The sequence below is a fragment of the Ceratotherium simum genome, chromosome 5 (assembly GCF_057802395.1).
Source record: "Ceratotherium simum simum isolate JZ-2026a chromosome 5, ASM5780239v1, whole genome shotgun sequence".
Classification (NCBI taxonomy): domain Eukaryota; kingdom Metazoa; phylum Chordata; class Mammalia; order Perissodactyla; family Rhinocerotidae; genus Ceratotherium; species Ceratotherium simum.
This window is the reverse complement of record NC_141904.1, coordinates 512,623-584,711: the sequence shown is the minus strand read 5'-3', so window position 1 is coordinate 584,711 and position 72,089 is coordinate 512,623. Positions and strand designations below refer to the sequence as shown.

At 46.0% G+C, this 72,089-nt stretch overlaps 1 pseudogene; it reads right to left on the bottom strand.

Moving 5' to 3' along the window:
• Window positions 1-32,091: 32,091 nt before the first annotated feature.
• LOC147916944 (tRNA-uridine aminocarboxypropyltransferase 1-like) lies at window positions 32,092-68,904 on the bottom strand (annotated as a pseudogene).
• Window positions 68,905-72,089: the final 3,185 nt, after the last annotated feature.

Sequence of the window (72,089 nt, the reverse complement as noted above, 5' to 3'; positions counted from 1 at the left end):
TGTCTAAATGAGCCAACTGCATTTCACCAAAGATATTATATTCTAGTCAAGGCTCATGTGTGATCTTCTTGGTCCTTGTCTGTCTGAGATTAGTGACGGCAGGAATAGCCGTGATGAGAGCTTCTTTAATTTAGAAATTTAGGGAATTTCAATCAAAAGATGACATAAAAGAATTCACTGAACAAGAATTTGTGGTTAAACCAAATAACTGGACTGATCCTGATTGGCTATTGAACCACGTGGCAGCTCATGAAAATGGCATGTGAGATCCATGGAGATATTCTTCTACCTTGAGTCCCTTGCATGTAAGCTTATAACGTATCTTTCAACTTTGTATGGGCCCTGTGAAATCACAGTTCTACGGCTGTATCACGTATGTCTGTTTTGTTTCCAAATTAGACTGAAAACACACTGATATAAGGGATTGCACATTGAGGCAGCTCAGCTTTGCAGTCAGATGTCCTGGGTTTCAACAATGGCTCTGCCACGTATTAGCTGTGTGGCCTTGGACAAGTTACACAGCGATCCTGTGCCTCACCGTCCTGCTCTGTAAAAGGACGATAATAAAAATATCTATTTTTTGAGGATTAAATAAGTGTTTGCTCCTATTATTATTGTTCTCCTTCTGTATATTCTCATACACAGCATCCCGCAGAATAAAGGCACCACAGGAGGCACTCAGCAGCATACATTTATTGAATAAATTGGCCGTAGTGGATTCTGTATGGTTATGGAGGCAGGTAGTAGGGGCCTGGCGTGGGTGGGGAGTGAGAGTCAGAGAGAACTGAAAATCCAGTCTATTAGAAATACAACCTTTGCTGAGTAATTAAGTCTTGGTTTTCTCATCTGTAAGATGGTGCCAAGAATACTGTCCTAAAAGATCACTGGAATTAGAAACAATACATTGGCAAAACATCTGGCACTCAGTAAATGATGGCTATTGCTAACTAATCCTGTGATCTGCCTCTACACACAGAACGCCTTTGACACCAAATGTGGGGGCGGTTTTCCCACACCAACCAACTCACCAACTCTCTGTCCCACAATTCAACTCTGACACAAACCACCCAGAGTTAGCACAGACCCCATAAGTTAAGAGTTCACTTCCACAACACTGCCCCCTCCTCAGACACCAACGGCAAGTCCGGGCTTCCTGTGCTACTGATCCAAGGGTTCCCAAGACCCTCTCCTCAGGTTTGATAGTTTTCAAGAACGGCTCACAGAACTCAGGAAAACAGTTGACTTACTATTACTGATTTATTATAAAGCATATAATTCAGGAACAGCCAAATGGAAGAGATGAGTAGAACAAGGCATGTGGGCAGCACGGAGCTTCCATGCCCTCTCTGGGGGTGTCACCCTCTCAGTACACTTCTGTCCCAACCAGAAGCTCTCTGAACTCCATTGTTTAGGATTTTTATAGAGGCTTCATTACTTCCTTGCCTGGGCATGATTGATTAAAGCATTGGCCATTGGTGATGAACTCAATCTCCAGTCCCTCTCCCCTCCCAGGAGATCAGGGGGTGGGGTTCCAACTCTCTAATCACAGGATTGGTTCCTCTGGCCACCAGACCCGTCCTCCGATGGTCACCTCATTATCGTAAACTCAAGTCTGGCTGAAAGAAGCTTGTTATGACTTACAAAAGATTCTCCCCTCACCCCTATCACTCAGAAAACTCCAAGGGTTTTGGGAGCTCTGTGCCAGGAACCAGAGAAGAAGACCAAATGTGTTTGTTGTTATATCACAATACCACACTAACTTGTGCAGGGTGATGCTAAACAGTGACCTACAGACCCGATTTTGGCACGTTTTGTAAATGTCCACCTCGTGCTCTGTGTGGGTGACGTGAGATGGAGAGATAGAAAGACAGGACTTCTGTAGCTCATAGTCTGTTGAGAAGTAGGACTTTAAAAAGATAATGAAATAGACAATTTTATGCAAAAACGTTGTCAAATGACCAAACTAAAACAATTTAGCAACGAGTTGGATTCCTTCATTCAAGGGAAACGATGGATGGATCCGTGAGGTCAGGGCCTCGCAGCAGCCGAGCTCCTCGGGGGGTGTGGGGCAGGTGCGGGTTTCTTAACGAGTTCCTTAGAAGTGGCCACGCAACAGGACACGATTGGCCAGCGGTGCATGTCTGACCTTGCCGAGCCAGAGGGAGGAGCAAGGACAAGAGGGCAGAGCTCAGGGCTGGCTGGGCGTTTGGGGACCTGCTGACCGGACAGACCATTTCTGGTCAAGCAGAGCATTTACGGGGGACGAAAGCTCGCTCTGCCGCGTGGCACCCCGGGCAGGAGCCGCTCCATCTTGGGCCTAGATGTTTACATCAACAGCATAAATTTTCAAAAGCGACCCAAGAATAAGTAGAAAAGCATAAGTACGGATCAGTGGCCATGCTGTGGTAAAGCATGGCCAGGCCTGTCCATCAAATCCCCGAGCAGGTGCAGCAGCACAGGCTGTGAATAAGAGACTGTGAATGTTGTCAGGTTCCTCGTGGTGCAAAGTGGCACCCAAAATACCTGCATCTGGAACCCAGAAGATGGGTCTGAGTAACATGGTTTAAATAACATAGAAGTGCATTTTTTACTTCAGGCCCTGAGAACTGACATGCAGGCACCTGCCCTCCCCCAGCCCGGGAGCGAATGCCAGGCAGTCAGCTCCCAGGGGCGGCTTCTCAGACCTGACAGACCCCCGACCCCACGGGGACGGCTGAGGCCACCAGAGGTCAGCACGCCGCCACGAGAAAAGACGTACAACAAAGTCCACTCACTCACCCCATCATGAATCTTTGATCTCCTTGTGTCCTCTGAATTCTTGTTTGCTGGTTAGAAAGTCAAACACAGAAAAAGTTAAATTGCTTAAGAAAGTTGTATTAACATGGATGGACATTGAGGGCATTATGCTAAGTGAAATGAGTCAGACGGGAAGGCCAAATACCGTATGATCTCATTCATAAGTAGAAGATAAAAACAACAACAAATAAACACATAGAGACAGAGATTGGATTGGTGGTTACCAGAGGGGAAGGAGGGAGGGAGGAGGGCGAAAGGAATGACTAGACACATGTGTGTGGTGATGGATTGTAATTAGTCTTTGGGTGGTGAACATGAGAACATGACATAATCTATGCAGAAATAGAAGTATAATGATGTACACCTGAAATTTATACAATGTTATAAACCAATGTTACCGCAATAAAATAAAAAGAAAGTTGTGTTAAAAAAAAAAAAAGGAGAAAAAGTTGTGCTGCTCAATAAATAATTCTCACTGATCCTCAAATGTGGGTTGACTTCTGTTGTCCGGTCCATCTTACCAGAGAAGAAGTTGAAAGAGGTACAAATTATTTGCATTATTGTAGCAACTTTCAAAGCATTGGGGGAAAAAGTCTAAAGTTTCCAATTCATTTTACAAAGCTAGAAAAGCATTAAAAATATATTATAATGGAAAAAAACCTATAGGTCAGCATTTCCAAAACTGATCTACAAATCCCTCTTTCTGATACATATTAATGCACGGTGCACACGAAAACAGATTTTGTGGTCCAACAACTTAGATGAGCACTAAGTATGATAGCCTCTCTAGGAGACTCATACACATTTTCATATAAAAGTCTGTAAGAAGTTCTACAGTAGAGAAACCAGTTTCACCAGGAGTTTCCCAAATTTATTTGGCTGTGAGCCATCTCTCCCTTTTCTGTGACCCAAACTTTCTCTACAAACGTGACGCCGACTCAATGGAGAAACGTCAAATTTCACCAGGACAGGGCACAGATCGCGTCCCCGGCCCCAAATGTTAATGAGGGATTTGTAACACCTCATAAGTCTGACAAATACTTACATGCGTCTCCATTTATGCATTGATATACCAAATTATTATTTAGATCTTTCAAAGGGCATTTCATTTCTGTAAACATCAGCATTAATGTGATTCATTTTTATGTTTGGTTTTTCTTCATTGGCTTTGAGAGACACAGTGACATTTGGAAGAGCCGGAATTAGCCCCAGAGAAAAGGGGTGACCAATCCAGGCAGAGTCCCCCTTATCTCTGACCCCCGGGTGGAGGCACGGATGGAATAGAAGGGGCTTCCATGACAGGTGACGGAGCCCAGTGTAAGTCCTCCACAAGACGGCGCTCTGAGCTCTATAAAGAGCACACGTGTCTCCCACGCTGAGTGAACGACTGGCTCTTCTTCCCCACGTGCACAGCCACGACGCCTCTGCCAGCTCCGCGACGCAGCGTCAGGCTTCAACTGGAAACGCTCCACAAGGCTTCACTGTGGATGCTAAGGACACAGCATCTCCTTGCCCCAGATTGAACACACCACGACTCTCATAACATCAATCTGTATGTACAGCTGGTGCTCGATAAAGGAAAGCACCCATTTTGCAAACTGTACTGGGCTAAGCATGCCTGGGGCTTGGAATACACCAAATGAAAAAATGTCTAATATTGCATTCCATGCACAAAAATTTGGGGAGCTTCAGCCTAAAATAAATTTTTAAATTCATCTTGATTTCAGTACTGAAGGGCCATGGTTTTGCTTCATAAGAGCTATTACAAAGTTATGAATTCCTCTGTTTACTAGAGAAATAGAATTTCTGTATGTCATTTAAACACATATTTGTATATCAATTTATACATATATATGTATATCAATCAAAATTTCTAGGTGTTATTTTGATATAAATTCTGCTTTGTTTTGTTTGCTAATTCCTAAATCTAGCAAGAGGTCATAATACTAAAAACCCAACATCTTCTTTGAGAGGCAGATGCAACAATCCCAGCTGAATATCTCTTTTGGCTTGGTTAAAAGGTGGAATGAGGGGCTGGCCCTGTGGCACAGCAGCTAAGTGCACACACTCCGCTTCAGTGGCCCGGGGTTCACAGGTTAGGATCCCAGGCGCGCACCAATGCACCACTTGTCAAGCCATGCTGTGGCGTCATCCCATATAAAGTAGAGGAAGATGGGCACGGATGTTAGCCCGGGGCCAATCTTCCTCAGCAAAAAGAGGAGGATTGGCAATGGATGTTAGCTCAGGGCTAATCTTCCTCTAAAAAAAAAAAAAAGGTGGAACGAGCCAGCCCTGATAGCCTATCGGTTAAAGTTTGGCAGCCCAGGTTCATTTCCCGGCCACAGAACCACACCACCCGTCTGTCAGCAGCCATGCTGCAGTGGTGGCTTACACAGAAGAACTAGAAGGGCTTACAACTAGAATATACATCTATGTACTGGGGCTTTGGGGAGGGAAAAAAAAAAGAGAGAGGAAGATTGGCAACAGATGTCAGCTCAGAGCAGCTCTTTCCCAGCAAAATAAATAAATAAATAAAACGGTGAATTTAAAAAAAAAAAAAGTGGAGAAAAGTTACTAAGCTCAATTACGGCCGTAAAAATCCTAAATATGTAGAAAGGTGGACTTTTCACACAACATGCACTATGACATATGGACGGGTTCTAACTGGCACCAATTTAGGCTAACTCTTTGAAATTTGTGCCTTTTGTGGTTGTTATTTGAGTCACAGCAATGAAGAAATAAATAACCTGAGAAAAAAATCCCAGTTATATACGTGTTCAGCTGCACCGATTATTTCTTATGAAACCAACATCAAGCATTTTAATTTCTCATTCTAATCGAGATGAAAAGGGCTAGCAGATAAATCAGAGTGTGAGTGTGAGGAATGAGGTTTTAAAGATACTTGCAATAAGTAAAAGGAGTCATTTTTACTCCAGAATCATAAAATCACATCCATTTATGTAAAAAAAAAAAAAAGAAGAAGTTGAGCCAGCCCTGACGGCCTAGTGTTTCAAGTCCCGCCCTCACAGCTTCGGCGGCCCGGGTTCAGTTCCTGGTTTCGGAACCACACCACCCGTCTGTCAGCGGCCGTGCTGTGGTGGCAGCTCACATAGAAGAACTAGAAAGACTCACAGCTAGGTTATACAACTATGCACTGTGGCTTTGGGGAGGAAAAAAAAGAGGAAGATTGGCAACAGATCTTAGCTCTGGGTGAATCTTACCCAGCAAAAAAAAAAAAAGTTGCTAGGCACTAGAGTGAAAAATACAAACACTGAATTTAATGTGTAAAGATTCCAGCCGACGTCAACTTTTCCACAAGAGTTCATCTCACCAGGATTCAGTGTGGACACTGGGGACACTCACACCATAAACGGGAAAATGGCCAGGTCCAGGGAAACAGACTCCGGGGCTGAGATGAGCGTGCGGGAGCTCTGGGGACACCAGTGAGGGGAAGGGATGTGGGCCTGGGTGGAGGGAAAGGTGGAGCTGTGATGCGGCTGTGACCGAGGTCCCAGTCAGCGTCAGGGAATCCTACAGGAGGTGCAGAGCTGGGACGGCCCTCAGAGCTGTGCAACCGGAGGCACAGGGGCCGGGCCTTGGAACCCTCACACTGAAGGGTCCTGGATGTGGACCGCCCTAGACGGAGATGGATCCTGGGGCAAAATCACCCGCTTTGGCCAAGAGCGACGCCTGGAGAGGACTCAGCTGTGAACTGACAGCATGCAACACTCGGAGCAGCCGGGAAGGAAGGGGCCCTGGCTGTTGTCCAGCAGCCAGCATCAGTCCCTGGGGTGCGGACTGTCACTAAGGAGTGACACTGAGCTGCACGAGTTCCTGACATCGGTAACACGCAATGAGAAATTCATTTCATGCTTGTCTACTCAGGTAAAGTCCAAAGAAGAAAAACCACCAGGGAAAAAAAAGAAAAGGAAGAAACAAACTAGAGTGAGTTTGGAAAGAACAGAAGCAGCTGTCACGAAATTCTGAGATGAGGGACATCCGCGGAGCCTGACACTAAGTTCCTATTCAGATTCTCCCCCGACACATGCACAGACCATGTACACTGTGGTCCTTAAGTCGGGAAAACTCAGTCCAGCAACAGCTCCTGTTCAGAGGAGTGTGACCTCGCTCTGAAGGACAGACGTCAGATGAGGAACGCTGCATGCTGTTCCTCAGGCCGGAACTGAAAACGCACGTGCAGGCAGGTGGTCTGAACGCACGGGGACGCTGGCTCAGCAACAGCACTTTGCTTCCCCTATCCCAGTGTGTCAGCTGCTGAGAAAGTCCTGTTTCCAGACACCTAATCAGACAGAACGTAGACTGTCAACTCCGTTTCCTATTTCCCAGTCTTCCCTCAAACCTGAAACCGCTCACACCAGCCTCCCCATCAAATTCACTCAGAGGTTTTCTCAAATTAGCAAATATAAGACAGACAGGGTAGATGCATGGTGCTCTCAGTTGCGTTCACGAAACCAACCCGAAAAGCAGGAAATTAATTACTTTTAAGTCAAAGTTACAAAATATTAGAAATTTGATTGATTTTTAGTGGCACAATTTTTGAGCGGAAGACTAGATGAAATATATGTTGTGCATTCTTCCTCAACCAGAAACCCACCCTTTTGTCAAGGCTGATACACTCGAACAGTTTGAGAATCATTCCCACGCCTCAACTATGTTGAACAAGGTACCACGCGAGAAGCACACGGTTTCAGAGCAAGACAGGATTTTAGATCGTCTGGTTCAACCCACCACTTCACAGATAAGGAAAGTGAGGCCAGAAGTGGAGGGCGCTCGCCAAAGGGCACACGAGAAGCCAGCTCTGGGAGCAGGGTTCCTCCTGGGACGACAGCGCCGCTCCCGTCTGAGGAGGTTCCATGTGTTCTTGTTTTGTATCATCTCTGCAATTAACTAGCATTTAACCTACTCATGTCCTGATTTACACCAATGTTGACATGTTTAAGCTACTTCAGTGTTTTGTGCACAGTGCAGGAAACTGTAGCCAGATTTTGTATCTTGGATAAACCTGGTTATGAATTTTGTGTGGCCCTTAAAGCTGGGAAATGTGGTTACTGAGTCACAAATTTAAATGCCTCTGACATAAGTCCTTACTGGAGCCCCAGGCCCGTGCAAAAGAGCTGAGTCCACGAGACCCACATGCGACGGAACTGTTGGGTCTCCCTCCAGCAACTCTGCCTGGAAAGAGGTCCCCCATGTAAGGGGACGCTCCGCTGAAAGCCAGCACCGATCACATGGCATGAGAAAATTAGAACCAGGATATGGTTTCAAATCTGGGCAGCATTTTGGACGTCTGGCCGGCCGTGCTCTGTAATTTTCACTCTAGATTCCCCACTTTAGTCGCAACACGATTTTGTGTTAGGATTTTCAAAGAAAATACAAAGGGGAAGAAAATCAATCACGATCCATCTTCCTAACCCTAAACTTCTCTACTGCTTTTTGCTTTTATTCTGGATCTTACAAAAACAGAAAAGGAGAAAAATACAAATCTTCTCATATTTCACATAACTTCGTCCTCATTTCCAGACATGACACCTTTCGTCAGCGTATTTCGTGGATTATCTAGCGCAGATTAGCTCACTCTGTTCTTACGGAGCCAAGGAAGAAAGTTCAACTGCAATAAGAGTCACGGACCTTCACTTCGACCTGTGGCCTGGACACTGTTCCAGAACCCAACTACCCCTCTAATAAAAGACGGAGGAAACCCCCGTTCAAGAGCGAACGGCCCCCTCACACTCCTGGGAAATATCTTCAGTGACACGTCCTTTGTCCAGAGGCCAGTATCCTGGTCTCCACATACAAAGAGCAGAGGTGCTGACATTTTTAAAAAACTGACTACACTGCAGGCCTCACCCCAGACCGTGGGGACGCGGTGATGAGAAAGTCGGGCACAGTCCCTGCCTGCTCAGAAGCACGCTCTAAATTCTGCTTCTTCCAGGAAGACTGCTGGAAATCTCTCCTCCTCCTGCCTCGAATCTTCCCTGAGCTTCTGTAGCACCTAGAACCTGTCACTGGTGTCGGACCCCCGGCCCTGGTGCCCTGCTTGCCTTAGTTTCATTTCTGCAACACGATCCATCTCGTCTCCCCAACTAGATCACAAGCTCCGAGAAACCAAGAACATTGCTCTATGTTCTACCCCACACAGGGCCAGACACGAGAGCGGTCACTCCGCTGATGCCAACTGGCTGCTGCCTTTCTTATTGCTCTTAAGCAGCTAAAAAAAAATTACAGTTAAGGAGAGTGAGTGAGATAAAATTTTGACTGAGAATTCATTTCCTTGAAAATTATCTTTCAAAACTTTGACAATAAACTTGAATCCACACAATAGCAAAGCCTACACATAAACTAAGAAGAAATATATTCATACATGGGTGTTAATACACGTGTCTGAAATATCAAGTGAAAAAACAGGTTATCGCTAGCTATGCATAGCAAAAAGAAATAAAGATAGATACCAAAATATTAGATTAAACCCTATGAAATTGTGGTTTTTGTTGCTCAAGGATGTTTGACTCAAGCAAGTCCATACGGTTAAACCTGTTCTTAGTCGTGTTTGGTTCTGGATGTGGACATTATAGGTAAATTAAAATGTTCTTCATATTTTAGGGTATTTCCATTACTTTTCTATTTTCCTGCAGTGAACATTTGTGTTTAAATTAGAAAAACAATTTAAAAGTTATTCTAATTTATCGACTATACTAATAAAGAATTCTTTTTTGATCTCTGGAAAGATGGCTCTGCCACAGGGAATCTGACATCTGGTCCCCGCGGTCTTGGTCGGATTTGCTGCATTAGCTTCAGCTCAAGGCTCCTTGAGAAGTCGGCTCTTAGTGCCCAACGCCCTCTAGCGAGCAGACTGCAAACCCTCGGCGCGTTCTTGTAATTACACTGGAAAACAGAGGACCTACAGTTACTTGATGCCAGCATTGTTACCAACATTTTTCAGTTGCAGAAAATTGCAAGCATGACTTTCTAAATGAGCTCAGTTTTTATTTTTGGTGGGCTAAAGGAGTTCAACGTTTCTGTTATTAATGGGTCCAGCCCTCACCTTCAATTCCATCTGAATTGCGAAGACTCAGAGTGAAGAACGGTATCTCAAGGGTAAGGACCTCAGGGTTAGCTATACCATCACCCCCTTTCTAACCTCAGAGCCACCCATCTCTCTGACCTGGTGCACAGGCCTTGGGGAAAACGCCCCTGGGATCGACAGGAAGAACCAAATACGCAGCTACGGCAAGAGGGCTGGTCGGAATTATCAAATGCACACGATGTAGCAGGGGGCCTGAGCAAACACGGCTTTCAATGTTGGTATTCATTCAGTGAATGGTAAGTGTCAGCCATTCACAGAATTTCAATTTAGCCTCCTGTTGAACTTATACTTCGGGTTTAGGTTTATTGTGAAATTTTAATTTGATGCATCAAATAAATGAGCATCTAAATATATGTATTCATGTACACTCACTTCCTAAATCTATTATCGACTGCTCTTTGAGGCTGAACTTCTTCTAATGGGGCTGCTGGCGCATCTACAGGGCAAGCCCCCTCCTCCCCAGGAGGGTCCCAAGCAGCAAGTCCACACCGTCTCGTTTCCCTTCACAGTGGAGTGTCCGCCGTGAGATACAGGCCTCGGCTGAGAGCCGTGGCACGTTCCCCACTGGTGTTGGTTCAACAAGCCTTCACCAGCGTCCTGTTAGAAGTCCGTCACCGTGCTTTGTGCTGTGTGGGACACTAAGACAAATTCATTGGTTTTTGAAAACAGGAAATTCCCCCAGGACAGCTGATAATCTGGAAAAGGAACTCACATCCTTATGTAAGTGGCTATCGAGTACGTCAGAGGTGACGAGAGGACCCTGTGAAAGGTGCAGATGACAGGAGTCGTGAGGGGGGTGGTGCCAGCATCACGGGTGACTTTAGGGAGAAGGTGGATTGTAAACAACAACCAGCTCAGAACCTTTCCTCCGCCCGTTCCCTCCTCACCCGCCTCTGCACCAGCCTCTCCTCCAAGCCCTCCTCTTCTTCTTGCCCATCGCCCGTCAGAGCAGAGTCATAGCTGAGGACTGGGCGGATGCCGAGGGGGAGGAGGACCAGGAAGAGGAGAAAAGAACAACACGCTCAGGAGCCAGGAGAACTGAGAGAATGACAACACGTGTCCCCAAGAGACAGGCAAAGGGCTCACACGTCAGCACTCGGGCAACAAAGACCCGCCCCACCCGACCCCCTTTGGTGTGTGGCTTGGTGCAGGCCCAGAGACAGGGTGTCAGGCTCATAAATACACCCAGGCCAAGACATGTAAGCACCAGGGCCCAGGTGAGTATGGCCCTTCTCTCTGCCGAGCCACAGCCCCGGTGCGGGAAGGAAGCTTCTTCCACTCCCTGCGCAGCCCAGGATCTCCCCGCCAGGGAGGGGCATGCCTGGGTTATCCCAGCAAATTTGAGGCTTTGAGCTCAGGCCCGCCTCCCGCCCAGCTTCGCTCTCCCACCAGACAATGGAGAGAGGATCCTTCTCTCTGAGTTTAAGGATCAGAATCACTCACTGTGGAAGCTTCCACATTTTACACTCAGAAGTGAAGGCCAGGAAGGGACGCAGCTGAGCGTGATCACACAACTGGTGGGGGCAGACCCGGCTGGGACCCACGCCCACAATGCGGCCTGGCCATTAGTCTGGGGTCCATGTGAATTCCAGCTCCAGCGTCATCAATGAGGGGACGCCTCAGGAAACCAGGCCTGTGTGGACTTAGAGCAGTGCTGATGCCAGCAGGTGGCAACCAAGAACCTCTTCATCCGACACCTGGGGGAGGAACCCAGCTGATGCCCTTAAATAACTAAAACAGTTTTTGTTCTGATCTAACATAATTTTTTCAAGGTACCAATGTTTAGGTTCAAGAAGAAAATAAGGAAGGCCTGGGACTTCTCTTCTGAATGACATTTATTTTTCTTCCCCTCTTTGTCTGAAAACAAAAAATCTGAAATCGGAGTTTGTTAATTCATCTGACCCAAAATATCTTACACGGCGGGTCTGAACAGGGCCAGTGGAGGCTGCTGTGGGAGGACATCGAGATGAACAGGACTGATGCCCCATCAGACAAAAACCAACGGGTCTGGGCCATCTGTGCAGTAACGTTCACAAACAGCTCAACGGCCAGACGTTCAAGATAACGAGTTTCAAACAAGACCTGCTTACTTCTGAGTCTAAATATGTGGACTTAACGAAACCGTGAAGGTGGTTGGACCAGATCAGCGATTCCTAGATCTGGCTGACTTTTCTGAAGCCCTTCCTCCAGATATTCTGACTTACTAGGACCACAATAAAGTTGAGCCAGCCCTGGTGGTCTAGGCGTTAAGACCCGGCGCTCTCACTGCCGTGGCCCAGGGTCGTGTCCTGGTCAGAGAACCACACCACCATCTGTCGGTTGTCATCCTGTGGCAGCTGTGTGCTGCTGTGATGCTGAAAGCTCTGCCCCCGGGATTTCAAACCCCAGCAGGGTCCCCAGAGTGGGCAGCTTTCAGCGGAGCTTCCAGACTGAGACAGACTAGGAAGGAGGACCTGGCCACCCACTTCCAAAAAAATCAGCCATGAAAACTCTGAATAGCAGCAGAGCACTGTCTGACGCATCCCCAGAAGGGGAGAGCACAGAGCAGAAAGACCGGGCAGGGTTCTCTCTGCTGTATGTGGGGTTGCTGGGAGTCGGGGTCAACCCCACGGCACTGACAACAACATAGGACTGAGATGTGTGTTAAGAGCCAGGTGGATCTGAGAAACCTGGTCTCAGGTTTGGGATCTTCTCACCACTAGAGGACCTTCCGCACCCCTTCCAATACCAAGGGCCCCACGTCTGTCGAGGAGGACACAGCCAGCTCCTGCTGGGCCACACGGTGGCTCAGCTGAAGCCAGAGCTGAGGGTCCTGAGGGTTTTGAAAGCGGTCTATTTGGAAACAGAAGTGGGTCTTTTATTCTGCACCTTAAAACGTGCACTGTGTGCACACGTGTGTGCAAACACTGGTGAAGATCATCCACCAAAGGTGGTCATCAACACGCGAGTTAGAAAACGCTGTGAGGGCCGTTTCCAGGAGAGCCGCATTTCAGTCTTTCAGAAAGCGGCACGTGTGGTGAACGCTCTTCTGAAGAAGCACGTCAGCGTTTATAATCATTCAGCAGAAACCAACACGACGCACGGGATTGCTCACCCACTTCACTGGAAGCTCTCGGAACGCTGAGCGTTGGCATATATTCCCTCTTCAGAACCAATTTAACTAAGAGCCGATAGCCTCACAAAGCTCTGTAACGTGGACCTGTCAGGGGCGGCGCGCACCTGGGGCGGGAGCTCCTCCTTGCTGGCGCCACCTTCCCCGTATGCGCGCGTGTCGATTCAAGACGGTCAAGTTCCAATGAGTCACCCAGTTCATTTTGATGGAAAAATCTTAGATCCTTTTTGGGGGTAAAGATGTTTGTTTCTGAAATAAAAATAACAACATACTCCTACTAATTATTAGCAGATTTCTTCTTACATATAAATCGCAAAAGTATCCACTGCAGGAATAGGCTGTGTTTACAGAGATCTCGGGGTTCTCCTTCCAGCTCCTCAGCCATCACTGCCAGCACCGTTCTCGTGACATTTGCTGTATAGTCCCGATTTGTTACAACTTCTGTGTTTGTTTTGTTTTATTTTGTTTTGTGTGAAGCATCTCCCAGCAGACCACCGTTTGCAGGGGAGACGCAGGACGGAGCTGACATCCACGCCCAGCCCAGCCTTCTGCAGTGCTGCCCTGACCCTCCTCTTTGGGGAGGGGGATGGTGTGACAGACGGAGTCCACGGGGTCTGTGAATCCACCAGATGAGCGTTCACCTGGTTCCTGAATTTGTAGTCGGGATTGGCATGCTTAGTCCTCCCTTAGTCAGTGGGTGTAACGCCCACCTCGGGTCCTCAGCCTGGGACATAAGGGACTTCATGGCGGGGAAGGTCAAACTGAAGCCTCTAAAACTGCCCACACCCAAATTTAAACAAATATCACCTCCCAGGGGTGGGGGGTGTGGCAGGAACCAGTGCCCCCCTAAGGCTCTAAAGGATGCAGGGGTGGTGGTCCCTGTCGTATCTTCATCTCATTCTCCAGCCCGCCCACACAGAAACCAGGTGGGTTCCAGAGTAGACTACTGGAAACTCAGCCAGATAATGGCCCCAAGTGTGGCCCTTGATTTGACACATGTTCTTTTCTATTCTGATCAGAAATAGTTTGATTCCCATGGAACAGGCAGCACTGTACATGTACAGTTTGCCCCAGAGCTATGCCAATTTTCCTTTTGCTGGTCATGATACATTCCAGAGATGTCTGGACTTCTGGATATCCCACAGAGAATCCCTCTGACTCTCTCCATATATAACCTGTGCTAATGGGGCTGGATCAGAGAGAATCCAGCATGCTGGAGGCCTTGGTGAGACTCAGGCCCTCCAGAGGGGGGAAGAGAAGCCTTGCAGAGATGGAAGGGGCTACCTCAGTAAAAGCTTTGGAGCCCAGAGCTGAGAGGCACACCAGTAAGTCCTCTCCACAGTAAAGGACAAGTTGTTGCACCTTACACCTTCTGAAGGAGAAAGCTCGGTGCCTTCAGGTTCTGAGGATGGCATATTCCACACCTGGGAAGACTGCTCCAGCCTCTACCCCAGGTGACACAAAAGACTGCAGCCTTGAGTGGGACCCCGGGCAGAGCTGTGCAGCAGGTCCAGGCTGTGGTGCCCGAGCAGCCCTGCCTCCCGGGCCTTCTGAGCCGGCCAACCCCACGGTGGTAGAGATAACAGTGGTGGGAAAATGTGCTGTGTGCAGTGTGTGGTAAGCCCCAGTGGAGGATGACAACATGGGCCCTGGGGTCTGGAGCGAGACCATGCCATACGCAGAGAAGAGTTGACATCTTCCAAAAGACAACTCCTCATTTGCTCCTTAGCTCTGGAAGAGACGGAGCGCTTGGCCACAGGGCTCCGGCAGCCTCGCATCCAGGACTGCTCTGCATGAGCTTGGTCCATCAGACCCACCAAGCCAGAATGTCGAGTGGGCCCAGGAGCAACTCATCACAAGACGAAAAGGGTGTATCTGGGATCAACAACGAGCAAGATCAGAGGACATAGGCAAGCTGCATGAGCAGATAGCTCAGACCGCCTTGTCAACCACTCTGCCATTGCCTCAGCTCAAACCTACGGCCGCAGGGGGAATCACTTCCCAGCAGCTGACAACCATGGTGTAGGGATGGGTTGGCTCAGGAGTTGGTGAAGGTGAACATGGAGGCGGCTGTTTCAGCCTCACTCATATGTGGCCTTGAGAAACAGTCCCAAGTCCCCTGAGGCTTATATCAGGACCAGAAAACAGTCTGTCCTGGAAGTTAAACACCAGCAACATCTGACCCCCACTGAAATGATCTGTTTTTCAGTTGACGGGTACCCAGGATGCTGTCACTGTCACAGGTGTTGGTTATCCAGCAGATGCTGACTTTTCCATATTGACTGACAGCCTGAGAGCCAGGCCGCTGAGCTACCCTCGAGCTAGTTTCAAACGATGTTTTTCAGAGTCGCAGATCTCTTCAGGTTCTAATCTCATCATCTTTACCCGCTGAGAGTATGACGCTGTGACACTGGGTCACCTCACATCATGATACAAAACAGGCTTTGCCAGAAGCCCACGGCAGCCTAGGATGCACACACACACCCTCCCAGCCACAAATGCAAACCGCGGCCCGTGTTGATTACACCAAGACCAAGGAGACCTAACTGCCACTAAAAATGACAGGCAGGAGCCAGCCCTGATGGCCTAGGGGTTAAAGTTCGGCACTCTCACCACTTCGCCGGCCCAGGTTCGCTTCTTGGTCGTGGAACCACACCACCCGTCTGTCAGTAGCCATGCTGTGCTGGCAGCTCACATGGTAGAACTAGAAAGCCTTACAACTAGGATATACAACCATGCACTGGGGCTTTGGGGAGGAAAAAAAAAAAAAGAGGAAGATTGGCAACAGATGTTAGCTCAAGCTGAATTGTTCCCTGCAAAAAAAAAAAGAAAATCGTTAAAAAAAACTGAATTAAAGCAGGCTTGGGGCCGGCCCGTGGCTTAGCGGTTAAGTGCACGCGCTCTGCTGCCGGAGGCCCGCGTTCGGATCTCGGGCGCACACCCGACTCACTGCTTCTCCAGCCATGCTGAGGCCGTGTCCCACATACAGCAACTAGAAGCATGTGCAACTATGACATACAACTATCTACTGGGGCTTTGGGGGAAAAAAAGTAAATAAATAAAAATTAAAAAAAAAAAGAAAACTATACTTTAAAAAAAAAAAAAGAAGGCTTGGTCTTCGGACGGTGGTAAGCAAACAAACAGACTTGACTCCTTCCTGTAAACTCTGAGAAGAGGCATCACGCTGTATGTAAGGGAAGACTCAGGCACGGTCACTGTCACCACACCACGTTCAGGAGACCAACCCAGCGCCTGCTGCTACACCCTCCCCGCAACTTCACTAGCTTCCTGGTTACCACTTTGTTTGCTGCCACACTTGTGGAATGACCACTTCCAAACACGACTGTGACAATCACAGCATGCAGCACACTGCTCTGTGACGTGGTCATCGCTCTGTGGCAGCACTTCTTGCCAAGTCTGACCTGTGCTGCCTCCCCTGGCTGACTCGACTTATCTGAACCCGACAGGACTGTGCAAAACCTTTCTGTTACCTGTCCAGGAGGAAGTGCACGCCACGAGGCCAAATCATGCTGCTTTCTTAATCGCACCTTCAGTTAGCACCTGGAAAGGAAGATGACAGCTTTTCTGAACTGGCCCTGGGCAGAACTGTCAACCAGTTCAAGAGACACTTACAGCGGGAAGGAAGTGTGGATTCATCCAGGTAATCCTCACGTTCTGCAGACTGAAATCCGTGTCCTAGATATGGATGAGACTTCCACAAGGCCACTCAGCTGGAGAGCAGGAAATGCTCAGGACAGCCATGTGACAAGGCGCCCTGTGAAGAGAAGTCATCGGCTGAAGTAGTTGGGTTGCCCTGAAATCCGCCCCCTGTTTCTGCCTCCCACTCAGCCTCAGCTCTTTTCTCCAGTGACTGACCCTCTGCTCTGTCAGTGGCGTCTCTCTGGTTGGCTCTGGCTGTTTTGTCCTGGTGCATGGGATCAGCTGGGGTCCAGTCAAGAGGATCCACGAAGGAGCTGCCCCAGGTTGGTGCTGGTCACATCATCCCCGCAGGAGTTACACTGCTGCTGAGGAGCACAACCTGCCCATGAAAAGAAACCGTTTCACAGGAACTGAAAGCCTTGCTAGGCTAATGTGAGATCCTTTTATGTAATCATTAAGGAATATATACCAGGCAAAATCTTGTAGCCTGGTTCTAATTACTACATGTAGTTAAAAGTAATCAAAACCATTTCTTCAAAAATATTCTGTGCTTAAGACTGCTCGCTCAGTTAGACTTGACTTTTTCCCTGTCCCAACTTGTCTGAATTAGTAAAGTGCTCCCATAAGAGCAATAAATCAAAACCACTATAACTACACTGATTGTGTTCAGCATCATCCATCACAGGTCTGTATCCCCTGACCTGTAATTGCCTTTGTCATCACCTCAGATTTTATTAACAACAATAATTGTTACTATTTATTGAGTCAATTATGTACCAAGTAAGTTATAAAAATTCCATTTAATCGTTGCATCTTATCTGTGAGGTAAATATTATTATTCCCATTTTAGAGGAAGCAGTTCAGAAAATGTCCATGACTCACATTCACAGAGATCTTTCTTAGGGGTTACTTTAGGATTTACAATATTTGTCTCTGTCCTTTATGCTCTTACAGAGATTAAATAGAATTATACAAAAATAATTAATCCAAAAGAACGTATAACAATAAAACTACCCAAAATGGAGCATATGGAGCATTTTTTTTTTTAAAGATTTTATATATTTTTTATTTTTTCCCCCCAAAGCCCCAGTAGATAGTTGTGTGTCATAGCTGCACATCCTTCTAGTTGCTGTATGTGGGACTCGGCCTCAGGATGGACGGAGAAGTGGTGCCTCGATGCGCACCCGGGATCCAAACCCGGGCCACCAGCATTGCAGCGCGCGCACTTAACCACCAAGCCACAGGGCCGGCCCTGGAGCATTTTTATTATAGTTGTTGTAGCATCTGTGTCTGCTAATTCCATCATCTCAGTAGTTTCTACTGGTTGACTTTTTCCTGGTCTTATTTTCCTGCATCTCTGCATGCCTGGTGTTATGCATTGAATTTTGTCCCCCAAAAAGATATGTTGAAGTCTTAAACCCTGGTCGCTCAGAATGTTACCTTATTTAGAAATAGGTTGTTGCAGATATAATTGGTTAAGATGAGGTCACACTGGAGTAGGGCGGACCCTTAATCCAATAAGACTGGTGTCCTTATAGGAAGAGGAGGGGGCAGAGACACACAGGAGAGCACCACATCACGACAGAGGCAGAGACTGGGGTGATGCAGCTGCAAGCCAGGGAGCACCAAGGACTGATGGCCGCCATCAAACCTAGAAGAGTCAAGGAGGAATTCCACCCAGAGTCTCAGACGGATGCAGCCCTGCCAGCCCCTTGATTTCAGACTTGTGGCCTCCAGAACAGTGAGAATCCATTTCTGCTGTTTTAGGCCACCCAGTTTACATTCCTTTGTTACATAGCCCTGGGGAACTAATGGACCTGGTAGTTTGAAGTGAATGCTGGATGTTGTGGATTTTACAATGGAGTAACGTATTTACTAGGTTTTGTTGCATCACTATAAGGAGTATTGGACATGCATGTCCAATATGTCCATGCATGTCCAATATGTCCATGCATGTCCCAGCATTCAGTCAAGTTACTTAGGAACAGTATATCCTTTTGAAATGTGCTTTTAAAGTTCATCAGGAGAGACTATCAGTCTCGTGCTGACACCCTTCCTGGAATTCCACTCAATGCCCAGGTCTTACAAGGCCCCCACTCTGCCGAGGGAGTGTGAGCTCTTTCCAGCCCCGAGTGTGCTCCGGGAAACGTCTGACCTGTCGCATCTGAGAGTCTTTCCCTGGCCTCAGGGGGTTTCTTCTCCCACATGTGCAGATCAGGACTCAGCCAATGACTAGAGAGGACCTATCTGTGCATCTCAGGGACTCCCCATGTAGCCCTCTCTTCTCTGGTACTCTGTCCCTCAAACTCTGGTCCCCTATGCTCCCAGAATTCCAGTTTCTATCTTTTCACCTCAGCCAGACTTCTGGGCTCTGCAACCTGGAGATGGCCTTTGGCGGTAAGCTGGGTCCCTTGCAGAGCTCATCCAATCGATTCCATGGTCCTTTTCTCAGGGATCACAGTCTTGTGCTGCCTCTTAGTCAATGCTTGGAAAACTTTGTTTCCTATATTTTGACTGATTTTCCTTTTTTTATGTTGGAAATTGAATCCAGTCCCTGTTATATCATCAAGGCTGGAAGGAAAGTATGTTATTTGTTTTTTAAGCAAGCAAGAATATGGTGTTTTGAAGAGTTTATTTTTTTCCCTTCTTAGTAGCCAGAAGGCACATCCCACCTCACTACTCTGCACTCATGTGGGACGTATCCTGTGTCTTTTTGGCACTGGTAGGTTTTGCTGTGAAGTCTCCAAGAGAGAGAAATTGAAAATTGAACCAGAGCCCGGCAGATCAGACTCAAGGAACCCCAATCTCTATAAACATCTTGTGTTACTGATGACTGTTAGAGGCAAACTGGTGACAGAAACCACATTTTGTTTGTAAGTGATTTCATAAGCCAAGCAGATGGCAAGCTTCCTCACTAGCCAACGAGCGCAAACTCTGGGATTCCCGTCTTTGCAACAATCTTCACCTCAGCACCATGTAGGACCCCGGGTGGGGCGGGAGGCTGGGGGAGACAGGGAATATCTAGGTAACAAATAAAAGCAGACTTCCTGAGTGGCATGTGGTGTGGTCATCAGAAACCACGAAATTCACTTAAGAGTAAGTCAGGCAAAAGACAGCACTCTATAGTAAACACATGCTGAATTACATAGACTTTCTAAACATGCCAAACTCTATAGTAGACATTTTTATAGCAATTTATGAGTTACAAGACATTCCCCCATTTGTTTATTTCCTTCAAACCTACTCCATCCACAGCCCTCTATTTCTCAGCTGATGGCAATTCCATTTTCCAGATGCTCAGGCCAAAGGCCTTGAGGCCATTGTTGGCTCCTCTCCTCTCACACACCTCCCGCCCAATCCATCAGCAGACCTAGTAAGTTCTAACTGCAAAACAGATCTAGACACATCTACTCCTCAGCACTCCGCTGCCTGAGTGACCGCCATCTCCCTCCTGGATCCTGCAAGAACCTCCTAACCAGTGAACCTGCCTCCTACCCAGCTCCCCAAGACTATTTTCAACCCAACAATCAGAATGATCCTAACGTAAATCAGGTTATGTCACTCCCCTGCTCAAAACCCTGCAAGGGCAGCCTATTTCTCTCAGGGGAAAAGACAAAGTTCCTACAACAGCCTATAAAACCCTACAGGACCCAGCTACCCTGCCCACACCTGGGTCTCCTTACTTGGTCTACCTGTTCTTTTTTTCTGTAAGACTTTCATCATCTAGCACACTTTGTAATTGGGTTATGCCAAAATGCAATCCAATCTAGCAAACCAGCAGTGTTGATTGATAAGATGTTGATACATATTCTCTCAACTAATGCATTTGGTGAAGACTAGTTTACACAATGTGACTAACTAGCCTTAGCTGACGTGGTCACATACAACTCCACTTTCTGGCAGATGCAATGGCCGACAGAGCAGTTTGAGGTAGATGAGGGTGAGCTCTGCCCACACCCTTCCTACTCAGGCTGTAACAGAAGCAAAGCTGACGTGCATGAGGTACATGCTGAGCAAACGTTCAGCAGCGACCAGCACAAAACCGCTCTCACGAACCGTGTGTAAGCTCGGAGATGTCCCAGATCCTGGACCCCTGTTAGGTTTCCTGACAAGTTCACCCGAGACAGACACGACACATTTCAGAGGCAAGATTCTGTTGGCCTTTTAGGCATCATCAAGCAACCAGAATCCTCTTACACCAATGGGACACAGGACCGTTTAGGGAATGAGTCTGGGGTGCCTTCCCTAAGGGTGGGTTTTTATACCTTGTTCATGCGGGAGGTACAGCCAGTCCTCACATGACTCCCTCAATCTTCACAGAGGAGAGTCCATTTCTAACGTACATTATATAGGCAACAGGTCCCCATTTTTATGAATAACACAGTTCTGAAGTTCAATTCTAATTGAACATCTAATCACCACAGCCTTGGTTCGGTCCAGAGGCAGATAGCAATGCGCACGGTAGCTGCATCTGGCATGAGGCTACGGTGTTCTAGCAGCTGGTTACCCCTGCAGTGTGGACACTCCTCTAGGGCAAATGTCTGCCCCTAGACTTAAAACTTGAATTAACTAGCAAACTCTAATTTCACGTTATTTACAGGGAGCATTTTGAAGCAGATTCGAGATCTTGTCATTCATGGCGATGAGTTGACTGGCACCTCTGTCAACACAAAATCCAGTGCCTCCTGTGTTCACCATAACTCCTCCAAGACAGAGGCAGCTTCTTTTCTCTTTCCTTTTCTTTTCACAGCCACAACTGGTGATCAGTTCCTGGCATTGTGTAACATGCCCGTGGCAGAAGCGAAATCCCATCACAAAGAAAGAAGTGAAAGGGCAGGGTGTCATATCAACATTTGCGAAGTAGGAGTAACTTCTCCTCCCCACCAAAAGCTTATGTCCCTGGGAAGCAGAGATGAAAGGAAAATGGCCTTTCCATGAAATCAGAAAGTTCCTGAGCTAGAACACAGGGCAGGGCAATCAGAGTCCTATGTGTCAACCATGTTTATTCTTTAAGTGCTTTTTTGATGCTTTATGATTTTAATGACTCCACTGTGAATGTAGAATAACTGGCTTTTCTGTTTTAAAAAGCAATAATGTGTTTCTCGTAAAAATGCTAGATTAAAAATATTCTTTTCCTTGTATGCCAATATTTTTTATTTTTGTGTTTGCTAATGTGTCAGAGCAAATAGAAACATCAGATAAGTTAGACGCAAATTTGAATGTAAAGATTATTCACCGTACTTGAGTCAGCAATGTTCCCACGGACAGCTCTGCCAAGTGCTGTCAATCTAGACAGTGCTGCTCTGTCAAGCATGCGTCACCCAGGAGAGGGGTAAAGGAAAATCTTTCTTGATTTCTTATTGTGTTTGCCAAGCAGTATTTCCAATGTTTGTGTCCTTCAGATCACAAGGTCTCTAAAATGAACTATTTGAAAGAGATCTTGAGAGGCCGGCCAGGCCCGGTGGTGCAGTGGTTAAGTTCGCGCACTCTGCTTCTGCGGCACCGGGTTCGCAGGTTCGCATCCAGGGAGTGGACCTACTCACCTACTCACATGCTGTGGCAGCGTCCCACTTAAAGTAGAGGAAGATGGGCATGGTTGTTAGCCCAGGGCCAATCTTTCTCACCAAAATAAATAAGTAAATAAATAAAAGAGATCGTGGATTGTATTATAGAAAGCCACCTGGCTTTTCCAAATTTTCGGTTATTGACGAACAAAAGAAAAACACATATTGATTCTGGCAGGGCAAAATCGGGGTTAAAAAACTGATTCTGTCCTTGGTGGAGGCATGATTTGGGCTGGGCCTTGGAAAATCGTTGGCATTTGGCTCCTGGGAGAGAGGTGGTAGCCTGTCCAGATGAGAGCCAAGCCCAGTTGGTCCTGGAGACAGAAGGGACGTTTGTCAGGGTGGGAGTGAGGCTGAGGCTGGGGGAGGAGTGCGGGAGGGATACAATCCCTCTGAAGACAATCAGCTCGGCAACCAAGGTATGGAATCTTGTTAGGCAACAAGCAAAACAGAGGCCCCCAAAACGGAGAAATAGTGAACTTTCCCAAGTTTATCTTGAACTTTGCAAACCAAAAGTCTAGAAAGGGGCCATTTTCTTTTCCACAGAGACATAACGTGTATCTCTTATAGAGGAGAGATGCTCTATTTTGAATCACATAAGACGCGAGACGAGGGTGGGTGGCATCACCGTCCCCTCAGTCCCCGGGCCCCAGAAGGTCAGCTTGGGCTCCATGTGCGGCTCTCAGAAGGGAGCTTGGGAAGGCAACAGGATCAACATGCTGACCGGCTGACCGGCCGGAGGAGGACAGCAGCGTTCTGGAAGATGCACTGTGCGGTGACATGGGAGGTGGAGGAGAGCACGGGAGAACCAGCGCACCAGGCGTGAGGTGACGAGGACCTGCCAGGAGGACCATCCTGGGACATTTCAGAAATGTTCTGTTTATTATCACAGAAAGGCAGGGTTGAAAGCAGCATAATCCACTTTCATTCTATTTTTGTATGTCATAATTATCCTATTCATGTAGGTTAAATGTAGCTATATCTGTGAATATCATCTGTCAAATAGTCTCCCTATGATAATATCACATCTTATAAAGCGTGTATATATATACATTCACGTAGAGAGAGCTGATTAAATTACTGAAATTACTAATATCAGTGTATCTGTTTTGACAGCTTTGAGATAATAGTTCACAGACCATGCCCTTCACCCACTGAACGTGTAGAATTGACCGGTTTTTCGTATATCTACAGGTATGTGCAGCCGTCACCACAGCCACTCCGAGATACTCTCATCACCCCATCCTCCCCAGTCCACTCCCAGCCCCAGACAGCCACTGGGCCTCTTTCCATCTCACAGATTTCCTGTTCTGGGCATTTCACATGCATGGGGTCACATAATGTGGTCTTTGTGACTGGCTTTGTCCACTTACCATGTTGTAGCCTGTATTAATACTTTATTCCTTTTTATGGGTGAATAATATTTCACTGTATGCATGTACTCCATTTTGTTGATCCATTCATCAGTTGATAGACATCTGGGTTGTTTCCACGTTTGGCTATTAAGAATAATACCATAATAAACATTCACGCACAAGTTCTTCTGTAGACATCTGTTTTCATTTCTTTCGGGTATATACCTGCAAGTGGATTTTCTGGGTCATATGGTAACTCTATGTTAAATCACTCGAGGAACTGCTAGACCGTTTTTCAAAGTGGCCCCACCAGCTGGGTATGAGGTTCCAATTTCTCCACATTCTCATCACCACTTGTTATAATCTGATGTTTGATTCTAGCCGTCCTAGTGGGTGTGAAGTGGTATCTCGTTGTGGTGTTTTTTTGAGGACGATTAGCCCTGAGCTATCATCTGTTGCCAGTCTTTCTCCATTTTGTGTATTGGAGCCGCCATAGCATGGCCTGATGAGCGGTGCATAGGTCCGAGCCTGGGATCCGAACCTGCAGACCCCAGGCTGCCAAAGCAGAGTGCATGAACTTAACAGCTACGCCAGCGGGCCGGCCCCCCATTGTGGTTTTGATTCGCGTTTCCCTAACGACTAATGATGCTGAGCATCTTTCCCTATACTTTTTGGCCTTTTATATATTTTCCTTGGAGAAATGTCTCTTCAGATCCTTTGCCCATTTTTAAATTAGGTCATTTGCTTTTTTATTATTGAATTTTAAGAGTTCTTTATATATTCTGAATGCTAGATCTTTATCAGATATATGATTTGCAAGTACTTTCTCCCATTATGGGGGTTGTCTTTTACTTTCTTGATGTTGTCCTTTGAAGCACAGAAGCTTGCATTTTGATGATGTCCTAGTTATCATCCGGTGTTTGGTTGCTTGTGGTTTTGGTGTCATAGCTAAGAACCCTTTGCCAAGTCCAGTGTCGTGAAGGCTTACCTCTATGTTTTGCTCTAAGAGTTCTGTGGTTTTAGCTCTTACGTTTAGGTCTTTGATCGATTTTGAGTTAATCTATGTAGATGGTGTGGGTAGGGGTTCGACCTCATTATTTGGCTGTAGATCTCCATTGTTGCAGCTCCATTTACTGAGAAGACTTTTCTCTCCACCCCAGATGGTCCTGGCACCTTTCTTAAAACTCGGTGGACTGGGCGCCGGCCCCATGGCTTGGCGGTTAGGTGCGTGCGCTCCGCTACTGGCGGCCAGGTTCACATCCGGGCCCGCACTGACGCACCACTCTTCCGGCCATGCTGAGGCGGGATCCCATGTGCAGCAACTGGAAGGATGTGCAACTGTGACGTGGGACTATCTACCAGGGCTTTGTGGAGAGGTGGGGAAGAAAAGGAGGAGGATTGGCGGTGGATGGTGGCTCAGGGCCCATCTTCCTCAGCAAAAAAGGTGGAGGATTGGCATGGATGTCGACTCAGGGCTGATCTTCCTCACAAAAAAAAAAAAAAAAACTCGGTGGACTCTAGATGTGTGGATTTATTTCTAGACTCTCGACTCCGTTCCAGTGATCTGTGCATCTGTCCTGTTGCAGGACCACACTGTCTTGACCACCATTGTTTGCAGTAAGTTTGAAATCAGGGAGTCATCCAACCTTGTTCCTCTTTTTCAAGATTGTTGTGGCTAATCTAGGTCCCTTACAATTCCATATAAGTTTTAGAATCATCTTACCAATTTCTACAAGGAAGTCAACTTCTTGCTTGAAAAAAATAAGTAGCTAATAAAATGCATTCCATCTTAACACTTGACAGACATTTTAGAGTCAGGCACACCAATCAGGCAGAACAGGCACCTTATATTTTTGGCAAGAGCACATAAGAAATGGAAATTTTTCCATTTTCTCAGCCAGGCAGCTTCAGCACTATCAGAAAATTCAATCTTGTCTTCCTGGAGAGGGAGTGACTTTTGAACAATCAAGGAAACACATTCAGATCCTGGGGTTAAAGATCAATGGGAATCATTTCTGCTTCTTTAACTAGTAGATACCCATCACCCCCTCTAAGGTACTCACTCCAATCTTCCCCCAGAAGTCTAACACAGACGGAGCAGCTGCATCCTTTCAAATGCTCATTCCCCTTGCTGCACGCAGAGAACAATCTCAGATAACCTCTAAAGTTTATTGTTTTTTGAAATTGGAGGAAATTTGCACTCCAAGGAGAGAACACTGAATTTTGAGGAGGTTGATAGTGTTGGAAAATTACTGTTCGCTTGGGTTCTGGCTGGGCTGATTTGTGTCAATTTTGCATGAATATGTATCACAGGTAGTAAATGTCACTTGTCGTAAAAGGAAGAGCTCTAAATACTGAAAGAAGATTCCCAACTCATTCTACTCAGAAATTCCGGAAACACTAAATTCTAAAACATATCAGTGATACACCTTGGAATTTTTTTAATCAATGAAAACATTCACGTATAGTCTGTCCCTCCCTTTCCACAAGACACAGCCAAACAATAATTCTCTGAAAGACATAACTAATCAATGTGCTCATAAACCAACAAGAATAGGAGAATTTGTCACCCACTCAGTCAAAAGCATAAACACAAATGGTTCTTCTCATTATTTCTACCCTTTTCCTCTAAATTCTTATTTTGAGAATTTATTTAGGCATTTATTATTGGAGCCTTATAACCTCTTCTAGTTTTTCCCCAGGAAAATAAAACTGTGTGATCTTTGCACAAGTGTATTGTTCTGCCAAAAAGTGTAAAAGACATTTGGCGTTTTCCCATATGAACAAGGGAGAACAGCAGAGAGACGCGCTGCTCCCCAGGGCCCGGGCACTGGTAACAATGACGCACTCTGCAGCCGCTGCAAGTAGCGTTGACTACGTGACAGGACCCACCGGCGGCAGCTCGGTAGACAAACCAGGGGTGGACAGCCTGGGCTGACTTTGGGTGATGCTGTTCTTTGACTCTGTGATCTGGGCAAGTTCATCTGGCTCAGTTTCTTCATCTCTACAAATAAGATAAAAATACCCACGTTACAGCATTGCTCTGATTATTTTTTTTAAAGAAAAGAAAATTGTGTAGTCTTTAACCCACAATAAAACTATAAAATATTCCTGCAAGATTCATGTATTTTTAATGCAACTTGCCCCATATACTCTGAATCGTACAGATAATGCCAAAAAAGGCTCAATTCTACCTTAAGTCTGACTTAAAATTAATGTATTAATTTTACCTGTCTTTTAACGCCTAGATACGATTTTGAGAATGATTTCAATGATCTCATGTCACTAGAACAGACATCCAGAGAAGATTCTACTGAGGAGTTTGTCTGATTCCTCAGGCAGCTGGTAGAGACCGTTCAAATCACACATTTAGCCATTTCCAGAAATAGCACACATTTCTCACCTCATGCCACTAGATGTCACACTCATAATACATAAAATCTGGGAATTTATGTGAGAGAGAAAAGAATCGGGGTAAAGATGAGCCTTGTCAATCACGCATCCACGACACTTGAAATGGAGAAAGATGGCGAGTGCCTGGGAAACCAATGTCTTTTTGACGATTAGGAAATGATTTGGGAAATTGACCTGACGTTGTATCAAAGTACCACAAACTGGGGGGCTTAAAACAACAAAAATTCATCACCTCACAGTTGTGGAGGCTTGAAGTCTGAAACCAAGCTGTTGGCAGGGTCGGTTCCCTCTGGAGGCTCTGAGGGAGAATCTGTTCCAAGGTCCTCTCCCAGCGTTGGGGGGCTGCCAGCAATCCTTGGGGCTCCTTGAAGATGCCTCACTCCAATCTCTGTCTCAGTCTTCACATGGCCCCTCCTCTGTGTGGCTCTGTCTTCACAGTGCCTTCTTGATGGGACACCAGTCGTTGGATTTAGGGCCCACCCTGATCCATTATGACCTCATCTTAACTAATTACATCTGCAAAGACTCCATTTGCAAATAACGTCCCATTCTGAGGACATGAATTTGGGGGGACACTCCTCAGCCCAGTACAGACAGCATCACCAAGTTGGGAGGTCGGGTTTGGAGCCTGGATCTCCCACTGCCCAGCTGTGAGACACACAATCAAGTCATGTGACCTGCCACGGGCCATGTCGTCATCTTGTGAACAAGGATAATTACGGATGTGCTCATAGCCTCGTCGTGAGGATTAAATGAGGGATTCCTCGGTGCACTTGGTGCCTGGCAGAGCATATAGGCGCAATAAACACTAGCTGTTACTATTGTCATGATTCTTGCAATTCCAAACGTTTCCACCAGGGCCTGAAATAAGGGTTCCCTGGTCCGAGTCTGACAAGACGATGAAGAGGGAAACGCATCTTCTGAGAGACTGGCCCTGTTTCTGCGCAGTTTCTCACTGGGAAAAGCCCCAGCTCCTGGGTCTTGATTTTTTATTGTGTGTTTGTTACTTTTACTGGGTCCACTTTCCAAAAAGAGTTTGTGACGGCAACATCCGTGTGTTCCCTCCCTGCTTCCTCAGGTTCTCAAGGAGCCCAGGAAGGTCTTCACGTGGAAGAGCTCAGGGATCTACAGTGTTCTGGGGAAGCAGTGATCAGGGGCAAGACGCAGCATCTGTCCAACCTGAGGGACAGGCGGGCCGGGGCCCACCTGAGCATCAGAAGGGAAGGACCAGGCCCGGTCTGGGCAGGACAGCAGAGGCTATGACAAGGAATCGTGCTCGAGAGCTGAAGCCATGGTAGGTCTGGGGATAAAAGACGCTCCAGGGGAGGAGCCGCCCAAGGCACCCAGGAGGGAAGGAGTTGAGGGACGGCCTGAGACCAGTCAGTTGGAAAGAGTGTGGTGTCCAGACAGAAGTGGGGACCAAAGACGCAGAGGTTTCTCTGCAGAGCTCGCAGGTTCAGTGGACCCGAGAGGCCCCACCCAGAGCCCCCCGGGCATCAACATCTGTGCTCCAAAAGCAAAGCCACCCCTCACTTGAGACCTGCTCTGGCTTCTGCATCCCGTTCTCAGAGGAGGCCCAGGCTCACCAGCTGGAAGCCAGGGTCCTCGGCTCCTCCCTCGCCTCTGTGCCCCACATCCTGGGCTCCACGTCAGAGCCACACGGATCCATCCTCTCCGCCTCTGCTTCTCCCAGGACCTACAGAACACAGTCCTCAGCATGGAACACAGGCCTGCCTCCTCTGAGCCCCGTCCACCCTTCTGTTCCACCTGCTCGTCTTCCACAGGCACCTTCGACTCCCTCTGTGATGAACATAAAGTGTCACTGAGTGAATGTGGGAATGAATAACAGGAGGAGGCTGGAGTTTCCAAAGCGCTAAGATTTGTTCACACACATTCTGCTGTCACATTCTATCTTTTAAAAAAACACTCTGGGGTGCTCTTACTAGATTGTGGGTTAGAAGGGACCTACACCTTGTGAGAGTAGAGATGCATCATTCTCGGCCCCAGCACAGCACCTCACACAATAATATTTGTTGAACGGCAAGATCTAAATTCCTGGGCCCTGGGGACTTCAAGCTTGAGTTTTCTTCCAGGATTGGGTCTCTGACACAGATCCTGACAACCTGTCTTGTATGTGGTAGACGCAGAAATGACTGACATAGATCAATGCACCCCCTTCTGCAGCAAGATGCCCAGGCCGGCAGCTCCGACACAGGGCAGGAGCTGGGAGGGAGAGCAGAGGCCACAGGGAAGCAACATTTGCAGGGAGGAGGCAGGTGGGGGCTAAAGCTGACTCGTCGATGGAGCCTGTTGTGAAAACCCAGGAGGCGAATCCCGGGATGAGTGAGTCAGGTGAGCTATGGGGACATCAGGGCTGGAGTCCTCAGGGGGGTCAGAGAGCAGTTCACAGGGGGCTCCACATGGTCTTGTTCTGGACTGAATTGTGTCCCACCCCAAACTCACAGACAGAAGCCCTATCCCTGTGTGCAACTGTGTTTGCAGATGGGCCCTTCAGGGAGGTAATCCAGGTTAAATTAGGCTGAGAGAGTGGAGCTAATCCAACAGGACTGGTGCCCTTAAGAAGAGGAAGAGGCAGCAGAGAGCTCTCTCTCTCAGCACACACAGACGTGTGTGCGCACACACACACACACACACACACGAAGGGCTGTGTCAGGACACAGAGGGAGGGCGTCTGTCTCCAGCCAGAAGGAGAGCTCTCACCAGGGACAGAACATGCAGCCCCCTGATCCCCAACTTCATCTTAGTCAGCGTGGGCTGCTGTTATAACAAAGTACCGTAGACGGGGTGGCTTATAAACAAGGGACATTTATTTCTCACAGCTCTGCAGGCTGGAACAGCCAGGATCAGGGTGCCAGCGTGGTTGGGTGACAACCCACTTCCAAGTTGGTGGCAGACTGCTGACTTCTCGTTGTGTCCTCGCATGGTGGGGAGAGAAGGAGCTAGCTCCCTGGTCACTAATCCCGTTCACGAGGCTCCACCCTCATGACCTAACTCCCTCCCAAGGCCCCACCTCCTAATGCCATCACAATGGGATTAGCGTTTCAACTTGTGAATTTTGGGGTGACACATACATCCAGTCCACCGCAGACTTCCAGCCTCTAGACTGTGTGAAAGACATGTCTGCTGTTTCAGCCACCGGCCTTCGGTGCTTCACCACGGCGGCCAGAGCCCACTAAGACGGTCTCTTGTGAAAGACCAGGCCCTGCCCATGGAAGGCAGCACTCCAGTCTTCCTGGAGAGGACGCACACACTGACACACGCGCGCACGTGCGCACACACACACACACCGGATAAAATGGTGGGTCCACAACAGGGTCTCTTGAGTATCAACCAAGCAAAGGGAAGAAAGTCATCCTGAAAGTAAGCCCTGGCCACCCATCCACATGGCCAGGCTCTCCAAGGAGGAACTATTCAGGGGCCTCACAAAGAGGGCATTAAAGCGTGGCTTGTGCGGTTTTGAAGCCCACACAGTCACACCGCCCCTAAAGGACTGGCCTCCGCGACTCTGTCTAGGTCCTCTTCCTCACCAGTCCTCCAGCTGCTTCTACTTCAAGACCAACAGTCTTATCTCCACAACCACGAGACCCCCTGATTCCATTTATGCTTCATTTTGGAGATTTGGGAAAGTAGAGCCACAAGAATCCAGCCATCTCTGGATCTCTGGCATGTCTGGTAAACGCATAGACCACTACCATCTTTCTCTTTTTGGAGAAAAAGTCTAACAAAATTATTGCTTATACACCATAAAGATGCAATTAGGAAAATTATTTCCTCCAATCAATCTTTTTGACTATTATCTCCTCATAATCCAAAAAGAATTTATTTATATGTCTGCTAAAAGTTAAGGAAGCCACATATTAAAACACTAAAAAAAACTGTTTTGTTTTGTTTTTTGTTTTAAACATACCAGCTGGTATCTGCCCCAATAACATACACACATAAAGTGACCTGCAGTTAAAGCCCTTGTGCGCAGAGAACTGGAAACAATCTCCCCTCTGTCTGTGAGTAGGGACGGTTCTTTGCTTTTTGACCACTGCTAAAAGCAGCGATATTTTATGTTGACATCCATGGATCCAACACTTCATCCGTTCATTCATCGTTGCAGGAATTTTGTGTCATTGCAAAAGGAGTATTTTGACAATTGGTAGACCCTTGCACCAAAATAAATAACCCACCATGACATAAACTTTAAAGAACACCGCCTGGTGCCTGGCACTTGACGTGGGAGTCTTACTCTCACACGCAGTCTGGGTACATTTACCACGTGTTAAACCACCAGGTTCGGGGTTGGGGGTCAGGAGGTTTGTGCAGCAGGGGACCCGTGAGCCCCAGAGAGGGAGCCTCGGAGTCTGGCCCTCGCTGGCCACCGACGGATCCAGCTGGACGACCCTAGGCAAGTCTTAGTTTCCCCAGCTACATAGCTTTTGAGTAACTAATTAAAACGATCAAACAAATGTTGAGTTACCAGTTTACTATTTGCAGCAAACTAGTTACACTCGTGCTGAAAATCTTATTTTCTGGAAATTTCTCTTCAGGATTAAAAACACAAAAACAACTTCTTAAAGAAAAATTTAGCTGTTTATACAGTAGCAGAGAGTTTAGAGAACTCTAAACTCATTTGCTCATGAACTAAACTCTATTCCTCTGGACTACGTGCACCCCCGCCCAGAACCACCGGTGTCATTTAAGCAACGTGGCGGAGATGCTGACAGTCGAGCAGGATTTTCCCTGTGTCCCCAGAACTGGGGCAAAGGCCTGAAGCCAAGAACAAAGGCCTGAAGCGCCTTCTGGGCTCAGAGAGCCGACATCTGCTGCAGCTGGAACCCGGGCCTGAGGCTCACGGAGAACCCACCGACCTAGGGGGCAGCCCACCCCACCAGATCAGACGACAGGAAGGGGGTCTGTCATTCAGGGAGGGCAGCGTCCAGGGGCAGAGGCTGGGCCTGCCCTGTGGGGACAGGCAGCGCTCACTCCCCCACGTCAAGCAAGGGGCCCACGAGATCTCACTAAGGTGGGTCGCCGGCAAGAAAGAGGGGTGGGCGGTCCGCCCCTGCCCATGCCTGCTTAGTCCAGACTTGCTGATCCGCCCCCAGCAGAGGACGAGGGCCGGGCTGGTGAGGGGACGGCAGTGGCGTGGCCCACGCTCCTGCGATGGCCAACGGCCACGGCAAAGGTGCAGGTGTCCCTGTGGACGGCCTAGTCGTCTCAGACGGCAGCTGAGCTCCTGCCGTCTGGCCAACTCCTCACCTGACGTCCACCCGCCGATAGGGAACCCAGCACAGGATGCCGTGGGGCGTCTTCAGAGAGGCTGGGGCGGGTGTGCAGGAGGCCCAGCAGGAGCCGGCTGTCCAGGGTGGGGCAGGGCTCCAGGTGGGACCTGCAGCAGGGCCCTCAGGAGAGGGAGCCCTGGACCTCGTCGGCCAAGGGGAGGGCTCGGGGCACCTGTATCAGCCGGAGAAGCAACACGGGAGAGGACGGCCACCTGCCCAGGGAGGAGAGATGTCTTTGCCCTCTGCTCTCCCTCCCTGTCCCAAAGCACCGGGGAGCTTGGCTGGGAGGAGAAGGTGTTTCTCTCTCTCTCCCCCTTCCCCAGGCCGTGGCAGGGACTGCCCAAGAGGACCGTCCCGACACCAGAGTGGAGGTGAAGGGGGAGCCTGGGAGTCTGTGACGCTTGAGTGCGTGTGTGTGTGCACGTGTGTGCCCGCACATGCTTGTGCACCCATTACAAAAGTGAGAGCGAGGAGGAGGGGAGAGACGAGCAAAAGCCAGAAGCAGCCTCCTCCCTCTTCTCCACTTAAAGACAAGAAAGCAAGCGCATTCAGGAAAACCGCTTCTGCCACCAACCGGACAGATTCCAGGGGCAGGGAAGGGCCTCAGGAGCAGAAGGACCAGGAGCCACCCGGTGACGGTCTGGATGCTCACGTTCTGCAGAAAGCCCTCATCTGGAACCGCAGCCTCCAGTGTCTTTCTCTGCATATCGCACAAGCAATTATTCTAATGTTGTCACGTAAATTGATTCGGGCAAATCTTCTCAGAGCGTCGCTCGGCTGATTCCTCACGAGGCCTGAACAAGAGCCTCTTGGCCTGAGAGATGTTTACAGAAATCACTTCCGTTGCATCAGGTTCACTGGACTGGAAATGAATGAATCAGACTCAAATTTAAAGTCATTTCATAAAAATAAATGGATTTGAATGTACCCAGGTTGTTCCCTCGTTTGGTAAGTTCCTATCTGGTCCTGAGTCACTTATTTCTCATCCTTCCCCTCCACCCTCCATCACCCCCAGTTCAAGGATAATGACACACAAGTGAACAAACACCCGACCCCTGCCGCCCTCTGCGAAGCTGGGAGCACAGTGGACCACAGCTCCAGGAGTCACAGCCCACCACCTCGTCACGGCGAGTCTGCCTTCCAGCAAAGGCCCCAGGAGAAGTTGGCTGAGCTAGGAGGATGGGATGACGTGCCCATTTTCAGACCACTGAAATACAGTTATTATTTTAGAGCATTGTTCAGAAAAGGCTGAAACCGCATTCGTCATTTCCGTCTTCATAACATCTAATATTTGCACAGCACTTTCCCAGAGGTGGTCAACTTTGGTCCACATGCCACGTTTGACCAGCAGTCCGGTTATTGTTGAGCCACCCAGTGCGATTTTAATGCATGTGTGCTTGTTGTTAATTTATGACAAATTATACACCTATAATTTGTCAGTTAAAAATATTTTCACAATTAGTGTCTTTAACGTGTACCTTTAGTCTTGAGATATAATAGGACATTGAATAGAACTTTTATGCTTGTCTCAGAATTTTTTATTTAAGCGTCAATGCTGAGGGCAATCAGCGATAATGTCCTTACACCCTAAAGAGGATGCATCCGTGAGAATTACTGAAAGATACACCAGGTCGTCCCCAGGCCATCATGTACCTCTGTGCTATGTTAGGAAAAGAGGAGAAATCCAGAGGGAAGTCATCAAAGTAAAGAGGCCTGGGGAGGGTGGCAGCCCCCATCCCTAAGCCAAGGGAGGCGGCACTCAAAGAGCGTCTCTTGGAGAGTTTAGAAGTGCCGGCAGGGAGGGGACCTGGCCTCATTCTCCTTGTCTGATGTGGCCAAGCGGCAGAATCTCACAGCTCACTCTCCAAGGTGGAGCATAGGGAGGGAGCGCCCAGGAGAACTTGCCCTGCGTCCTCTTGAGTCTGAGGCTGCGTGAACAGAGACGGAGGCCCACATCTCACCTGGAGGTGCCTTCGGGCAGGAGGCCAAGGAGGTGAGCAGAGGGCAGCAGTGGGACCGCCTGGGCTGTCCCCAAGGATGCTCAAAGTCCTGAAGTGGGTGAGCTTCATGACTGTTGAGATCTGATGGCTCATTAGTCACTAAGGACTCGGATTCTTTCTTTACTTTGCTTCCTGAAGGACCAGCTTCCTCCCAAGGCCGACTCCCATCCTGGTTTCAAGATGCAGCATTTCCTCGGGTTACATCTGCCTCAGCTCCATCCTGAAAGAAAGTGTGTCTCGGTCCCAGCATTTCGGGAAGGGGTCCTGAGACGCACTCCTATTGCCCAGCTAAGGGCACACTCCAGCCTGGAGGCAGTGACCCTGGACAGGGAGGGCAGAAGTGGCCAGGGTTCAGCCAGTCAAGGTCCTTTTCTGGTGCTGCCGCATTTGAGCTTTGAGGATGCACAACGGAGAGAAAATCAGCTGGAAGCGGGGAGTGAGCAGTGGGCAACAAATGTTTATTCTCCACAGAAGCAACTAAAGACACGTAGGGAGGGAATGACAATTCCATGAGAGGTTTTAAGCGGAGGAAGGCAAAACTGCAATGGATCTTTCCTATAAATAAGGCCTTTGCTATATTTGAAAGTAAAATCTTGTCTTTAATATGCACCTTGGTACTTAGAGCAAAGCTTGAAGCAGTTAAGCAGTGAAGGCAAACACTTTCCCGATGTTGTCAAACTTCTCCTCATTCCCCTGACGTGCCTGCCACCTACTGACACTGCGGTTCTGAAAACCGTGCTGTCAACATGGACACAACTCCCATCTGAGGAGCTCCGAGAACAAGCGTGTGTCATAGCTGGAGCTACCGGAGGTCGACTCGTCTTCCAAAGAAACAAGTGTCTCGGCTTCCCCTTGCACCTAAATGCGTGCACATTCACACACACAATCACACACACCCACACACTCACGTGTACTGCATACACTCTCACACATACTCAATCTCACACACACTCGTGGTTCACACACACTCACACATAGGTGCCCACACACACTGAACACGTGACCCAGAATGGAAAAAGGAAAATGACGAATATTTATGTGGGTTCACTTTTTTAAATCTTGCTAGTTTGCATTTATATCTCAAGGAGTGACCCGTGTGGGTTTGGGATTCAGTCCTGGAGATCCCTCTTCGTTATGCGTTCTAACCGTCTGGGGGAAAGCTCTTCTCACAGCTCAGCTCCGCTGCTCCGTCAGTTTGCATTAGCTGCAGCCTCTAAAGAAGGGCAGCACCAGCTTCCTCGGACTCCAAACCGAAAAACGTTTCAAACCTACACCTGTGCCACTAGATTAAAAGAGCAAAGGGTGAGGACACTATGGTGTTACTAATAGAAAAAACGGCACAGCAGTGACGTACGATGCAGCGGCACCTCGAGCCAGTCTGGGGGGACTTGGGGAACTGAGTTCTGTCCCACCTCTGGCTCTCACCAGCTGAGACTGTGGTTAAGTCCCTTGAACATTCTGAGTCCAGTTTTTTCATCTGATGATCACAGAAGTTCTTTTGGGCTTCAAACTTTTACAAATTTCATTGGGTGAAGGGGGGCAGGTAATTTTTCTTTGCAGAGTCTGGGCTCCACCAGCTCCTGGCAATCGCACACTCACGCGGCTGCACACCAGCCCCCGGGGAAACACTGCTGGAGCACTGAGCCCTGACACGCTCTTTCAACCATCAGCACCAGTTCAGACTCCCTCTCCGCTACGCCGCAAGGCCATGCTCCCAGGGAAGCTTGTGGACAGAGAGCAGAAGCAAGGAAACCTGGTCAATCGTCTCCACAGCAGCTGCGTTCCGTGGGGAGGAAGGGAGGAAGAGCGTGTGTCCTCCGAGACTTGAACGCATCCTGCCCTGCCTCAGGTAACACAGGGCTGCGCACAAACAGAGAAGGCACCTCCTATCTATGCCAGAATTGGTCATCCTCGATTTTATTTATTTTTTTACGCTGGCTTGAATAAAATCTAGCAGATTGACACACTGATGTCAAATAGCAATATGGCTCTGCTACAGTTTTCTTTCTAGAAGAACCTGAGCAGTGGGTAGCATGTGTGTGAGTGTGTGGGGTCCCTCCACCTTGACTCCTTGGACTTCCAGCCCCACACTGAATGTCTCCCCACCGACCCTCAGATCCCCGGGTTCCCACGATGGCACTCCATAGTCGGGAAAACATCCCAAGCTTTTGCCCTTTCGTCCTCCTCAAAACCCAGATGTCCTGTGTCCCCATCCGTCAGCAGACAGGTCTTGGCCAGAAGAGTGTGATAGCGGGGAGTGTGCATATGTAACTTGTGCAGACTGAATTATGCACGGGAGGAAAACAAAATAGAAATAAGCACTTATATAAACACAAGCCGAGCACGTCCCCTGGGGGTCAGCAGAAGCAGAGTAATCCATCCCAAAGAGGAGAGGAAAGTGCTGGGCAGCATTATCATGAGGCCACGGAATCCACAGCAAACCTGGTCCATGGTGTTCATGGACCAGCTCCCTCCAGCTCCCCTGCAGCTCAGGGCAAAGAACTAACATGTGATAAAGCTCATGCCTTACCCCGGAGGGCCGTCTTCTGCTTCCACGGGGCTCTCAGCGTTCCCCACGAAAGTTCCATGTGTTGCTGGAGTCCCTGCTGCCTGCAGGGTGCGTGAGCGACCACAGCAGTGCGGCCGCCTCCTCCTCTCCCCACCCAGGCCTCAGCTCCAGCCACACAAGTCTTCATTCCGGAACCTGCCACAAACCCCCACACTTTCTTTAACTTTCTGACTTCATATTTTTCTATTAAAACAAAAAAGCTGAGTTCAAAAAACGTAAAGTAGCAAAAAGCAATAATGTGTACATTTTTCTTCTAGACTGTTACGTATGTAAAGATGAGCTGACTCCACATAGACAATTATATTCCCTTATTTTTCTCTTAATGTTACAGCACAAGCTCTTCCCTGTTAAATCTCTTTGTAAACATCACTTAGGCGGTTACAGAATAGTCCGCAGCACGAAGACTGAGTGAGGTGCTAGGCATTCCCCCGTGGTGCCCTGCATTCCAGTTGCTTCCGTCTTTCGTGGTGACAACGTACATGGATCCCACGCACTTTACGCTTCTCTGCTGTCGTGATGTTGTCACCTGCCTGTCACCTCCTCCCCTGTTCTCTGCCTGGTAAACGCCCACTTGCCCTTCAAGTCCCAGCTCAAACATCACTGTCCTGTGCACAGACCTGTCTGCACCAGCTCCTCAGGTTGGTGATGTCCTACATGGGGTCCCACTTCACCTTCTGTATGTCTCCATCTCGGCGCCATCCACACTGTGCCGTACTAACATGTTCGAGCATCTCTTCCACCAAACCGTGAGTTTTCTGATCCAGAATCATGTATCTTTCATCCCTCTAACCCAGCACAATGCCTCACACATTGTAGGCCTTCAACAAATACTTGCTGAATTAAAAAACTTCAGGCATTTTATCAGAGAGTTTGAGGCCAGTGTCAGTTTCCAGAACTCTTCAAGTGTGGCGTTCAGAAATTATGTCTATCCATTCTTTCTTCCATCTGTGCTAGAGGCCTGGCTGGTAGGAATAATTTGATAGACAACGAAGAGGAAAATTATTGCATTTCAGGGAAAGGACTCTAGTTTGTGATAAAAGCACCAAACCAGGAACCAAGTTCTGCACTGAAGCTGCTTCTTGGGTAAGAAGGCAAGTCATGTTTTGTCACCAAGAACGGCAGATCCATAAACCTTACACCCCGGAAACTACTAGAAACACAAAAGTGGCAAGTGTGGGTTAGGTGCGGACACCTCCCCTCCACCGTCTGCTTCACTCCTGCTCCCTGGAGGGCCCGAGCCGTGTCCCTGCTCATTTGTGCACGCTCTCATCCAAATCCTGGGGTGACTGTGCAGCCAATGTTTGCAGCCGACATTTAGAAAGTGATTATTTCTGACTTACACGTGAATGGCCTTTAGAACTGATTCCTTGTTAGGTGTTCAGTCTAGGAGTTCTCACACAGGGAGAAATAGTCATTTTTACTTCAATCAGACCACTGCCCCCTCCACAAGTTTTAGTGTGCAGATAACCTTTAGTTCCGCCAAGAGAGACTGACGTGTATAATCGCAGGCACAAGAGCTCTCTGGTGGTGGGTCCTGTGCTACTTCTCTTATAGAAAGAAAGAGAGACGAGGACAATGTAAGTAACAAGAAGAAGAAATGGAGGAAAAGAGACCCAAGCCTTCCTCCCACGTTGGCGGAGGGACAGGAACCAGCAGATCCTACCTTTTCGTCCTAATTGAGCCACCAAAAGACGTGGACACAGGGATGGAATCGGTAGGGCTTGGGAAAGAACAGGGACAGCATATTATCTGGGTTCTTGCTAAAAATCTCTCTTCCACAAAACCTGCCTCAAAAATTCCCACCCCCATGAGTCTCTCCTCTTTGACAAATAACATTCATTTTATCAAATTATTAAAAACTGTCCTTTTCACTTACACCTTTTTAAAGTTATTTCTGTCTTCCAACTCTTTTCAATTTCCCTGTAAAAAGGACTCCAGCTTCTCCACTCGAGGCCGCAATTGGACCTAGCCAAGTTCTGGGCATATACATAGCAGGAACTTAAGAATTTTTAATATACTCTTTAATCACAGAAAATCAGCACACTTGTAGATTGTTCCTCAAAAATCTCAAGAAGAAACAGGTGGGCTGAGTTGTGTCCCCTAAAAATTTATGCTAACAAAGTTCATACTAACCCCAGTACCTCAGAATGTGACTGCATTTGGAGACGGGGCTTTTAAAGAGGTGATTAAGGTTAAACAAGGTCATCAGGGCAGGACCTAATCCAGCAGGTCCTAAAGAGAACAGGAGACGAGGACACAGACGCACACAGAGGGACGACCACATGAGGGGACAGAGAAGGTGGCCGTCTGCGCCCAGGAGAGAGGCCTCGGGTGGAACCAGCCCTGCTGACACCCGGCTCTTTACCTTCCAGCCTCCGGGACTGTGAGAACACCTGTGGTACCTGGTGGTGGCAGCCCCAGCAGACTGACAGGTCTCTGCCGTTAATTTGATGGGTAAACAGTGAGACTCTGCAGTGTGTGATCGACAAGATGAACTAACAAGGTGTGAAGTCTCGTTTGTTCACTTCGTTTTCTCTTCCCTGTGTCAAGAAAATGCTCCTAAATTAAAAACTCCCCCTCTGAGCCTCAAACATTGGCCCGTGACGCTCATCTGAATACTGACCACAAACGTTATCTGCTGACTGTTTCCATCGTGTCTTCACCTCCATAGCACCTGTTTCTGCTAAGGGAGGAGGATGAGGCGAGTGGGCAGAGGCAGGAGGTGGATTTGTGTGTGGAGTGCCTCCAAAGTGAGGCATGCTCCTCCTGGGCCTCTGACGCCCGCCTCCCTCCGGGGAGCAGAGGGAGGGACCTGAGGCGTGTGGTCAGCAGGCTTGAGGCTCTTACGGAGGTGTCCAGCCTCCCGGGCGGGGACTCCCGGATGTGCCGGCTTCTCCTCCTCCCTGGTTTTCCTGGATGCCGCTGCTCACCGCTGTACTCAACTCGGGCACCTGCCGCTACCATGACCTTCCAGGCCCGAGACCCACCAGCGCCATGAGGTGAGCCCGCTGGGTCCACAGGGAACCAGCAAGGAGATTTCTCCCCTAGCTTTCCTCAGTTAACTTAACAGGCTGTTAAAGCAAATGACCACTCAGTGCCGTATCCGGAGGGAAGGAGACATTTTTTCCCCAGATTTCTTTAAAACAACAGCATGGGCAGAAAGGTGGTCCAGCCAGTCCACAGAGACCTGTAAACATCACACACAAGGACTCAACGTGCTGAAGTGACCACAAGCTGCTTTGTTCTCAGGCACACGCACTCCACACTTGCCTCTCTTTTCACACAACCTCGGTGAGAAGTCCCACACAGAGGGCCCACGTGAGGGAAGGTCATCTCTCTGCCCTGACACACAGCCCCCCCACACACACAGGATGAAAATCCTTCAACACACCCCTCATGACAGTCTGTCCCTGCCCACTGAGGTATAGACATGTCCAAGTTACCACCGTGTCTTGGTAAAAGCCAAAATAAATTAAATTCCTTGATTCATAATTCCATTCCTGGGATTTAACCTTAAGAATTAAGAGTAATTAATTAAGAAAAATAATCCAAAGGAAAGGACATGGTTAGAAATGTTTACTTCAGCATTATATCAGGTGATGATACAACTATCCAAAAATAGGATAAATGAAGAAGGTACTTGCACATTAGGATATCATAGACTGATTTGTGGAGCCCTGTAGATCAAGTAGAATGGATACTGCCTTCGAATAGAGCCAAGTATAGGAAGATTTGACAGAATTTCCCAGGCATCTGCCTGGAAGAAGGAGCCACTGCTCCCCACACCACACTTACCCGGAGAAACACTGACTTCCACACGTGAACAAACAGCTGTCAGATGAAAGCCTGGAAGAAGCTGGAGGTGGCGGGCTGCCAGGACCCCGTAAGCTAAGGAGAGTGGGGACCATGAGGCAGCATAAACATTTTGGCCTCTGGGAAGAACACTGGCCTTCTGACAAACAGCGAAGGAGGGCACAGCGGCAGTGCAGGGCAGCTGGGCCACAGAGGGTCCAAACGACCAGATGGACCAACAGGAGCTGCCCTTGGACACAAGCATGGGAACCAGCTGGGAAGGAACCCAGTAAATAGAAGAAACTGTTGTCTTAGGGTCATAAGATGATGGATTCGTTTTTCCTTTAGAATTTCTTTTTTTATTGATATCATTGTACAGTAAATATTTCAAACATGTATTTCAATAGACTTTTAAATAGTGGCCTGCACTGGTGGATGGGAAACGCCATGGGTCATGTTTGTGACGTGGCTCAGGAAGGGACGCCCAGCAGCAGGGAAGTTCCAGATGCCAGTGGCCAGGAGACAGTCCTATTCTCCTTGGTGTAGTTTTAACATCTCCTGCCCCCTTCCCTTTCTGAGGTGCAAAGTCAGGGAAGGTGACACCCCCACAGACATCCTGCCCTCTCCTGCCTCCTCCCGGGTCTCTCCTGCCACTCACCCTGCCACCACATCTCAGATCTTAGTTTGGCCCTTCGTCAAACCAGACAGCTGCCTGTGCCCCGGTGTTCAGGCACTGGGGGGTGGCACACTCCCTCCGTGCTCCTCCTTCAGTGAAGGGCCCCTGGCAAAGTCCCAGAGGTGATCACCCTAATGGCGATGAGGGTCAAGGGTTGGCTCTTACTACTTAAATAGCCCCCTCCCCTTTAAAAACATGTAGACATGGAAATGCGGAAGAATAATTCAATTGAGTTCCTCCCGGGTTCTATGGTAATAGCCTGAACTCTGGGAGAATGGTCACACTGCCGTACTATCACTGCCTTGGAGCATTTGTTAATATTAATAAAATGCACACAAATTATTCATTCAACCAATATTCTTTGAGACCTGCCATGGGTACTGGGTAGCAACAGAGCTGGGGCCAGGAGGCAGGTCTGCCCGCTCAGCAGACCCTGGCTGACCCCAAGGCGCCGTGTGAGCGCTGACGCGGGCAGCACACTCTCCTGAGAGGACGGCACGCTGCACTGCACACGTACAGTCAACCTGGCTGCTCACAGTTCCCTGTAATTCTGCAGAACAGCAGCCCCACAACCCTCTCTGGGGCTGCACTTCCCAAAACCTTCACCTGCAGCCCACACATGCACCCACACTTCCATTTGCCGTTTATTTCCACATGTTTAGCTGCAACTAAAAAGCTCTCCTTCTGAGGAATGTTTTCAGCAATTGTGTTACCTGCTTTGAACTTGTTTCTCCTGAGCCATCAGCCTTTCTCTCTTCCCCACTGAGAAACTGACTGAAACAGCAGGAAGCTGACAGGTTTTTGTGCAGAGACTGGACACAGCATAAAAAAGTCTGAGATTTCTTTTTTCTCCTTTAACACAAGACATCTTCCAGTGCATCTTTATTATTATTATTATCATTATTCACCAAAAGCTTTTGTTATCCAGAAAGGTAATTGAGAACTAAGGACTTTATTCAACCAATTGCTCTCCCGTGGCGCTCTCCTGGGGAATGGCTTACACCCTAAATACAATATTAAAACCCTTGGTTGAAGAACAGAGCAAGTGAAAATGCGTTCTTCTGATCTTCTCTGCTCGTTGGAGCTTATTCAACCCATGGCACATTTTTCAGTAAGCAACAGCGGGATATTTACCCTGCTCTGCTCAGAGAGAAAGAAAAATAAAGGAAGGGACACGGAGCTTTAAAAATAGCATCAACAGCAGAAGCAGACATACCCGGGAGCTGTGTCTTACTCGACCTCATATCCACCAAGCCAAGCCCACGGCCCGGCCCACAGCAGATGCTCAGTAAGCATTTGCCAAGTGAATAAACGAGTGAGCAGACACAGTGCCCGGCACCAGCTCTTTCCTGTAAGAACGGCTGGGAGAGACACTCAGCCAATAGCCACGTTCGTGGCCCTGGCCAGCAGAGGGCCTCACATTTACACAGTACCTCACCCTGCAACTTGCACCCCCTGCAGAATCACCCTCAAGAGGACTCTGCCAGGACAGGAGGATTCCTCTAGAAAGCTGTGTCCAAAGAGAGTCCCAGGCCCCCTGTCGATCTTTAGAGGCCTGGGGTTCCCAGGGCTCCCTCGGGGTCTGGTCTTCAGCCTGAGCCCACCCTACAGCTCTCGCAGCTTCTCCCAGAGGTTCTGGCCCAGATGCCTGGCACTTCCTGTCTGGTCGTATGCTTTGGTTCCCAAAATTATGTCTTCAGTCAGACTGCTTTCCTGGATTTCAAATGCATTTCACATTTTCTCTTGAACGTCCCCGGGGGGCATCTTATAGAAACCCAATAGTCAAGCCATCGAATTTCCCTTGAAACACGTGCTATTTTCGTGGCCCCAATCCCAGGCTCCTTGCCTGTGCATCCCAGGGGCACCCCATCCGCCCTCGCACTGCACACCCCACCATTCCCCAAACACCTCCACGCTTGTGGGAGTGCTGCTCCTGGCGGCTAGACTCTCCTCGCGCCAATATCCTGCTCAGAAACTACTCACCCTTCCAGCACCTTCTCCCACGTCACCTCCTCTGGTACCTTGCCCTCTCCTCCAGGATGCAGTGAGCTTCCAGAGAACTTGTTCAGGGGTTCAAATACCACTTGCAACTTACCTAGTGACTTTTCTGTCACCGCCTGACTGTGACCGCCTGCCCCCAGGTGGTTCTCAAACCCCCGTGAACATCAGGATCCCCTGGGAGCCTGTAAAACAAGGGCCTCACACCTGGAGGCTCAGACTTGATGGTCTGGGGTGGAACCAGAGTGCTGAACCTCTAAAAGCTCCGAGAGGAGTCTAGAGGTCCCCGTAGGTGGGAGCTGCACCGGGTAACAGCCCCGCGTTCTGTTCCGTGTTTTCATCCAGTGTGTGGCGCAGCATCGGCGTGTGGTAGAAGATCTGTCTCTGTTTGTTGGGTGGGATGTGGGCAAGTGGACGGACAGATGTCCAGTGGGTGCTGAGGGAAAGCGGGGCCTTCTGAACTCAACAAGACAGAGAGAAGCTGAAAGAGACTCTCCATTTAGTTCAGATCCTCCGGGAACGGCGGCAGAGCTGAGCCCCACCCAGCTCCAAAGATCCCTGGTTACTCCACGGGGCAAACTGTCTGCATTTAATTTCTGGCAGATTCTCGCTTTTCCTCTGCATTCCCTCCCAACCCCCCACCTCCTCAGGGGCTCTGTAGACCGATAGCTTCTGAAGGCTCCCCAGGCCCCAGATCAGGTGTCTCCATGGCCCGAGGTATCACAGGATACAAGCCACAGACCTGAATAACCTGGCTGAACACCAGGGGCCTGGGACGTGTCCCATAAATGAGGTCCAGATGTCCAAGAGGCCTAATGACATCTCTGAGTCAGCCCTGGGCAGGGAGTCCGACCAAACACAAAAGCCAATTTCAGGAAAGTGAGGAAAACCTGAGTTGGAGACGTGCGTGGAGAAGAGAGAAGGCCCTCCCGTGGTGCTGTCTCCATCAGATGCAGCCGTGCTGTACCCCCACACGGCTCCCCTGCGGTCTGGTAGGATTCACTGACTCAAGAGCATTTTCAGCATAAAAAAGAGTAATGCTTGATTTAATTTTAAAGCCTCGGGTTTTCCTGGGAGAAGGGTGGGGGGAGACAGGAGAGGCTGCCCTTCTTCTCGAGCCATGACACCTGCTGCTGACAGGAAAACGCCCAGGACAGTGCCTTTCCAGGCAATTACTCCAGGGCAGGGAAATAAAAACAACCCATTTTCTCCTCAGTCTGCCAGCCTCTTTACATCTCTGGAAACAGGCTGCCCTGCCACAAACATCAGCTGTCACAGGCACAGTACAAGGAGGGAAGGATCCGGGCCAGGCAGAAGCATCCGGGCAGCTCCACTGTGGCCACAGGGACCCTCCAGAGAAGCGTGAGAGAGCACCAGGGTGGTTAGGGTCCAGCAGATGCTCTCCAGGGTCTGCCTGTGTTTCCAGGTCTGTTTTCACATAGAGAATTCATGAACTATATCAACACACAAATCTCACCTCCTTGGAAGAACAATGACAAGATTAGAGCAAAAACATGCATCTAAACTGATATCATTGAAATCCTTAACCCACATAAGTCATAGAAAAGCCAGCACCCTCCAGAGGCTCCCAGCTGGCAGGCTCCCCACACTCAAGCCAAGCCGAGAGGAGGATGCAGGTCTCCCGTGGGTGGAGAGCCAGGGGGCTTCTCCCACTCCCTCGCCACCTGCAGACCCTTGAGGGGTCTGGCCAGGGCCACACAGCTCACTACAGCCCTGGTCTGTGAAGACCGGTGTCCCTCGGAGAGGTTGGCGACATGAGTTAGTTTGGACTTGGCTGAGTCTATCGCATCTCAAACTGAAGGAACTAACGGTGCTGCAGTACGTGGCAGGAAGCAAGCCCTCCAGTGGTTTGTGTAGATACATGTATGAACAGCCACCCAGTTAGCTGAGATTCCAGCACACCCACCCAGTTAGCTATTCGGTACCAACCCGGCAACCCTGGTTACAGCTGATTGGACTGAGAAGGCACGCCTGACTGAAGGGCAGCCTGGCTCTGGGACCCTGCCAAACAGGTACGATCGTGACCTGACTGAGCTGATCAGATCCCGTGGCTTAGACCGTTTGAGAGACCAGCATTAAAATAAAGAATTAGCAGTTGGTAGAGGGAATAAAAATATTCTGCTTACCAAACAGGCAAACAAAGTCCATATCTCATCACCAGAGTGCCCAAAAAAATATTTTAGAAAGAATAGATATTTGTTTTATTTTGTAAAGCGTTAAAGTCATCATCACAGGGGAAAAAAATCAGAACTTTTTCTAGACTTATTCATATTTACCTTAAAACTTTGTATGGCTTTTACTTTGAAATTAGGGGTTGGGGGGAAAGCAGGCTATACATTTTCTCTTCTAGATGTCTTAATGTGAACCTGAAAACATGCACAGAGAAGGAGCAGGAAGCAGCAGCCCTGGAGCAGTAGAAGCCAGGAGTCAAACAGGAGGGTACCAGGCCACCAGAAGGCAAGATCAGCAGGTGCAAAGTCAGAGCCTCGCTGAGTCCCCGCAGGGACGGGCAGCAGAGAGGGACGGCAGGCCGCTCCCGAGGGGACACCTGCTGACATTCCTCGGGGCCCCAGGGCTGCCGCTGTGGCCTCGGTGTGGCCTTATTTCCCCCAGTAGCTGCTGCAAATCCCTATTCCTGAGCTTGAGTTTGTCTCTGCTTCTTGAAACCTAAAGGAGCCTAAGGCATCATATTAGCAAATAAAAGAAATATATTCAGATATTATTCCCAAAGCCAAAGGCGAGAACTGAAACGGGTGGACAGGATGTCATGATTCACTTGAGAGGTTTAATTCAAGAAGAGCTTTGCGTAGAAAGACAAACTTTGCAGAACATGGAATACATTCAGAAGACGGAGGCCGGGAAATAGGAATGTGGAGAGTAAAGGTTTTAGTTCAATATTAGGAAAAGCTTTTCAAAAATCTGAACTTTGTCTGAAGATGGGGTGGTCTACTTTACAAGGTAGTGAGTTGTTTGTCATTGAAAGTGTTCGAGGAGAGACGTGACAGTGCTTTGGCAGTGATGTTTTAAGAAGATATCTAAGAACCACCTCAGTTCTGAGAATATTTGAGACGGACCCTGCATCCATGAGCTTTCCTGGTGCAGAGCACAGACCCAGAGACTGACCACCCAGGCGTGTATCCTATGTGACCCTAAGCAAATGACTTAACCTCTTAGTGCAAATTTCCCAGTCTAAGAAATTAGAAAACAATAGTACTTATACCGTAGAGATGTCGTGAAGATTAAATAAAAGCATTCAAATAAAGAGTTTAGAACAACGCCTAGCACCTAAGAAGCACTAAATATATACACATATACGTGGTGGTTGTTAAGAATTTGTTCTCCAGGACTTGCTTCAAAGTGCTTATGGTCAAACTAATTCTAACTGTGAATGGAACATCTACTCATCATTGAAGGAAACAAATACTAGGACCATTTTGTTCATGTTTTTTATGTGTCATTAAATCAGTAAATGAATGGTTAAAAATGGCTCTCGGCTTGGGGATGTCGCTTTTTCCTCCTTTATAAAGTCCTGTATGACTTTAAAAAGAGCAAAGAAAGGCATGCCCAGGGCTGGAACTGGATTCCACATTGGGGCAGTAAATATTAACAGGGTGCCCGCCATGTGCACACAAGCGAAGAAAGAGTTTACTCTCCAGGAGCTCACTTCAGTCAGGGAAACGAGACAACAGTCAGGATCATCACAGACGGATGCAGGGAACCGATGGAGTGCTGTGAGGGATGGTGGAGGAGAGAGAGTGAATGTCCGCGTGTGGCCTGAATCCCCAGGGAGGGACACGTCCTCATTCCATGGGGGAAGATGCAAACGACTAAAGCAAATCCTTGTTACCACAAAAGGAGGAGAAGTGAGGATAGGCAAGAGTCTCTCCGTAATGTCCCAGATTTCTACTGAAAATAGAAACAGATTGGCCATTTTTACAGGCAAGAGAAGCCTTGGCCATGGTTTAGTCATGTGGCCTCAATTTAATCATCTTCTCCATTTCTCTGCAACCTCCGCAAACGTTAAATTTCTCACTTTTCTGATAGTCAATTCTGCCTCAGGGTAAGAAGATCACATTGATAACTGAAACTAGTACATAAAACTTCATTTTAATCAAAAATATCCAATTTCCTCAGCAAACCTTTAGTAGCCAGAATATCTCCTGATGGGCTGGGCTACAGGAAACCAGAGATTAGAGGAGGCACGAAGAGTCCAAACCACACCCCCAGGCTGTCAGGCTCCCACGTAATGGTCTTCTGGTCAGGCAGTTAATTAGTCAAGTTAAACTGGATGATTCTAACAAAGTATAACCCCCAAATCTCAATGGCTTAACATGACAGCAGTTAATTTCTTTGTTCACTTAAAGTCCAACAAGGACAAGCAATTCCCCGAGGCACCTTTTCCTCCCCGTGCTTTCTTAGAGATGCAGACACCTCCATCCTGGTTTCTAGGATGTGTGCGGCGTGGCAGGAGAGGGCAAGGAGCTCATGCCTCCCCTTAATCGCCTCCAATTGAAAGAAACACTCATCCCTCTTCTCACTGTCTGTTGGCCCAAACCAGATGCGTGGCTTCAACCTCCCTGCAAGGAGGGGAAAGCAGGGGAGCAACAGAGCACTTGGAGAGCTTTACCGCCTCTTCCGGAGACGGCATCGGCAGATCCCACCAGAAGCAAACTTGGGCTGAGGGCTGTCAGGGGCCTTGAAAATGCTCCTCAGGCAGACACGTGTGCCACAGCCTCAGCACCCCACAGCTTAAGAGTGCCCACTTGTTCGTGCTTAAAACACACGCGAGCCTTCCTTACAAAGGAGACACGTGAATCATGTTACAGACAGCAAACCAAGCCCCTGTGTTTGTGGAAGATGGGACTTTAAAGACGGCAGCAAAATCGACTTGTCAGACTTGTTCTTGTCAGAGTTGATCCAAGATTTGCAGACTGTCAGGCACCAGGGACTGGGCCCCACACACAGGAGCCCCACGGGATGTCAGGCACCATGGACTGGGCCCACACGCACGAGCCCCACGAGGTGTCAGGCACCGTGGACTGGGCCCACACGCACGAGCCCCACGGGGTGTCAGGCACCAGGGACTGGGCCCACACGCACAAGCCCCACGGGGTGTCAGGCACCGTGGACTGCGCCCACACGCACGAGCCCCACGGATTGTCAGGCACCAGGAACTGGGCCCACACACACGAGCCCCACGGGGTGTCAGGCACCAGGGACTGGGCCCAACGCACACGTGACCCCGTGGGGTGTAGATCATGTAATTGACAGGCTTTTTAAAAAAAATTATATCCACAACAAAACACGGAACCGTTCCGAGCTGAGGAATATAATAACTCTAATGAAAAATACCCTAGAGGGAATCAACAGCAGATTAGATGATGCACAAGAAAGGATCAGCAATCTGAAAGACAGAATAGTAGAAATCACCATCAGAACAGCAAAAAGAAAAGAGAATTTTAAAAAATTGAGGATAGCTTAAGTGACCTCTGGGACAGCATTAAGCATACTAACTTTCACATTATAGGGGTCCCAGAAGGAGAATCCCAGAAGGAAAAAAGAGAGAGAAAGGGGCAGAAAACCTATTTGAGGATATAATAGCTGAAAACTTCCCCAACGAGGTGAAGGAAACAGACATCCAAGTCAGGGAAGTACAGAGAGTCCCAAACAAGATGAACCAAAAGAGACCCACACTAAGACATATTACAATTAAAATTATGAAAGTTAAAGATAAAGAGAGAATCTTAAAAGCAGCAAGAGAAAAAAAACTAGTTATATACAAGGGAACCCCCATAAGACTATCAGCTGATTTTTCAGTAGAAACTTTACAAGAGAGAAGGGAGTGGCATGATATACTCAAACTCCTGAAAGAAAAAAGCTTACAACCAAGAATACTCCACTCAGCAAAGTTATCATTCAGAATTGAAGGAGAGAGAGAGTTTCCCAGACAAGCAAAAGCTAAAGGAGTTCATCACCACTAAACTGGTCTTATAAGAAACATTAAAGGGACTTCTTTTTTTTTTTTTTAACCTTTTGTTTTTGAAGAAGAAGAAGATCAGCCCTGAGCTAACATCCATGCTAATCCTCCTCGTTTTTGCTGAGGAAGACCAGCTCTGAGCTAACATCTATTGCCAATCCTCCTCCTTTTTTTTTCCCCAAAGCCCCAGTAGATAGTTGTATCTCATTGTTGCACATTCTTCTAGTTGCTGTATGTGGGATGCGGCCTCAGCATGGCCGGAGAAGCGGTGCGTCGGTGCGCACCCAGGATTCGAACCTGGGCCACCAGTAGCAGAGCACGCACACTTAACCGCTAAGCCACGGGGCCGGCCCTAAAGGGACTTCTTTACATGGAAAAGAAAGGCCATAACTAGAAAGAAGAAAATTATGAAACAAAAAAAAATCTCACTCGGGCCAGCCCCAGTGGCCTAGTGGTGAAGCGCACTCCGCTTTGGCGGCCTCAGTTCGGTTCTTCGGCACAGACCTACACCACTCGTCTGTGAGTGGCCATGCTTTGGTGGCTCGCGTACAAAAAAAAGAGGAAGACTGGCAGCAGATGTTAGCTCAGGGCAAATCTTTCTCAGCAAAAAAGAAAATCTCACTGGTAATGGCAAACATATTGTAAAGGTAGTAGATCTACCATCTATATAGCTAGCTTGAAGGTTCAAAGACAAAAGTAGTAAAATCATCTAAATCTATAATAATTAGTTAAAAAATACACAAAATAAAAAAATGTAAAATATAACGTCAAAAACATAAAGTGCAGGGGGGAATGGAATAAAAACTTAGTGCTTTTAGAATGCGCTCAAACTCAAGCAACCATCTACTTAAAATGGACTACTATACACATAGGATGCTGTATATGAACCTCATGGTAACCACAAACCAAAAACCCATAATAGATACACAACAAATAAAGAGAAAGGAACCCAAACGTAACACTAAATGAAGTCATCAAATCACAAGGGAAGAGAGCAAGAGAAGAAAGGAACAGAGAAGAACTACAGAAACATCCAGAAGACAATTAACAACGTGGCAGTAAGTACATACTATCAATAATTACTTTAAATGTAAAAGGACTAAACGCTGCAATCAAAATATTTAGGTGGCTGAATGGATAAAATAAAGACTCCTCTGTGCGCTGCCTACAAGACACTCACTTCAGACCTAAAGACACACAGACTGAAAGTGAGGGGATGGAAAAAGACACTCCATGCAAATGGAAATGAAAAGAAAATAGCAATATTTATATTAGACAAAATAAACTCCAAAACAAAGGCTGTAACAAAAGACAAAGAAGGACGTTACATAGTGATACAGAGGACAATCTAATAAGAGAACATAACACCTATACATATCTATGCACCCAACATAAGAGCACCTAAATACATAAAGCAAATAATAACAGACATAAACTGAGAAATTGACAGTAAAAAATAATAGTAGGGACTTTAACCCCACTTATATCAATGGATAGATCATCCAGACAGAAAAAAACAAGGAAACATTGGCTGTAAATGACACCTTAGACCAGATGGACTTAATAGACATATACAGAACATTCCATCAGAAAACTGCAGAATACACATTCTTTTCCAGTGCCCACGGAACATTCTCCAGGACAGATCACATAATAGGCCACAAAACAAGTCTCAATAAATTTGAGAAGACTGAAATCATATCAAGTATCTTTTCCAACCAGAACAGTATAAAACTAGAAATAAATTACAAGAAGAAAACTGGAAAAAACACAAACACATGGAGACTAAACAATATGCTACTAAACAACCAATGGGTCAACAAAGAAATCAAAGAGAATATCAAAAAATAACTTGAGACAGATGAAAATGGAGACACAATACTCCAAAATGTATGGGATGCAGCAAAAACAGTTCTCAGGGGGAAGTCCATAGTGATACAGGCCCATCTCAGGAAACAAGAAAAATCTCAAATAAACAATTTAACCTTACACCTAAAAGTATGAGAAAAAGAAGAACAAACAAAGACCAAAGTTAGCAGAAGGAAGAAAATAAAGATCAAAGTGAAAATAAATGAAATAGAGACTAAAAAAATAGAAAAAAAGTCAATGAAACTAAGAGCTGGTTCTTTGAAAAGAGAAACAAAATTGACAAACCTTTAGCCAGACTCATTAAGAAAAAGAGAGCGCCCAAACAAAGAAAATCAGAAACAGAGGAGATGTTACAATCGAAACCACAGAAATACGAAGGATCATAAGAGATTACTACAAACAATTATACACCAACAAATTAGAGAATCCAGAAGAAATGAGTAAATTCCTAGAAGCACACATTCTTCCAAGATTGAATAAGGAAGAAATAGAAAATCTGAACAGACCAATTACTAGTAATGAAATTGAATCAGTAATGAAAAACCTCCCAACAAACAAAAGTCCAGGACCAGATGGCTTCACAGGTGAATTCTACCAAACATTTAAAGAAGAGTTAATACCTATCCTTCTCAAACTTCCAAAAAATTGAAGAGGAAGGAATGATTCCAAACTCATTCTGTCTGATACCAAAACCAGACAAAGACACAAAGAAAGAAAATTATAGGCCAATATCCCTAATGAACATAGATCCAAAAATCCTCAACAAAATATTAGGGAAGCAAATACAACAATATATTAAAAGGACCAAACATCATGATCAAGTGGGATTTATTCCAGGGATGCAAGGATGGTTCAACATCTGCAAATCAATCAACAGGATACACCACCTTAACAAAATGAAAGCTAACAATCATGATCATCTCGATAGATGCAGAAAAAGCATTTAACAAGATTCGACATTCATTTATGATAAGAATTCTCAATAGAATGAGTATATAAGGGAAGTACCTCAAAATAATAAAGGCCATATATGACAAACCCACAGCTAACATACTCAATGGTGAAAAGCTGAAAGCATTTCCTTTAAGATCAGGAACAAGACAAGGATCCCATTCTCACCACATTTAAACATAATATTGGAAGTCTTAGCCACAGCAATCAGACAAGAAAAAGAAATAAAAGACATCCAAATTGGAAAGAAAGAAGTAAAACTGTCACTATTTGCATGACACAATGCTATATATAGAAAATCCTAAAGACTGTACCAAAAAAATATTGGAATCAATAAATGAATTCAGTAAAGTTGCAGGATACAAAATCCATATACAGAAATCTGTTGCAATTCTATACACTAATAACGAACAATCAGAAAGAGAAATTAAGAAAACAATGCCATTTACAATTGCATCAAAAAGAATAAAATACCTAGGAATAAATTTAACCAAGGAAGTAAAAGACCTGTACTCTGACAACTACAAGATATTGATGAAAGAAACTGAAGATGACACAAATAAATAGAAAGATATACCATGCTCATGGATTAGAAGAATTAACATTGTTAAAGTGGCCATACTACCCAAAGCAATCTACAATTTCAATGCAATCCCTATCAAAACTCCAATGGCATGTTTCACAGAACTAGAACAAATAATCTTAAAATTTGTATGAAACCACAAAAGACCCCGAATAGCCAAAGTAATCTTGAGCAAGAAGAAAAAACCTGGAAGTATCACACTCCCTGATTTCAAACTATACTACAAAGCTTTAGTAATCAATACTCTATGGTACTGGCACAAAAACAGACACATAGATCAATGGAACAGACTAAAGAGCCCAGAAATAAACCCACACTTACATGGTCAATTAATCTACAACAAAGGAGACACGAACATACAATGAGGAAGACAGTCTCTTCAATAAATGGTGTTGGGAAAACTGGACAGCCACATGTAAAAAAATGAAACTGGACCACTTTCTTACACCATATATAAAAATAAATTCACAATGGATTAAAGACTTAAATGTAAGATCTGAAACCATAAAACTCCTAGAAGAAAACATAGGCACATTGGTCTTAGCAATATTTTTGTGGATCTGTCTCCTCAGGCAAAGGCAACAAAAGCAAAAATAAACAAATGGGACTACATCAAACTAAAAAGTTTTCACGCTTTTTAAGGAAACCATCAACAAAACGAAAAGGCAACCTACTGAATGGGAGAAGATAGTTGCAAATGATATATTCAATAAGGAATTAATATCCAAAATGTATAAAGAACTCATACAACTCAGTATCAAAAAAACAAACAATCCAATTAAAAAATGGGCAGAGGACTTGAATAGATATTTTTCCAAAGAAGACATACAGATGGCCAACAGATACATGAAAAGATGCTCAACATCCCTCATGATCAGGGAAATGCAAATCAAAACCACAATGAGATACCACCTCACCCCTGTCAGAATGGCTGTTACTAAAAAGATAAGAAACAACAAGTGTTGGCAAGGATGTGGAGAAATGGACACTCTTGTGCAGTGTTGGTGGGAATGTAAATTGGTGCAGCCACTATGGAAAACAGTTAGGAGGTTCCTCAAAAACTCAAAAATAAAAGCACCATATGATCCAGCAACTCTACTTCTTTATCCAAAGAAAACAAAAATGCTAATTCAAAAAGATATATGCACCCCTATGTTCATTGCAGCATTATTTACAATAGCCAAGACATGGAAGCTAGCTAAGTGTCCTTTGATAGATGAATAGATAAAGAATTTGTGGTATATATACACAGTGGAATATTACTCAGCCATAAAAAAGAATAAAACCTTGCCATTTGCGACAACATGGGTGGATCTAGAGGTATTATGCTAAGTGAAATAAATCAGACAAAGACAAATACCATATGATTTCACTTATATGTAGAATCTAAAAAACAAAGCAAATGAACAAACAAAACAAAACAGAAACAACTTCATAGATACAGAGAACAAACTGCTGGTCACCAGAGGGGAGGAGTGTGAGGGGATGAGCTAAATAGGTGAAGGGGATTAAGACCTCCTAATCAAACTTCCAGTTATAAATAAATAAGTCACAGGAATGTAATGTATGGCATAGGGAATACAGTCAATAATATGGTAATAACTTTGTACAGTGACAGATGTTGCTAGACTTGTGGTGATCATTTCATAGTGTATATAAATGTTGAATCACTATATTGTACACCTGAAACTAATATAACATTGTATGTCAATTATACTTCAATAAAAGAAGAGAATACAGGGGCTGGCCCCGTGATGTAGTGGTTAAGTTCATCACGCTCCGCTTTGGTGGCCCAGGTTCACAGGTTCAGATCCCGGGCGAGGACGTACACCACTCATCAGCCATGCTATGGCAGTGACCCACATACAAAATAGAGGAAGACTGGCACAGATGTCAGCTCAGGGCTAATCTTTCTCAGGGAGGGAAAAAAAAAAGATAATACAAGATAAATAATCCTAAAGTTGAAAATTGAATGGAAGCAACAATAAGCCAAATACGTTGAACAAATCTGTGACTATCTGAAATCTGTAAATGGTAGTCTCCAGACTGCTGAGATGAAAATACCCTTGCATGGAAATTCTGCATTTCTTGGACTTGGGAGTATTGTCTTCTTGTTCTTACACTGTCATCAGGGCAGATAATCATTAACTATCCATCTTTATTTAGCCTTAACAGATCAAAGAAGAGCCTATTTTATGCATCAGAGAATGTCTCAGATATCGGTTACCAACTGATAAATCAAGGGCAGAATGTTAGAAGGGACCCTCAGAAATCCTAGGACAATCTAACGTGACGGTGTAATTATTTTTCTCTTCCTCGGGGAACAAAAGGAAGTTAATAGACTGTAACCATTGTTTGTAAGCAAGTTATAAGAAGATCTACGTGCCTCTTTTCCGGAAGATAAATACACTGAGGAAAGAGAAAATGTAACGCCTGCCAAACAGCTTGCTCAAAGCCCCGTTAGAAGCTGTGCTGACTTGTCTCTACCGTTCTTCCGGAGGAGAGAAAGCACCCGTCTCCACTGTCCTGACTGAGTCAGGAGAACTATTACCGACAGACACAAGGGACCCGACCTTCCTGCTCTGAAGAAGGTCTAGAAAAGAATCAGACCACGCCCCATTACTCCTATTTTCTGCTGGAACGGGCACCTCATTTCTGCCGAGGTCTTGGGAACTATGAGCAGAAGCTTTCTGCTGTAGTCCATCCCCAGGAAAGCTCTGCCACTGAGGCTTCCACGACTATTCCGGTCTTTAAATCTCACTGTGGCAGAAAGCTGGAAGGCAGACATATAAGAATATTACTTAGCTCTGTATTTGATAGTGAAGAAAGGGACAACAAAATCCTTTGACTTGGAGTCCCAAAATGTTCATCTTGTTGCAAGGAAAACAAAATCAGTAACTTCCAACTCTGGCTTCAGAGGCATCCTTTAATCTTGGAAAAGTCCCATGACACTTTATTCAATGGTCAACTGGACTAATAAGTGCTGCGTTTCCCTGCACCTGCGCTTATACAGCAGCTCTATATACAGCCACTGAGCTATCTGTGCAGATGCTCAAAGGACAGGAAGGGAAATGCACAGAGAACAGCTTTAGTGCTTCCACAGAGCGGAAGCTGGTCTTTACCAACCGGTGTGCAGTCAGACACTGACCTGATTTATTCCCTTTGTTAACTTGATGTTCAAGGGCCATCACTGTGGTTGTTGCTGTTGGTTTTAATCTCCCTTTAAAAACGTGTACAGAACTTTGCTAGGTAATTCAAACCTGAAGACAATTTGGAAAATACTTCAGTAGCTCGTATGCTCTGGAGCATTAAGCAGGTATAAAGCTGTTCCAAAGAAGTAAATAGGGGAAAAATGTACCCAGCTCATTAGCTTTGTTCAGCCATCCCCGTTACAGCCAAAGAGTCTTCAGGAAAACAGTGCAAGACAAAAAGCCAATTTAAAACTAACGTCACGGGGGAAAATGGTCCTAAACCCTAAATAAGTTGTTTTAAAAGAAAAATAATGAAACCACTAGCTTAAAAGCAAAACAAATTTTAAAAGCTCTACGTGCCTCTTTTCTGGAAGATAAATACACTGAGGAAAGAGAAAATGTAACGAGTGGGGACTACTCTGCATTTAAAACGACTAAACTATTTCATTTACTGCAAGCCAGGAATGATGTTTCTGCAAACCATGAGAAGTTGCTGGACTATATGGAACCCTAAGGAATCCAGTGACGTGTGCTGCATAATGAATCACACAATGCTTCTGAATATGAAATAGCAGAGACAGCACAAATTTGAGATCTGCAATTTTAAAAAATGAGATCTGACATCTTTATGGAAATGCTTGTATTAATAATGGCACTTTGAAGTCTATGTTAAGAAGAAATAAGTAAATCCACATTCTTTTGGAATATATGTCCCCATCTAAGAGAACCCCACAAGGTGACCTCATCAAATGGGGCATGAATGGTGTCCGTCCCGAAGCCGGGCAGCGGGGAGTCCAGTGTGCGTGACCTCCTGTCTCCCAGCCACATGGAGTTGTCTTGGTGACTTTCTCTCTTGTCCTGGTTTGCTCTCCAAAAATACAACAAGCCAGATGCCTGGGGGTTTGGGTGCGTCTAATTGAGCCACACTGAGCACAAATGACCTGGAAATGTTTAATCCAGCTTTTGTCAGAACAAATTATGGGGATGTTCTCATGCCCCCTTAGGGGCTAATTTATGATTGGACACCGGGCCTTCGCAAAGCTCTGGGCCACGGCAGATGCCCACTCATCCCTGCGTGCAGTCTCTGGACATGCTGCTCTGGTGTGGAGAGGAACCACTCCAAAATGGTGGATGAGTAAGAGGACAGCCCAGTAAATTCTGCCATGGTCCTGGGGAGAGGGGTGCATCTGGGCCTTCTGCTCCTCACAGAGCTCTTTTTTGGAAAGAGAGGCTTGGCATGCCCTCTACAAACCACCCTGTGACATTTTGCCACAGAGTCCATATACCCTGTGTTCTAGACTGGACACTTGTGTCAGATGTTGAAACCCTACCCACAAAGTGATGATGTCAGGAGAGGGGCCGTTGGGAGGTAATTAGGGGTAGATGAGGTCATGAAGGCAGAGCCTCTGAATGGGATGAGCGCCCTTATGAGTCAGGAGAGAGCTCGCTCTTTCTCTGACCTGTGAGGATACATCGAGAAGTCGGCAGTCTGTAACCTCAAAGAGGGCTCTCTCCAGAACCTGACCATCCAGGCGGCCTCATCATGGACTTCCAGCCTCCAGAACTGTGAGAATTAAACTTGTGTTGTTATAGAAAAAATAAGCAAATGGGACTACATCAAACTAAAAAGCTTCTGCACAGCAAAGGAAACCATCAACAAAACGAAAAGACAACCTAACAATTGGGAGAAGATATTTGCAAACCACACTTCTCATAAGGGCTTAATCTCCAAAATATATAAAGAACTCATGCATCTCAACAACAAAAAAACTACCAACCCAATTAAAAAATGGGCAAAAGACCTGAACAGACATTTCTCCAAAGAAGATATACAGATGGCCAACAGGCACATGAAAAGATGTTCAAAATCACTAACTATCAGGGAAATGCAAATCAAAACTACAATGAGATATCACCTCACGCCCGTCAGAATGGCTATAATTAACAAGACAGGAAACAATATGTGTTGGAGAGGATGTGGAGAGAAGGGAACTCTCATACCTTGCTGGTGGGAGTGCAAACTGGTGCAGCCACTATGGAAAACTGTATGGAGATTCCTCAAAAAATCAAGGATAGAACTACCATATGATCCAGCTATTCCACTGTTGGGTATTTATCCAAAGAACTTGAAAACACCAATTTGTAAAGGTACATGCACCCCTGTGTTCATTGCAGCGTTATTCACAATAGCCAAGACTTGGAAGCAACCTAAGTGCCCATCAAGGGACGAATGGATAAAGAAGCTGTGGTATATATACACAATGGAATACTACTCAGCCATAAGAAACGATGAAATCCAGCCATTGGTGACAACATGGATGGACACTGAGGGTATAATGCAAAGTGAAATAAGTCAGAGGGAGAAGGTCAAATACCGTATGATTTCCTCCATTAAGTAGTAGATAATAACAACAATAAACAAACACATAGGGACAGAGATTGGATTGGTGGTTACCAGAGGGGAAGGGGGGAGGGAGGAGGGTGAAAGGGATAATTCGGTACATGTGTGTGGTGATGGGTTGTAATTAGTATTTGGTTGGTGAACATGATGTAATCTATGCAGAAATAGAAGTACAATGACGTACACCTGAAAAAAAAAAAAAAAAAAAAACTTGTGTTGTTTATAAGCCGCCCAGCCAGTGGTACTTTGTTACAGCAGCCCAGACTGACTAAGACACCTGCCACGGCAGTGAGCACTCACCAAGCAGTTCTTTGTCTTTAGTATCAAGTATTCCCACGCCATATGTCACTCACGAGAGCACACGGCTCACAGAGAGAACCCAACGATCAGGTCTGAGCCTGGGATATGCTGACGCCGGGTGGAACAGGCTCAGCCCTGAGCTCCCTCTTGGCTCACACCCTGCCGCCAGGCCCTGAAAGGACGCGGGACGCTGGCCCTGCTGCTTCAGGGTCTCTCTAGGCGGCCACCCGCCGCCTCAAGGACTCGTGGTGCACACTCCCCCCTTCGCTTTCTTGTTCTCCTTGTGGACTTCGGGTGGAGTGTTGAGTAGTGTTCTTCAGTTTCAGGTTCTGTCATCACAAACGCATCCCAAGCCCTCCTCTTGTTTAGTTTCTGCATTTTCCCGTCATAATCCACCCATGCCCTTACTTCTCTTCCCCCTGCCCCAGAGGCATTAATTCTAATGTGTTTAATACGTGTCCTTGGGTCTAAACACATCTTGGAAAGGAGTGTGAATGCGATTTCAGTTTGTAGAAATAGTGTTGAGCTACATCTGTCTCTCAGTGTCCAGGAGCAAGCTGCATCTACACAGATACAATACTGCCACCTCTGACTGCCACATAGCATCCGCTATCTGCACCCACTGCTGTCACCAGGGACAGCCACACTGCCCTGCAGAGGTCGTCCTCCACAGCTGCAAGAGGTGGAGGAGAATCCCTGTCTGCCCACACTTGTTGTTACCCCCTGTCCACCTTTTCCCAATCTGATGGTGGTGAAGTGGGTCTTCTTACTGTTTTCATTTGCATTTCTCTGATTACCACTGAAATTGGGCATCTCTTCACATAGGTGTTACCCATTGATTTCTCCTTCTGTGGATTCTCACTCATTTCTTTTGACCATCTTCTTCTGCGTATTGATTTGTGCATTGTATATCTTAGATATTAATCCCTTGTTAATGTGCAATATATATCTTCTCCAAGTTCATCCTCTCCTGTTAAATTTGCCTATGGTGTTCTTCATTAACTAGAAATCCTTAATTTGGACATAATTAAATCTACCATCTTTTCACCTTATTTTTGCAAATTTAGCATCATGTTTAAGAAAATCTCCACTCCAACATTACAAGAAATTTCTATAGAATTGTATTAAATTTATGAATTAACTGGGGGACAATTTATATCTTTACAACATTGTCATCCTGTCATGAACATCATATTACAGCTCTCCAATTATTCAGGTCTTATTTTATGTGTTTTATAGGGTTTTTCAATTTTTTATCATAACAATTTTCTGCATTCTTTGTAGGTTATTCTAACTATAATTTTTGTTGTTATTATAAACAGTGTCTTTTTCTATGGCATTTTCTAGTAAATTATTGCTTATGGTAGACTTTTCTAAGTTTCTCTTTAACTAGCAAACTTCTGAACTCTATTAAACTGAGAGTTTGTTTATTGTGCTGTTTTCTATGAGGACGATTATATCATCTGCGAATACTGACAAGTTTGCTCTCCCTTCCAACCCTTCTAGCTCTCATTTCCATTCCTTGTCTTTCTGCATCAGCCGGGACCATCAGTTATTTGTAGGACAGTCAGCAGTGCTGATACACCACATCCTTCTTTTATTCCTCATTTAAAAGGGAGCGCATTTAAAATTTCTCCGTTAAATATGATGTTTTCTGTAGAGTTTTTGTACGTAAAATTTATCAAGTTAAGGGAGTTTCCTTCATGTCTTAGTTTACTGTAAGGTACTATTTTTCCACCAACAGATGTTAAACTTATCAAATTCTTTCTATCTACTAATGTGGTCGGTTTCAATGATAGATTCTCTGATTTTAAGTTGGTCTTGCATTCCAGGGGTAAATACTACTAGATCATATTATATTTCTATAATATATGATTGGCTCTCATTATCAAATATTTTACATAGGAATTTTCTATCTCTGGCATAAATTAAATGCACTTAAGTTTTTCTTTTGTTTTACTGACTCTATTTTAGGAATCAAGGTTATGCCAGCCTCAAAAATGCTTTTAGTCTTTTCTATTTTCTGGAACAATTTACTTGGATGAGAATTATTTGCTCCTTGAAATTCGTGAGAACCCATCCATTAAAATAACTAGGTTGATGCGGCTGGTCCTGTGGCGTAGTGGTTAAGTTCACACACTCCACTTTGGCAGCCCAGTGTTTGCAGGTTTGGATCCCGGGCACAGACCTATGTACTGTTTATCAAGCCATGCTGTGGGAAGCATCCCACACATAAAGCAGAGGAAGATGGACACGGATGTTAGCCCAGGGCCAATCTTCCTCAGCAAAAAGAGGAGGATTGGCAGCAGATGTTAGCTCAGGGCTAATCTTCCTCACCAAAAATAAATAAATAAATAACTAGGTTGAGATTTTTTTCTTTGAAGGTAGGATAACGTCCATTTCAATTCCTTCAGTAGCCTTTTGTCCATTTGTAATTTGTACGTTTAAATCTGAGAGTGATAGTTGCTTATAATTTTATTTCAAAATCTCTTTTATTTGTAGTTATACTTTTTTCATTGACTGTTTTATTTGCATATTTCCTTTTGTCCTTGATTAATCATCAGAGATGTGTCTAATCTTCTTAGTAATTTTAAAAACTATTATTTTGAAAGTTTTCTATTTGTTATTGTCTATTTTTATTGCTCTGTATTTTTTTGCTCTAATATTTATATTTCTTTTCTTCATTTTTCTTTGGTTTTTGTTTGGTGTAACTTTTTCTATCTTCTTAAATAAAATACTTTATTTTCTTTCCTATAGATCGAAGCTATAAATTTTTCTCTACAAATTGATTTAGCTCTATCCAACAAATCTTGACATGCACTGCTTTCATTAATTTTCAGTTTCCTTTCTACAGAGTTTTGTTTTAAATATTTCTCTTATAGAAAACATATTTCTTCCAATCTGAGTCTTTTTTATTGATTTAGCCCATTTACATTTATTATAATTACTGTTATATCAGAATTTTTTTCCTAATCTTATATCATGTTTTCAATTATCATGTTTTCAATTAATCATATATTTAGGGGGGAGGGTTCCTCCATTCCTAACTTCCATTGGATAATTCAATACATTTTTCTGACAGTTTGAAAGTTACACATTCTCTTTTTAGCCTTCTCTTGATTATCCCTAACTTATTAAGGGCTATACTTCTGTTTATTGTTTCCCATCCATTTCTTAATATTAATATTTATATATTCTGCTCAAAAAGTCAAGGGTGAGAGATGCTATAGATTTGCCCACTCAACAGGTTGTTGAACTTTATACCAGCATACAGAGGTTAGAAAGCTGAAAAACACATTTCTAAGATTTCTTTGCAGCTAGAGTGCCAGGTATCACTTGTGTTCCTTCAATCCAATGCATGCACACTAGGTTTGATTCAGAACCAAGTCACTTGGAGAGAAGCTATGAATTCTGGCGTAGATGGAGGCAAACACAGCACGATTCTGGAGCTCACAGTCATGTGAGCTCCTCAATCCCGCCTTCTTTGAGTACAGTAGCAACAGCAGGTCCCTCGCTAACTCGGTTCTGCAGTGCAGTTTTGGGGAGTTCTTCCTGAAAGTCCAGCCTAGAGATTGTTTCACCAGGCTTTCCAAAAATTGTCTGAGTAATCTATACCCTTTAAAAATCCCTTTTTGCTTAAACTTTCTTGAGCAGATTCTGTTATTTGCAACAAGAGTTTTTCTTGGTTAGGAAGATCATTTTCATTTCAATTTCTTTAATGGTTATTGGTCCATGTGGGATTTCTATGTTTAAATTCAAAGTGATAGTTGCTTATAATTTTGTTTTAAAATCTCTTTTATGTATAATTATTTCCTCCTTTCATGGCATATTTTGTTTATTTGCATGTTCTATTTTTCTTTGAGAAGTCTTGTGAAAGACTTGCCTATCTAGGTCCTGACCAACAAGTATCTTAACACGTTCTTATATCCTTCTGATCTCTTTATTACCATCTATGGTATTATCATAGCTTTAGCTGTGAATTTGTAATGGATTTTTTTCTTTCCATCTGCTTTAGTTATCTATTATCACAAGAACACTATGTAATAAACACAAAATCTCAATGGCATCCAACAACATTCATTTTTCTCACAAGTCTATGAATTGGCCAGGCAGTTCTCCTGACCTGAGCTGGGCTTGGTGGGGCTCACTCATGCATTTGAGGTCAGCTGCAGGTCAGGTCGATGGCTTTGAATCTCTTGGCTGGGCCCCCTTGTATGTCTGGGGCCTCGTCTGGGATAACTGAGCTGACTCATCTCTGCTCGACACGTTCTACAATCTTCCAACACACTGGCCTGGACTTGTTTTCATGGGGGTAGCAGAATTCCAAGAAAGAGAGTATGGAAGGCTTCCGGAAGCTTTGGCTCAGAACTGACACAGTGTCACTTTTGGCCACATTCTAATGGCCAAAGCAAGTCACAAAGCCAATGCAGACTCAATGGATGGAGAAATAGACTCCACCTCTTGATTAAATGAGCTGTAAATTCACATTGCGAAGGGCAGACACAGGGAAGGATGGATAATCAGGGTCATTTTTGCAATCAATCTACCACTCAATTGTTTCCATTATTTTTTGCTTTGTAATGAAGCACCCCAACATTTTGTGACTTACAACAACTTATTATTATTATTATTTCTTATGGTTCTAGATGTTGGCCAGACTTAGATGAGCAGTTCTCACCTGGGGTCTCTAAATGCAGTTACAGTCGGATGACGGCTGGGGCTGGAGTTGTCTGAAGGCTCAGCTGGGCTAGACAGCCAAGATGGTTCCTTCAGTGGCACATCTGGTGCTGCAGCTGAGATGATCGAAATAGCCTTGGACTTGCTTCCATGCGGCTTCTCCATGTCACTCGCTAGCTTGGACAGTCTCCCCGGGGCATTCTCAGGGTTTCAAACTTCTCACATGGCTGCTCATTTTCACCAGAGTGGGTATTCCAAGAGATCAAAGCAGAAGCTGCAGGGCTTCCTCTGACCTGGCCTCAAAAGTCACAGTGTCTCCTCTGCCATGTTCCCTGATTACACAGGGCGGGCAGCCCAGACTCGTATAGGAGGGGCTGTTGAAGTTGTGAACGCCATGCACTTGTGAGTACCGTATATGTGCATACGTGTGCTGTGTCATATGCGTGCTATGATGTCATATGTGCGTGCGATACGATACCATCTTCAGCTTTAGTTCTGAATGTGTAGATTTTTTCCCATGTAAATAAATATATGTTACTTGATACTGTTTTTTCAGACAATACTTTTTATTATTTATTTATTTCCTATATCTCCTAGAGTTTTGGGTTTATTTTTCTTCTTCCAGGGTATGTAATTCTTTCAACAGTGTTTTCAAAGCAGATACTTTTGAGGACTTGTGTGACCAAGAATATCTTTATTTCATACTCCCATTTGATTTGTGTGTGTGTGTGAGGAAGCTTGACCATGAGCTAACCTTTGTGGCCAATCTTGCTCTTTTTGCTTGAGGAAGATTATCCCTGAGCTAATATCCGTGCCCATCTTCCTCTACTTTGTATTTGGGACGCCTCCACTGCACGGCTTGATGAGTGGTGTGTAGGTCCACGCCTGGGATCCGAACCTGCAAACCCCAGACCACCGAAGTGGAGCACGTGACCTTAACCACTACACCACTGAGCCAGCCCTCACATTTGACCTTTTGAGGTTCCCTCCCTTTGGTACCGTGTGTCCAGTGTTGCTCTTGAAACACTTCTTCTCTAGGGTCATTAGACTAGTTTCTTTGTCTTTGATTTTTTTTTTTTAATTTTGCTCTCCTTTTTGTCAGTCTAGGCTCAGTCATTACCCACTTTATCCACCCCCTCTCGACACCCTCCTCACGTGATGCTGTCTCTCAAGGAACCCCCAGGCCTCCACCCCAGCTCTGCTCTTTCTCAACAGCTGCCTCAGTGATAATTCAGTTCTCAAAGGGGAGAGCAGGGCAAGGAGGGAACAGTCAGGGTCCAGCTCAGGGGCTGGCAGCCAGACCACAGTGCTGGGTACTGTCCTGCGTCCTCCAGCTCAGGGGCTGGCCCTGCCGTCATCCTTTCACAGTGGCTTTGGGAAGGCAGAGCTCCACTCAGGGAAACGTGGGACACAGCAAGAACCCCCCAGGCTCCCCCTGCTCGTGGCACCTCCACTCCAGGCTGCCCTCTCCACCAGCCTCACTATCCTGGCCCTGCCTCTGGCACAGAGACCCAGTCGCACTCCCCAACTCAGGTGGTTCTCACCATCTCTGCTCCCAGGGAGGCCCTCCTGGCTCCACGTCTTCCCCAGAATATAGGTCAGGTTATTTTGCTGTCTGATCAGGAACGATGCCCCACATCCCAGACCGTTCACTCTGTTTTCAGATAATATATCATTATGTTAAAATATAGAATTGAAATTAGAAGATCCCAAATTTCAGAACACAATCTTTGAAATTAGTTTTCTCAGTCAACTCCATCTGAAAAATTCCACTAGGTATTGTACCTTACTTATACAATTACCTTGTTTAAAAAAAAGCAAAACTGAGGTAAAATGCATAAATCAGCATATATGATCCATAATTATTTTCTGTTTGTTTAATCAATAAAGAATAAAAAAGAACAATTATAAATATATTCATCTTGATAAAACAAAAGGACATGGTGACTTCTTATAAATTGATGGATACATTTCCTCATTTCCCTTTTTCCAGAACATTTGGCATTCTCTATCAGCTAGTTCATAAAAGAAGAGAAAAACAAAGGTTTGTCATATTGTCCTTTGTACTTCTATGTTAATAAACCAGAGGATAGTCCACAATAAAGAAGTAAATGGCTTCAATTATAGAAAGGAAGGGATCTGGCTTACCATTCTGATGGGGCCAAAGGCCAATTTTTCTTCCTTTTTGATCAAGCTGTATCAATCTTTGCAGTCACTCACTGGTGAACATGTTAATTGTTCCAGATGCTATCTATAAATATAATTATTTTCAGTATTGAATCTTTTCACTTACTAAATCCACTCAAATCACAGCCTCTTGCTGTTCGGGGTTGGGGTGTTTGGGGGGTTTTTTTGCACTTAATACGTGGTTTTTCGGGGTCATTATTTCTGCCTCTATTTTAAAGTCTTTTTTACAGATGAGAATACATACATTTTACTGATACAGAACTGGGACCAGGTAATCCAAGTGCAATATTATGGTCTTTTTCTCCATATTCTTAAATATAAAAAATATATAAATATTCCCATCTTTAAATCCTAAGTTTTGCATGTTTAGCAGCAAGTACTTTTCCCATCTGCTTCTTTTGTACGTTTATTGACGTGAATCCACAGTAAAAATTTCACAGTTCTATTCTGTCAGTACGTTTTGAGCCGCACCCCCACGTGTACACCTGAGAACACTCTTCAACTGCACACTGGAAACACTTCTCCCCACTCTCCTGAGCTTCTGGAAGAACTTCTTAAGCACAGGTTTTGAAGGGGATCTTCACAAGCAATAGAAGTTAATGACGGTTGTAGCCTTTCAATTTTTGAATCATTTCTGGCTCTCTTTGAAAAATTTGGGTAGATTAAGAGAGATTTTCCACTTAAAGCAAAGTATAACACCTGTTTCTAAAACACGTCATCACTGGCACACTCAGGGTTGTCTGAGGTTCAGTCAGAAGTGATCCTCAGATGCAGTGACGATAAGTCAAATAGCAATTTCATTATTATGAAATTCAGGAGGCTGTGTGCCAGCCCAGCCTTGCCCGTCTCAGCAGCAGTTGACCTGGAGGGAGGTCAATTAACCTCTGAGGACCTCGGCTTCCTCAGCAGCACATCCAGAGTATGGGACTAGATGACAGCAAAGTATTTACAAACTCAAACTCGATGGAATTGGCATGTTTTCTGGGGTAAGTCTTCTTTGACACTGAAAATACTGGAAACAATTGTAAGAGTTGTTTTTTTAGGGTTTTTTTTGTTTGTTTTTAGGAAAAATTTGGAAGCCGTTTTTCCCAAAGGGCCCCAAATGTGTCCTAAACATGCGATTCCTCCAGCCAGAGCCCAACTCCGCTCAACGATGGCCTTCTCCTCACCCACCACAAAGACCCGGAGTGGGCAGAGTCCGCTCCCGTCATGGCACTCCTCCAGCCAGGCCCTCTGCCACTAGGAGAGCATGGAGGGTCGGGTGAGGAGGACCAGGTGCCCCGGGCCCTCACTCAGCCTGCCCGGCCCTGTGGTGGTGAGGCTTCATCCAGACAGTTTGGTTCCAGAGACACTTTCACCCTCGGCTCCCTGCTTCTTACCCTCCTGGCCTCAGCCAAGCCCACTCCCTACTTCTTCTTAGCCTGGAAAACCAGCCATGCTCGCTGCCCCAGGTCTGTGCCCTACCCAGGAGGGAAGCAAGACACTTAACATCCATAACCACCCATGTGAAGCACAGCCATCCTGCCCACATGAACCCTTCTTGTAGCTGAGTATCCAAATGCTCTCCATTTAGGGGAAGACTGGAGAGAGGCAAGTTCATTCCTGCAAAGAATACAGATGGCTAAGGTCCAAGGTGCTACGGCCGTTCATATAAATGAGAGGTGGGGAGAAGCCATCTGGTTATTGCGCAAAGTAAGCAAGAAGCAGACATCTGGGGAGACGGTCATGGAGTGGAAATAGAAATGAGCTGAAATTCAGGAGGCTGTGTGCCAGCCCAGCTTTGCCCATCACAGCAGCAGTTGACCTGGAGGGAGGTCAATTAACCTCCGAGGACCTCAGCTTCCTCAGCAGCACATCAACAGTATGGGACTAGATGACACCATTTACCAACCCAGAAGATTTTCCCTCGACCCCAATCACCCTCTCCTGCTGACACAGACCCACATCAAACACAGCCGTTTGCTCATAACAGGGATTCAATATGCTAAATGGAAAGTCCACGGGCAACCTAATCAGGCAGGCAGCGGGGCTGCGGCTGTTTCTAACGTGACTCCACCACCCTTGAGCAGTGACCTCTGTCTGCCCAGCCCTGACCCGAGCTGTCCTTCTTTGCTGACCGACAGAGATTCTTTGCCACCCACACAAAATAATATTCTTACTGAGCAGTTAATGCACCTTGTTCCGTGTGCAGAACGTTTTGGGTTTCAGTTGGTTTGTTTGTAAGCTAAAATGGAGTCATTTTCCCCAAAATTATTTCCTATAAATTTTGATAATGAAGAAGACAGTGGCCAAGGGGCAAAGAGGAAAAGGCATATTTGAAACTGAATGGTGACAAGCGTCTCGATCCTCACCTGGAATGACAAGATCAAGAAGTCACTCCTAACGTTTCACTCGCTCGAGCAGTTAACATCAATAGGAATTATTTTCTCCCAAGTAGGAAGGCATTCAAGTACCATAAATTCTCGTGTCTTTTTCAGAAGTTATTCCTAGAAATATTACTATGACCCCAGTCACAGTTTCAGAAATTTTATATACATTGCAAAGAAATGAAATACTGAATTACAATAACAGCCTCATCTCATTTTTCATTGACGCGAATGGCGGGTGCCACGGAAACTGTGTGACTCCTAGACTACATCAATAATTCAACAGTCGGAAGTAGCCTTAAGAATAAAGCACTCGTGCTGTTAGATTGTTTCACTGCAAAAGCACCGAACAAATCAGAGTAAAAAGAGAGCGTCCTCGAGGATTAGTTTGCTGGGCTGAGACTTGTTTATTTATGTTAATAAATACTCCACTGAAATAAATCCCTCTTCACGACAGTAGCGTGTGTCTCTTCTCTCTTCTCATTCTCTCTACATTTGACTCTCAAATTGATATTAAGGACTAACTTCGTTCTATTTCAGAATGATCTAAAGACACATAATATTTTGGGATACATTATAAAACATTTCTTCTAGTTATTAGTGGTTATTCTCAATTCAATTATTCTATCAAATATATTTGTTAAATCTATTGTGTCTATATTTTAGTGTCTTTTTTAAAAAAACTCATATTATCAGAACTTTTTTACTTAATCAATAGGTATTTATTGAAACTACTATGTGCTAGGATTATTTAGTTTTCTTCGTTCTGATGACATTAATCAACATGCCATTTGATTAGAATAAAATAATTCTCTAAGAAATCTCAGCAATATAGGCATAGTATTCCAGCTTTTGATCTAAAATGATGGTTAAAATACCAAAAGCCAAGTTGCTTTTCTGTTTATTGTCTGCATTTAAGTTATTTCCCTCATAGACGTGTTGGAATAACATGAAGTGCATTACATCAGCCGTCACTTGTCATTGACTCTGTGAGATTGCTTACCTGCCTGTGGCTTCAAAAGGATTTTCTGATTTGACTCTTCCGTCATCTGGTGTTTACAGCTTGGCCTTTGGAGTTAAAAGGGCTCTGGTTTAGATCCTGATTCTGCCACTTATAAAATATTCAACTTTAGGCAACTTTCTGAGCCTCAGTTTCTTCATCTCTAGAAGCAGGGAGAAACCCATGCCTCTCGCATGAGCCTGAAAAGTCGCCAGGTAAGAAAAGGCCAAATACAACCAGCCACAAACCATGACTCAGTGCTGGTTTCCTTCTGTATTTCTTAATTTCTTGACTTCTAGTGGTTTTTTTTCTTTAAGATATTACTCGCATGACCCCCAAATTCCTCCATAACTGTCAAAGCTGATTAACTCTTATTTAACCAGGTATTGTGTACTAACAGTGAATCTAGCATAATAGTTCTCTCTCTGGTCTGCGTAGAAGAGCACAGGAACTGATGCTAATTCATTAGCACAGGAAATCTCCATCAGCCCGAACAGTCACACAATCAGAGAGAAGGCGATGAAGGAAGTTAGGAAGAAGCAACACTGCCAACAGGGCACCCACGATTACACGACCCTGGGGCCACACGCCCTGGGTGAAGCCGAAGGATGGGGCGCATATCTGTATGGAATTCTCAGCAACTAGCATGGAAGTGGCAGGACGGCCTTTTCTCTCTGGGGCCCTGCAGAAATCCCCGTGCCATCGTGTTGGTGAGGAGAGAAGGGACGCTGCAGTCACAACCGCTCGCATCCTGGAGGCACAACGCCACCAACGTTCACTTCCCGCTCACGTTACATGAGAAAGGCAGGGCAGCTAGGGTTCTGCATCAACCACCCAGGGGACGCGGGCTGAGAGGCCCCGCTGCTCCTCTGGCTGCTCTGTTGGAAGAGCGGACACCAGAGTGTCTCTCACTCGGCCATTAAATGCCTGGCCCAGAGGTCACATGCTGTTCCATTCACAGCCCCCCACCAGAACTAATCACACACACTGCCGACCTGTGAACCCCTGTGTTCCTGGAGGAGAAATGAGTGGGATCCAGTCAGCACCAGGGGCTCTGCCCACCACTTATGGGTCGTGGAGCAGCAGGTGCCAAAGAATGGGGGTAGAGGAAATGGGCTGGGCAGCCAAAGTGCCACTTCCTACACGCCTTCCCCTGGATCCCAGGTTTTTCCCATGTGACACTTACCAGGTGCAGAAGAGGCAGGCCCACGAGAGTCTCCTGTCAGTGTTAAGGAGAACAGGACAGTATTGACTGGAGGCGATGGGAGACAGTTGGCCCCTTGGTGGATGCTGACGATAAATGCTGACTAGAACAAAGATGGTTCACACCCACAGCTGACACAGCCAAGGACACAATGCCCCAGTTCCACCCACAGAGCCACCCAAGTAAACCACCCCACCATCCACACCCACAGAATCCAGATGAGATCCTAGGGAGAAAGGGGGAGACCTGAATCCACCCGAGAAAATCTCAGAAGTGACGAGCCCAGCATTATCCAAGATTAAGTTTCAGTTCCAGGTGGAATGAGAGTTCAGCACAGATGTTTGTCGTTTGGGGTAAAATTATACCCTCAGCCGTGGTTTGCACGTATCACGACTGATGTACAGTTAGTACAAGAACTGAGGGGCTGGGAAAACATATATCTGTTGGGTCTAGAACATCCTGGATGGGGAAAGAGAAAAAAATGGAGAGAAATCAGTGCCAGCCCGGACACACAGGCAGAAAACAGGTGTTCCTGAACTAAGTGGGTAAGAAGGATTTGACCAAACTGGGAGTTATATTTAGTTTCCTCCAATTTTAAATTAACTTGTTTTGCCTATGCTTTCTTAAGACAAGAGTTGGGGCCTGATGGAAAGGAAGAAGTAAAATTATCTCTGTTTGCAGATGACATGATCTTATATACAAAAACCCGAAGGACTGAACCAAAAAACTGTTAGAACTAATAAACCCCGGTAAAGTTGCAAGGTACAAAATCAACGTACAAAAATCAGTTGTGTTTCTATACACTAACAAAGAACTATCTGAACAAGAAATTAAGGAAACAATCCCATTTACAACAGCATTAAAAAGAATAAAATACCTAGAAAGAAACTTAACCTAGGAGATGACAGATCTGTACACTGAAAACTATAAAACATTGATGAAAGAAATCGAAGAAGACAAACTAAATGGAAAGATATCCATGTTCATGGATTGGAGGAATTAACATAGTTAAAATGTTCATATTACCCAAAGCAATCTACAGATTCAATGCAATCTCTATCAAAATTCCAATGGCATTTTCACAGAAATAGAACAAATAATCTTAATGGAGCATATAAAGATACAGTAGTGTTTTATAAGTTAGAGACCTTGGGTAACCTTTCCTGACTATTTTATTACTAGTTGTGTTCAGTCTGCCATAACAGTTGTGGAGCCCAGGACAAAGGTACAAAAGGATACCCCTGTACCATTTATATAGATACTTAAAGTTTATAGATCAGCTGAAAGAAAAGAGGTTTAAAAATGTTCCGTCCTCTGTCCTGACAAATGCACCTTCTTGATGATGTGGAAGATCATGTTCAAAGGTAGAATTCTCAGGATCCTCAGAATTTCATGTCTGCCCTTCTCCAGACCTGCCCCCTTTCTCAGGCTATGCCCTACATCCTGGGAAAAGACTCAAGAAATGGGCTCAGGGCCTTTTGGACAAAGAATTCCAGCATCCTAGGAACCCCTAGGAACCCCAAGGAACGAGTGTGGAAAAAGACACAGGCTCCAGGGTGGCACGTCACTTGGCTTCATGGACTCCTTGCTCATGGGGAGGGGCGAGGCCAGAGAAGGGCTAGAATGGGCACAAAGCAGGACTCGACACAGCCAGGTCTAAGAGTAACACAGCTCGGAAAGCTTGGAGCAGCCTGTGGTTTCCTGATAATATTCTTAGAGTTATAGGACTATTTAGTGCCACCTAGGAAGTCTGTAAGATAAAATGTTCACTGACTGAGCTCTGGGACTCAGTGTGGTCCCCAGACCAGCAGCATTGTTTTGGACTGAATGTCTGTGTCCCTCCAAAATTCGTATGTTGAATTCCTGTGAACAGAAAGTTGGTAGAAACATGGACGGTAACGGCCATTCTGGTGAGATCAGAGAGAAATGAGGAACAGATGAGTGGAAAGAGGAAGAAAGGCGATCCTCGGTATAAAGTGGCAAAGCATCGGGCTGGACTGTGTTCTAGATTTTTGCGGAATCTAGAACCC